This window comes from Erinaceus europaeus, chromosome 5, assembly GCF_950295315.1.
Source record: "Erinaceus europaeus chromosome 5, mEriEur2.1, whole genome shotgun sequence".
Lineage (NCBI taxonomy): Eukaryota > Metazoa > Chordata > Mammalia > Eulipotyphla > Erinaceidae > Erinaceus > Erinaceus europaeus.
Window position 1 is genome coordinate 91,012,121 of NC_080166.1, and position 72,089 is coordinate 91,084,209.

A 72,089-nucleotide genomic window follows, 5' to 3' on the forward strand; every position below is an offset into this window, starting at 1 on the left:
TCAAAACAGAGTCTGTAGAAGTCAGATTTTACAATATTGTTATATATATGCACAGATAAGCTAACTGAAGTATAAAATTGTTGAATTAAATTGAAAGAGCTTCAATAGAGCTATGCAAACTCTTTCACTTCATGGTTAACATTGTTTGAATACTAGAAATGCTTTAACCTCAGAATAATCACTCTAAGTCAATAAGGGAGCCTTAAAATAATAGTAAACTTTTTTAATTTTTCTAATCCCACTATGACTTTATTGAGGAAATGTTTACTAACAAGATAGCTGTTTAACTTTTCCACTTTTCCCCCAAACAAACAGGTGTCTGGGGGCACTTCATCCTCCACCAAACAGTCCTCCTCTACCACAGGGCACTAGATTCCTAATCTTCACCTCATGCTACCTGGAGCCACACACCACAGTCTATTGAGGCTCTTAATAAATATTTTTTTCAAACTTAAACAATCCCTTTAATTTTGTTGCATTTATCAACTGCATTCATTCACATTTAATTGAATGTCTTTAATTAAAATACTTAACCAATGGGACTACAACAATTAAAGTTTTCAAGCTTTTAAAAATTGCAATTATGGGGCCAGGTGTGGGTGCATGCAGTTAAGCACACACACTGCCATGTGCAAGGACCTAGTTCAAGCCCCAGCTCCCCATGTGCAGAGGGGATACTTCATGAACAGTGAAGCAGATCTGCAGGTTTCTATCTTTCTCCCCTCTCTATCTCCTCCTCACCCCTTGATTTCTTTGTGTCATATCAAATAATAAAAACAGAAAGGGAAAAAAAACAGGTACAATGGCCTCAGGGAGGAGTGGATTTGTACTTCTGGGATTAACCTCCAGTAATAACCCTGGTAGCAATAAAGAAAGGTTTAATTATTCAGATAGGAGAGAGAGAGAGAGAGAGAGAGAGAGAGAGAGAGAGAGGACCATGGTTTATGTAACAGACTTTCACTACTGTGGCTTGAATTTCCAGGTTTGATTCCTGGCATCATCATTAAGGCAGTACTCAGTGTTCTAGTAAAGAAAAATAATTATGGGAGTCGGGAAGTAGCACAGCAAGTTAAGCTCAAGTGGCACAAAGTGCAAGTACCCTCAAAAGGATCCCGGTTCAAGCCCCTAGCTCCCCACCTGAAGGGTGGTGAAGCAGGTCTGCAGGTGTATAGCTTTCTCTCCCTCTCTGTCTTCCCCACCTCTCTCCATTTCTCTCTGTCCTATCCAATAACAATGACATCAATAACAACAACAATAACTACAACAATAAAGAAAGGTAACAAAGGCAACTAAAGGGAATAAATAAATAAATATTTTTTAAAAAGAAAAATAATTATAATTTTTATAACTAAATGTTATACCAGGAAGATTCTAATGTTTTATCCTTACAAAAAATGCTGATTACATTAAACAATGAGGGTTCATATTATGTTCAACTCTCAACTTACTTTTTAGGTACATACTCTCAAGCATGTTTTATGCACATATTACCAAATGCATTATACATATTTTAGGTACATACTTTAAAGTGTACAATCCAATATACATTTTATTGCTTGGTATTTCCTTTTTGCTACTACTGTTATCACAGGGGCTCAGTACCTAAGGACTCTTCAGACCCTGGAAACCATTTCTCCCTCTTTTAGATAGAGAATCACTGAAAAGGAGAGAGAAAAAGTACAAGAAACACCTCAGCTCCACTCCTCAACTCTTTTACTATCCCCTTCCCCTATTTGGCCCCTATAGGCACTCATTTAAAGTGATCTAGGACTCAAACTCAGATCCTTGAGCATGGTAATGTGCTCTTTACTGGTTGAACACCCAGCTGACTCACTGATGACTTTTATGTGCATATATATTGATACCCATGTAACTGATATTCTGAGTAAGATTCAGAATAGGTCAATTACCTATAACCTTTTCTCATACCTCTTTGCAAAATTTAACCTTAAAAAAAGGATGATTAGGGGTTCCCGGAAGATGGCTGACTGAGAAGCTGCTAGTGGCTTGAGCTCTGACCACATCCTCTGGAAACAGTAGGATTTTCTGCCTTTAGTAAGCCAGTCAATAAGGGGTCCTAGCGGTGACACCAAGGACGTGACTATAACTTAATTTGGTTTAAAAAATAGAGTTGAAAAAAAAGAGAAAAAAATGTTTTCCTTTTAAATTATTATCTCCAAAGCGTACCTCCGCCCCTTCCCCCCCCCCCCATAACCAGTCCCTGGGGACCAGCTCCTAGCAGGCTCCCCTGCTGAGCTTCTTTCTTTACCAGGATTCCCGTCCCACCAGGGAGTATCATTCATTCTAAGTCTAGTCCCTTCTGAAACCTCTGGCCTTTTTTCTTTGAAAGTAGCCAACCCCCCCATAGTTAATTAAATAATTCTTTAAATTTTTTAAATAAAAAACTCTTTCCTTCCACCGCTCGTTTAATACTGTTCTTTTTCTTATCTTTTTCTTTTTTGTCTCTTTCTTTTTTTTTTCTTTTTCTCATTCTTGTCATCCTTTCATCCTTAAGCCTACAGCTTCCAAAGCCACAGGCCCCATCCCCCACAGCACCAAACAGTGTGCTTTCACTGATACACTTTGGGAATTATTTTGGGGAAGAATTCTGACTCAGAGTGGACTCTCACTGCGAGTATCTCTGCTCAACTTCCCTTCCTCATTTAGCTACCCCTAGAATATACAGTGGATAGTAGATTTGCATAACTATATATTTCAGCTATCCTTGTCTAGGCCTGAGGTTTGTTTGTTTGTTTGTTTGTTTTTCTTTCTTAACAATCAGCTGCCACTGCTCACGAGGTTTGAGGTAATCTGGACAGGGTTTTTTTTGTACCCTGCTCTATTTTATTATTAATATTATATAAAGGCGTATATCTTCCACACCCCGTTTAGGTTGATGAGAATTAACTCTTAGGGTATCTTTCATTGCTAGAGGAGGGGGCATCTTATCTATTGTGGAAGGAACTTGTCTCATTACACCTACCTCCTCTACAGACTCTCCCCTTCCTCCTCCTCCTAGCTAATTAAAAAAATACAATTAAATTAAAAATAAAGTAATCAAAAAAACTTTCCTTTCACTGCTCTTTAATTACAGCTCTTATTCTTATCTTATCTCTTTTCTCTCTCTTGTTTCTTTTTTTTGTTAGCTTTTTATGTTGTCATAAACTTCTTCCATCTTCTTTGTCTTTCTGAATTTAGGAATTATTTTGGGGAAGAAATCTGACTCAGAGTGGACTCTCTATGTGTGTATCTCTGCTCTACTTCCCTTCCCCCTCTTGTTACCCCTAGATATACAGTGGATAGCAGACTTGCATAACTGTCTATTCTTGCTATCCCTTCTTTCTTTTCTCTTTCTTCTTCACTGTGATTTGGTTACTATTTTTTCACAGATTGGAGAAATTGTTTGGCTAACTGGTAAAGATTAAACTACTTCATTACTTGCTTCAGTAGCTACTGGAATTCCTGAGGTTGGTGGGTGCAATTGTCATAAAGATATTTAGTACAGTGTTGCTTGTACTCAAGACACAACAACTGAGGAACAACAGAGCATAAAAATAAGAAACACAAAAAAGTGGGTAGATCAAAAACAAATAAAACTGATACTCCAATGAATGAAGACAAGAGCCCAGAAGAAACTACCAATCAGTAAGAAGTAACCATAGATAAGAAACGTATGCAAGCAATAATAAACTTACTAATCACAGAAATGAAAACAACATTGGAGGAAAGGAATGGCAGTATTAGGGAAACAACAGTTGAGACTCCCAAGGAAATACTGATTATCTTGATGCAATTAGAGAACTGAAAGCTGAAATAGCTGTAATGAAGAAAGAAGCTGAAGCAAGGGAAAGCAGACTAACAGAAGCAGAAAACAGAATTAGTCAGACAGAGGATGAGTTAGAGAAAACGAAGAGGTGAAAGAGCTAAAAAAGAGATTGAGAGACACTGAAAACAACAACAGAGACATATGGGATGATCACAAAAGAAGTAACATTCATATAATTGGCCTGCCAGAGGAAGAAAGAGAGGAAGGGGAAGGAAACATTCTAGAGGAAATAATAGAAGAAAACTTCCCAGACCTGAATAACAGGAACGACATCAAGATTCAAGAGGCCCAGAGAGTTAAAAAAAAAGAATCAACCCAGACCTGAAGACACCAAGAAACATCATAGTCACAATGAGAAGTAGTAAGGATAAAGAAAGGATCCTAAAGTCTGCAAGAGAGAAAAAAAAAAGTCACATACAGGGGAAAACGCATAAGATTATCTGAAGACTTCTCTACTCAAACTCTAAAAGCCAGAAGAGAATGGCAAGATATCTATCGAGCCCTGAATGAAAAAGGGTTTCAACCAAGGATAATATATCCTGCTAGGCTTTCAATAAAACTAGATGGAGGGATCAAAACCTTCTTAGACAAACAACGGTTAAAGGAAGCAAACATCACCAAACCTCCATGAAAGAGGTTCGAAAAGACCTCTTATAAACAAGAACATCACTATAATACTTGCAATATATCAGAACAAACAAACATTTTTTTTGAACAATGGCACTACAATACATTAAATCCATAATATCAATAAACGTCAATGGCTTAAACTCACCCATCAAAAGGCACAGGGTGGGGGGATGGATCAGAAAACATAACCCAACCATATGCTGCTTGCAAGAATCCCATCTGTCACAACAAGATAAACACAGACTTAAAGTGAAAGGATGGAAAACTATCATACAGGCTAACGGGCTACAAAAAAGGGCAGGAACAGCCATTCTCATCTCAGAGACAATAGATTTTAAATTAAATAAAGTAATAAAAGATAGGCAAGGACATTACATAATGATTAGAGGATCAATCAGCCAAGAAGACTTAACAATCATTAACATCTATGCACTCAATGAGGGACCATCTAAATACATCAAGCACTTACTGAAAGAATTTCAAAAATACATCAATAGTAATACAATATTAGTGGGAGACTTCAATAACCCACTCTCACACTTAGACAGATCAACAAAGCAGAGAAACAACAAAGATACAAGAGAATTGAATGAAGAGATTGACAGACTAGAGCTCTTGGACATTTTCAGAGTCCTTCATTCCAAAAAACTGGAATACACCTCTTTTCAAATCCACATAACACATACTCAAGGATAGACCACATGTTAGGTCACAAAGAAAGCATCAATAAATTCAAGAGAATTGAAATCATCCCAAGTATCTTCTCAGACCACAGTGGAGTAAAACTAACATTTAACAACAAACAGAAAATTATTAAAAGTCACAGAATTTGGAAACTAAAAAACATACTCCTTAAGAACCACTGGGTCAGAGACTCAATCAAGCAGGAAATTCAAATGTCCTTGGAAACTAATGAAAATGAAGACACAATCTGTCAAAATATTTGTGACACAGCTAAAGCAGTACTGAGAGGGAAACTTATAGCCATACAATCACATATTAAACACCAAGAAGAAGCTCAAATGAACGACCTTACTGCACACCTCAAGGACTTAGAGGTAGAGGAACCAAGGAACCCTAAAGCAACCAGAAGGACAGAAATCACGAAAGTTCGAGCCGAAATAAACAACATCGAAAATAAGAGAACCATACAAAAGATCAATGAAGCCAAATGTTGGTTCTTTGAAAGATTAAACAAAATTGACAAACCCCTAGCCAGTCTCACCAAACAAAAAAGAGACAAGACTAAAATTAATAGAATTGTAAATGATGCAGGAGATATCACAACTGACACACCAGAAATCCAGAGAATCCTGTGAAACTTCTATAAAGAACTATATGCCACCAAGCTAGAGAATCTGGAGGAAATGGAACAATTCCTAGAAACATATGCCCTTCCAAAACTGAACCAAGAAGAACTACAAAATCTAAATGCACCGATCACAGACAAAGAAATTGAAACTGTTATTAAGAACCTCCCCAACAACAAAAGTCCTGGACCAGATGGCTTCACAAACGAATTCTACAAAACTTTCAGGAAACAGTACCCGTACTTCATAAGCTTTTCCATAAGATTGAAGAAACAGGAATACTCCCTTCTATGAAGCCAACATCACCCTGATAGCAAAAGCTGATAGGGACAGAACAAAAAAGGAAAACTACAGATCAATATCTCTGATGAACATAGATGCCAAAATATTAAACAAGATCTTGGCCAACCGGATACAGCAACAAATCAAAAAGATTGTTCATCACGACCAAGTGGGATTCATCCCAGGAATGCAAGGCTGGTTCAACATCTGTAAGTCAATCAATGTTATTCATCAAATCAATAAAAGCAAAGCCAAAAACCACAAGATTATCTCAATAGAGGCAGAGAAAGCCTTTGACAAAATCTAACACAAATTCATGCTCAAAACTCTACAAAAAATGGGAATAGATGGGAAATTCCTCAAGAGAGTGGAGTCTATATATAGCAAACCTACAGCCAACATCATACTCAATGGACAGAAACTGAAAGCATTCCCCCTCAGATCGGGGACTAGACAGGGTTGTCCACTATCACCGTTACTCTTCAACATAGTATTGGAAGTTCTTGTGATAGCAATCAGGCAAAAGAAAGTAATCAAAGGAATACAGATTGGAAGGGAAGAAGTCTAGCAGATGATATGATAGTATACATAGAAAAACCTAAAGAATTCAGCAGAAAACTACTGGAAGTTATTAGGAAATATAGCAAGGTATCAGGCTACAAAATCAATGTACAAAAATCAGTGGCATTTCTTTATGCAAACACTAAATCTGAAGAAGAAGACATCCAGAAATCACTCCCATTTACTGTTTCAGCATAATCAATCAAATACCTAGGAATAAAGATGACCAAAGAAGTGAAAGACTTGTATGCTGAAAACTATGAGTCGCTACTCAAGGAAATAGAAACTGATACCAAGAAATGGAAAGATAGCCTATGTTCACGGATTGGAAGAATAAATATCATCAAATTGAATATTCTCCCCAGAGCCATATACAAATTTAATGCAATACCCATCAAAGTTCCACCAAGCTTCTTTAAGAGAATGGAAGAAACACTACAATCATTTATCTGGAACCTGAAAACACCTAGAATTGCCAAAACCATCTTGAGGAAAAAAAACAGAAGTTGAGGCATCACACTGCCAGACCCTAAAGTATATTATAAAGCCATCATCATCAAAACAGCATGGAACTAGAACAAAAATAGGCACACAGACCAGTGGAACAGAATTGAAAGCCCAGAAATAAATTCCCACACCTATGGACATCTAATCTTTGATAAGGGGGCCCAAAGGATTAAATGGAAAAAGGAGGCTCTCTTCAATAAATGGGGCTGGGAAATCTGGGTTGTAACATGCAGAAGAATGAAATTGAACCATTTTATCTCACCAGAAACAAAAATCAACTCCAAATGTATCAAAGACCTGGATGTCAGACTAGAAACAATCAAATACTTAGAGGAAAACATTGGTAAAACACTTTCCCACCTATACCTTTAGGACATCTTTGATGAATCAAACTCAACTGCAAGGAAGACTAAAGCAGAAACAAATCAATGGGACTACATCAAGTTGAAAAGCTTCTGCACATCCAAAGAAACTATTAAACAAACAAAGAGACCCCTCACAAAATGGGAGAAGATCTTCACATGCCAGACATCAGACAAGAAACTAATCACCAAAATATATAAAGAGCTCAGCAAACTTAGCAACAAAAAAGCAAATGACCCCATCCAAAAATGGGCAGAGGATATGAATGAAACATTCACCTCAGAGGAGATCCAAAAGGCTAACAAACATATGAAAAACTGCTTTAGGTCACTGATTGTCAGAGATATGCATATTAAGACAACACTAAGATACTACCTCACTCCTGTAAGAATGGCATACATCAAAAAGGACAGCAGCAACAAATGCTGGAGAGGATGTGGGGACAGAGGAACCCTTTTACATTGCTGGTGGGAATGTAAATTGGTCCAGCCTCTGTGGAGAGCAGTCTGGAAAACTCTCAGAAGGCTAGACATGGATCTTCCATATGATCCAGTAATTCCTCTCCTGGGGTTATACCCCAAGGACTCCATAATACCCACCAAAAAGAGGTGTGTACTCCTATGTTCCCAACAGCACAATTCACAATAGCTAAAACCTGGAAGCAACCCAGGTGCCCAACAACAGATGAGTGGCTGAGAAAGCTGTGGTATATATACACAATGGAATACTATGCAGCTATAAAGAACAATGATCCCACCTTCTCTGACCCATCTTGGACAGAGCTAGAAGGAATTATGTTAAGTGAGCTAAGTTAGAAAGATAAAGATTAGTATGGGATGATCCCACTCATCAACAGAAGTTGAGAAAGAAGATCTGAAAGGGAAACTAAAAGCAGGATCTGTTAAATTGTAAGTAGGGCACCAAAGTAAAAGCCCTGTGGTGAGGGGTAGACATGTAGCTTCCTGGGCCAGTGGGTGGTGGGAGTGGGTGGGAGGGATTGGTCACAGTCTTTTGGTGGTGGGAATGGTTTTTATGTACACTCCTAGTAAAATGTAGTCATATAAATCACTAGTTATTTAATATGAGAGGGGGAAAATTAATTATATCTCTCGAATTTTTTTAAAACACAGACTGAATCTTTTTAATATATAGGCTGTGTATTTGATAGGCGGACTCTCTCAAAAGCCTAGACCAAGTAGATCAGAAGCAACCAATAGCACAGGTATATACAAGATACAGGGTACAGTACAGCAAACCCTAACAAAAGGACTTTTCAGAGTTAAACCAATTACCATATAATGTGATGATAACATTAACTATCGATTGTCTTTTTGAACCCTAAGACAGCAGGAACCTCACATCTCCACTATAGAGCCTCTACTTCCCCCAGTCCTGGAACCCTTTGATAGGGCCCACTTTCCCGTATGCCTCTCACAATCCATATAAAAAAATATTGCATCTGCCAATCACAACCTAATCAACGCAACTATGGCCACCTCAACATGCTTCACTTCATACTGTGTCCAGAGACTTCATGTGTGGAATGACAACCCTTCAGCTTCGTTTCTCTGGTGAGACCTTTCCTTTCATAGTATACTCTAATTCCATCCCAGGTGGTTTACTTTCTAACAAAGTCCCAAAACCTAGATATACACCAGTTTCTGTGAGAGAGAGCATATGTTCACACATATCCATAAACTACTGCACAATATATACCTGAAAGCACAAGTACACTAGAGTTTGCAGTGAAACACTAACACTTCCTCTCCTCTATTCCAAGCTTTGGGTCCATGATTGCTCAACAATTTGTTTGGCTTTGTATGTTAACTCTCTTTTCAGTCACCAGGTTCCAGATGTCATCCGGATGCTGGCCAGGCTTCCCTGGACTGAAGACCCCACCAATGTGCCCTGGAGCTCCACCTCCCCAGAGACCCACCCTACTAGGGAAAGAGAGAGGCAGACTGGGAGTATGGACCGACCAGTCAACGCCCATGTTCAGCGGGGAAGCAATTACAGAAGCCAGACCTTCCACCTTCTATAACTCACAAGGACCCTGGGTCCAAGCTCCCAGAGGGATAGAGAGTGGGAAAGCTATCAGGGGAGGGGATGGGATATGGAGATTGGGTGGTGGGAATTGTGTGGAGTTGTACCCACCCTACCCTTTGGTTTTGTTAATCTTTTCTTAAATAAAAAATAAAAGGATGATTATCCTATGACTTATTTACAGAAAATTTTGATTGGACAATTGTTAATTGCATATACTTAGATTTCATCTCAGGATGCAGTGGGACTGAGAGTGATCATAATTTAAAATATCTAAATTGGGGGAGTCTGGCGGTGGCGCATTGCGTTAAGCGCACGTGGCGCAAAGTGCAGGGACCGGTGTAAGGATCCCGGTTAGAGCCCCTGGCTCCCCACCTGCAGGGAAGTCGCTTCATGGGAGGTGAAGCAGGTCTGCAGGTGTCTATCTTTCTCTCCCCTCTCTCTCTGTCTTCCCCTCCTCTCTCCATTTCTCTCTGTCCTATCCAACAACAAAGCAACGTTAACAATGGCAATAATAACCGCAACGAGGCTGCAACAACTAGGGCAACAAAAAGGGGGGAAAATGGCCTCCAGGAGCGGTGGATTCATGGTGCAGTCACCGAGCCCAGCAATAACCCTCGAGGAAAAAAAAAAATCTAAATTGGATAAACATTCAAGATTCACAAATTAAACAAATATACTTGCTGAAAGTAATATCATTAATAACATTTTAAAGAAATTAGTCAAAGTCAGGCAAAATGATTATTAAAAAATACATGGGCATAAATGTTTACATAATTAAAAATAATGAAACCCCAAAGAAATTAGAAAATCCTTTGGTAGAATGATCTCTGATTTAACCAGTTTCTTTAATAACCAAAAGAGTGTTTTCTTGGTTAAAATCGTGATTTTAGTCTAGCAATGGGTTTAAGCTGAATATGTTAACAATTTTCAATCCTATCAGTAAACGCAATTATATGTACTTATTGATTTATTTTTTTCAAAAGTCTGGGCCTAGCAAATGTGTGATTTTACCACTCCTGGGCTGACTTTTTCACTGAGCAACTTAAGAGAGCAGCGCAGAAGGGACAGGCCCTTTACTACTATGGTTGGAAGATCTCACTGTCACTCCTGCCATATTCTGTCATCACAGACAAATCCTGAGTCTGTGTGGACTAGAAGGCAAGAGGGAGTGGCTGCCAGATGGTGAGGCTAACTGAAGGTCATCTCACTGTTATTATTTCTTTTAATAATAAAAAAATTACCTAAAATCTAGTGCTTTAAAGAACTACTTTATTGGTTTACCAGTATAATAAAATTATCGGGAGTCAGGCTGTAGCGCAGCGGGTTAAGCGCAGGTGGCGCAAAGCACAAGGACCGGCATAAGGATCCCGGTTCGAACGCTGGCTCCCTACCTGCAGGGGAGTCGCTTCACAGGCGGTGAAGCAGGTCTGCAGGTGTCTATCTTTCTCTCCTCCTCTCTGTCTTCCCCTCCTCTCTCCATTTCTCTCTGTCCTATCCAACGACAACAACAATAAAACAATAAGGGCAACAAAAGGGAATAAATAAATAAAATAAATATTTAAAAAATAAAAATTAAAAATAAATAAATAAATAAATAAAATTATCAGGGCTGACAAGATAGCTCATCTGAGAGGGTGCCCACTTTTTCATGCAAGTGACCCGGGTTCAAGACATGGTTCACATATGTGGGAGTACTACAGTAATAAGGAAGCAGGGAATCTGTCTGCCTGTCTGCCTGCCTATCTGTATATCATCTATCTGTCTGCCTGTCTGCCTGCCTGCCTGCCTGTTTGTCTGTCTATCTATCTATCTATCTATCTATCTATCTATCTATCTACCTCTATCAGAGTTGGCTTAGAATTTGTGGAAAATGACCAGAGGGTTCTGAACTCCAATTTCATCAGGACCCTGAGAAAGAAGAGAAGAAGAAGGAGAAGGAGAAGCAGAAGGAGAAGGAGAAGGAGAAGAAAAAGAAGAAGAAGAAAGGAGGAAAGGAAGAAAGAAAGAAAGAGAGAGAGAGAGAGAAAGAAAGGACACTCAGAAGTAGTAGGTGTGACTTAGAAGGCAGGTCCACAGGAAAAAATGGGCAAATAAATATATGAATGTAGACAGTTACAGAAATAATAGTCAACCTATATCCCATATGTTATCTCAGGAGAACTAACAGTTTCTAGTGGAGGGGACAGGGACACAGAACTCTGGTGGTGGGAAAGGTATGGTATTATACCCCTGTTATCTTATAACTTTGTAAATCAATATTAAATAACTAATTAAAAAAAGAAAGAAGAAAGTCAGCCTATAGAAACCAGGTGGTGGCATACATAGTCAACTCCAAGCATGGAGTTCAAGCTCCTGATCACCACCTGCAAGGCCAATGTGCCGAGGGTGTCTCCTTTTCTCTCTCTCCCTTCTCAATTTCTCTCTGCCCTATCAAAATCTAAGAGAGAAAGACCTGAAACTGTATGTGCTGTAAACCACTATCCCCGCAAATGAAGAAAAAGTACTAATATAAATAAATCTTTTTTAAAAATTTAAAGGGAGGAACAGAAAAAATAAAAGGATTATACTGTTGGACTGATCAAGCTGGCTCCAGAGCCCAGAAATAACCCTGGTCACAATTAAAAAACAGAGTCAGCCTGGAGTGGTGAAGCCCAGATAACATCAAAATAGTAATAATAATAATGATATCAGGATAAATGACTACTTATAGATCTTTCCACATTTTGTCTTCAAATATGAGCTAGATGGAACAATAACATAAGTGGTTACTATGATCTTAGCTAGAGATTTTAATTTTTTTTCTAAACCCATTCCCAGAAAAAAAAATTGCCCTTTACTCTCACCCTGTTGCTTGAAATATCCACACATGACATTTGTTCAACATTATCTTCTGTGTTTATCTTCCACAAAGGTGAGGATTGCCTTTAAAATAAATAAATGGGTTGAAGACTACACTATCAACACTATTTCAGTATTTGATCATTATAATTACCTGTAACTACACTCCAGCAAAATGCAGGCTTATAGGAAAATATGAAGGAAAATTTAAATTGTTAAAAGCTCAACTACAACTCCTTTGTTTACTCAACACGTTTATTTAAAATCTGTGTTACTGGGGGTCAGGCGGTAGTGCAAAGCACGTGGCGTGAAGTGCAAGGACTGATGAAGCAGGTCTGCAGGTGTCTATTTTTCTCTCCCCCTCTTTATCGTCCCCTCCTCTCTCCATTTCTCTCTGTCCTATCCAACAACAATGATATCAATAACAACAATAATAATAATCACAACAATGATAAAACAACAAGTGCAAAAAAAGGGAAAAAAGTAGCCTCCAGGAGCAGAGGATTCGTAGTGCAGGCACTGAGCCCCAGCAATAACCCTAGAGGCAACAACAACAACAAAAAATCTGTGTTATATACGAAACTCTTCTAGTGGCTGGAGTTTCAGTGCCAGAGGGCATGAATAAGATTCCTTCATGAAACTTCTTTAAAAGCAGAGGGTAAAAATGAGACAAGTAAACCAAGAAACTAAAACAATAATTTCATATCGTGATCAGTCATACATACAATAACAGATCTTAATGTGATCAGTAGTTCCTGGGTTTAGAGGTAAGAAAAGGCTGCTTAAGATGGTGAAGGGTGGCATACTGACTTTTCTGAGGTGTCATTTTAGCTGAAACTAGACAGCAAGGAGCCACCCATTCCAAGAACAGTGAGGTGAGCTCTCCTTACACGAAGGCACTGCACACAAACTACAGAATAATGAATCTACTTTAGAGATTCCTATATACAAGAGCAACTAGAGAGTCAGTCATATTCAGTGATGAGAAAAATTCTTAATTTTCTCAAACTGCATTTAATTTCATTAAGTAGGAAAACATTTCTCTAGATTATTACTATTACTGTTATTACAATACTGTTACAGGCTTTCTACAGTTGCTGTTGTCTGGCGACTATAAATGTGGTTAACTGATTTACTCAGCAGTTTGCAAATGTAAGCATCTGTGAATGTTTAATATGTTAACACATGCACCTGGCTGTGTCTCAACTCATAACAGAATATAAATTGTCACATTCTTAGCTCTGAGGGATTGCAGGAATCCTTGCCTTTTCCTTAAAGTCATTCTGATATATTCACATTACTGAAACAAATAGTTCTGATGATAAAATACAGTCTTAATTCATTGAATTCAGGTCATGTCCTTAAGCTGATCTTTTTGATACATGTCTTTCTTAGCAATGGTGGGCATATTTACTGTATAAACCAACTCTAAAGTGGACTTTTGTCTCAGAATGTTCCAAAACTGAAATTTCAGATTATTGAGCATGCATGAGGATTTGTAGATCTTGATTACAGTGTATTTGTCCTTATTCTGCACTTGTATAGAGTTGAAATAAACCCTCTATAAATATATTTACAAATAGCTCATGGTACTTTGTCTCACACACACACACACACACACACACACACATTCATTACTGAGAATCTGGTAGAATTAATTGTAAATAGAATTTTTTTCTACGAACAAAAACAAACTTGATTTGTTTTAAAATTGTAACAACATGCACATTCACTGCTTCCAATCTAATATTCTTTTTAAATTTCAGAGACAGAGAGAAAGGAGATACCAAAACACTTGATCTTTTCCTGGTATCCTGTCACTCCCATGTTTCCAAGGTTTAAATCCATGTTACACACATTGCAAGGTATATTACTCTATATAGTGATCCATCGTCAGCACCAGAAATCATATTGGATTTTACATTAGTATTGCCAATGCAACCAATGCCACCTTGGCATGTTTCACTTTGGACTGTGTCCAGAGACACCAGGCCTGGGATGTCAACACTCCAGCTCCATTAATTACTCTGGTGAGACCTGTCCTCGCTCACAGGACTCCTCAGTTCCATTTCAGGTGGCGCACCTCTTAACAAAGTTATGGAACCTAGATATAGACCAGGTCCCATGAGATAGTGCACATATGCACATGTATCCATAAGTTAGGAGAAAATATATACCTTAAAGTAAAGGTGCACAATAGTTTGAAGTGAGTCAATAAGTGTACCAAGCAAGTTTCTACTACCTAAAAAAGATGCCATAAAGTTCTTAATCAAATATTTTCTACTTAGATCTAAGTAGATACCCTCCTCACCTGCTTCCTAATTCACTAATCCCAATCACCCTAATTCTAACCCTGTCAGATAAAGACCAAAAAATCCAGATAAGAGCAAGAGACTGGCACACTTTAATGATGGCCCTTTTGGTCACTTAACAGGCCAGCCGATCATCCAGGGACTTAATCAGAGAATCCTGGGATTCTCACATAGATATAATGGGCCTAGACCTCTAACAGATCCCTTTCTCCACCATCACTGGTCACATCCATCAAGAACAAAATCATAAACCTTCTTGTGAACCTCTACAGGGCCTTGGCCTCAATGCAGAATATCAGTGGTAGAAATTGCTCCACTCTCTGGAGGGAGGTTGGGTCAACAAACTCTGCCACTCGGAAAAAGACTGGTCCTGATATGAGTGCAGCCTAGAATATTCCTATGACCATGGAATGTGAGCTCAGATCAACAGGGATGCAGAGGTTACATATGCTCCTGTGCTAAATATGAATAGACACGAGCCCTAGGTCATATCAATGGGGTTTACAGTTAATGGTATTTATATACTTTTCCCAAATTTGGGAGCTACTTTTTGCCCTGATCCAGTTTTCTAGTCCTATTCCCAACTCTGGCACAATTTTCCCAGACAATAATTTTAGCCCACCTGCATGTAAACTGTTGGGCCCAGGCAATATTAGTCAAATCACAGAACCATCAGAATATACCTAAAATAGACTTCCTAGCTTCTTCCAACATGAAGATCACAAATTTCATCTGCTATATTCGTGCCTCTATGTTCCTAATAATGAAACAATTTCTTCTGCTTTATATCTTAATGTTTTTCTGCCATCAGGTTCCAGATACTACCATGACTCCAACCTGACTTCCCTGGGCAGACAAACTCAACAATGTATCCTGGAACCCCACCTCCCCAGAACCCTACCCCACTAGGGAAAGATAGAATCAGGCTGGAGATATGGATCAACTGGTCAAACCCATGTCTAGCAGAGAAGCCAGACCTCCCACCTGCTGCACCCCATAAATATATTTGGTCCATAGTCCCAGAAGAATAAAGAATAGGGCAGCTTCCAATGGAAGGGATGAGATGCAGAACTCTGATGGTAGAAATTGTGTGGAACTGTACTTCTCTTATCCAACAATCTTGTTAATTATTATTAAATCACTAATAAAATAAAATTTTTTAAAAGTTGAACTTAAAAAATTAGCATTGCCACACCATTTTCCTAATTAAGAGTCTTTTTAATGAAGTGACTAACCACTTCTTATTTCACCTATGGAAGGAGAGGTTTTTATTAGGATATCAACATCCTTATTCACACATGACATTTTGCTTAAAGACAGCTTGGTTTTGGCATACAATCTAGAATTATGTATGTAGTCTACTTTTAGAATGATCAGAGATGACAATAAGCAGACTGAATCTGTGCTGCCCATTAACTAATGTTCATTACTTTGCTCTTTGCTCTATGACCTTTTCTAGCTGATTCTGCATCTGGATGGCCTCAGTATTGTGTGCCAAAGAAGGCTGTCATGCTATATCCTTGATTCTCCCCAGGAATTAAAATTGTAGACATTTCTTCAAGTTGAACTTTATCCTTTCTCAGGAACATTAATTTATTCAGTTTTAGTCATATTGCTTCCATTTAACATAAAACAGGTAACACTTAGCAACATATAATAATGTGAAGAACATGGATTTTTTTACATTTAAAATATTCCTATGTCTTAATAATGTCTCTGTTTTCTACAAATGGCATGGGGTTCATGAGTTTATTCACATTCCCTGGATGCTGATTTCCTCGTCTGAAAGTCAGATAATGTTAACTTTCAGGGATTTTGTATTGATTAAAAGAACTAAATGATAATCCTACTTGATATTAACAAGTGACTTTATTATTTGAGAGATTTTTAAAATGTTCTCCTTACACCCATATGAGTGAACACCCACTATGTTGTGTTTGTGTAGATTTTTTTTGAAAATGTTATTTATTTATTTATTGTTAGATAAAGAGAGAAATTGAGAGGAGAAGGGGAAATAGAGAAGAGAGGACCAGAGAGACACCTGCAGCCCTGTTTGACCAACTCCCTACACAGACACACACACACACACACACACACACACACACACACACACACACGTGGAGACCACGGGCTTGAAACTAGGTCCTTATGCACTATAATGTGTGGCTTAACCAGGTGTTTGTTTATTTTCTCAAAACAAATACACACACAAAGAAAAAAATAAGATTAGTATTACAGGCAATTTCAATCAACTTCTAAATTTTGTTGGTTTTTTTTTTTTTTTTTTTTTACCTCTAGGGTTATTGCTGGGGCTCGGTGCCTGCACTATGAATCCACTGTTCCTGGAAGCTAGTTTTTCCCTCTTGTTGTCCTTGTTTATCATTGCTGTTATTATTATTGTTGTTGTTACTGATGTCATTGGATAGGACAGAGAGAAATTGAGAGAGGATGAAAACACAAAGAGGGGAGAGAAAGACACCTGCAGACCTGCTTCACTGCTTGTAGAGCGACCCCCCTGCAGGTGGTGAGCCAGGGGTTCCAACCGAGATCCTTATGCGCTTGGCACTATGTGCGCTTAACCTGCTGTGCTACCACCCGGCCCCCCTTGAATTTTGCTTCTAAGTTTAAACGTAGATACATTAAAATGAATGTAATTTGGGGGCTGGTGGGGGTGCAACTGGAAAAAGCACACATTACCCTGCATGAGGACCTGGGTCTCAGTACCTCATCCCTACCTGCTGTAGGGGGGTGGGGCGTCATGAGGAGTGGAGCAGGTATTTCTTTTCCTCTCTCCCTTTCCTACTCTCATTCTATTTCTGTCTTGATAAAAAAATTAAATAAAAGGAATGATATTTCTTCATACAGGCACCAAGACCCAGAGATAACCCTGGAGGTAAAAATGAATGAGCAAATTAAAGAAAGTGAACATGGCTTTAAGTTAAGTTTATTTTGTAAATGCTTCAGATGTCTTTCATCAATTACCAAGTTCATCGATATACTGCATCTCTTTTGGACATCACTTTATTTTTTTATGGGAGAAACAAGATACTTACAGTCACCTTGCCTTAACATAACTTACTACAACTTCTTACACTGTGAGTTTATAAATATGAAGATAAGTCCCACACTTCTCTATACAACATTTCACCACCAGCATTTCTTTGCTGAGAAGCTAGTTACTATTTTGTTTTAAAGGTAATAATTATACCTATTTCACTAGTTTGGAATTTATACAGTAATGTTAATGGCAACATTTGTCATGTTATTTCTTATTCAATATCACGTATTGGAGCCTTTAATATTATGCTTTGAAAATAATCTAGTGGCAATTTTTAAATAATTAAAAAGCTTACAAAGACTCAATGATAGCTACTTATCGTTCCTTAGCACTTTTTTAAGTTGCCACCATGTTAATAGTAGCTATGTTTTTCATTTTTGATGGATACAAAAAGAAATAGAAAAGAAAGGGTAAGACAGAGAAGCAGAGAAAAAGAAATGCCTGCATCACTGCTTTACCTACTGTGACACTTCCTTTTGCAGGTGAGGACAAGGTTTTTGAACCTTGTTCCTTGTGCATGATAACATGTATGCTCTAACGCTTAGCCCCTAACATTTAATTTTATTATTTGTACATTTTTTACACAGTATTCAGACTGAGAAAGAGATTATTACATTGTCTATGATGATTTACATACATCTTATGCATGTAGTACTTAGCTTAAACTTCATCTCTAGGACTGTTTATTTTCTCTAATCAAGAATCCATACTCTAAGGATGGTGCCTAACATTGAATGAGAAAGGCTAATTCCAAAGGTGGCTACTAGAAGCTCTTTGTACATTTTTATGAAGATTAGCCTATTTATTAGATAATTATTCACATAGGAAATTATTATATCAGTATGAAGCAAAAGACCCAAGTTAACATATACTAAAATTACTGAATGAATTTGACTCTATTGTCCTAAATATATTTTTGCTTTTGTTGAGAAGTCTGTAATTTACAGAGATTTCTGTAAAAAAAAAAAAAAAAAAGCTTTACAAAGAATTTTAAATGAGATACTGGAATTATCATAAGACAATATTAAGTCCATGCATACAACAATAGCAATAAAAATATATTCCCACCATAATGTAGCATAATTAAACTATTTATTTTACTTTTTGGAAAGTAATACACTTACTCTTTTAAATTTGTTTTACTAGCATAATTATATATCAAAATTAATTTAGAGAAACTTTCATTTTAATTTGCATTTAATTTCCTTCTTGTTGAATAATTTATTTGAATTCTTGATACTTAGTGAAAGTATACAAAAAGTGAAATACAGAATAAGAAAATGGTTAATATGAGTAGTTAATAGACATTGCTTCTTTGCGGGGCAGGTAGTAGCAATAACAACAACAAGGGCAACAAAAATGGGATAGGATGATCTCCAGGAGCAGTGGATTGGTAATGCAGGCACTAAGCCCCGGAGATAACCCTGGAGGCAAGAGAGAGAGAGACTGCTTCTTCATATGTTGCCATTAAAAGTGAGAAGGTAAGTCATGGACTGGAAAGAGATATTTACCATGTGTATACTTTGAACCTTTTATTCAGAATAGCAGAGAATGTCTAAAGGAAAACAATAATTCACTTAGAGAAAATGGCAAAAGTGTGAATAGTTCCTTTAAAATATTTTCCAAATGATCAATAACTATACAATACTAATTCAAAAAGCTCACCTAATATTAAATTTTAAAAAGGTGACAAGTGGGGGTTGGCAGTAGTGCAGCAGGTTAAGCACACATGGCGCCAAGTGCAAGGACTGGGTAAGAATCCCAGTTCAAGCTCCTGGCTCCCTACCTGCAGGGGGGTCGCTTCACAATTGGTGAAGCAGGTCTGCAAGTGTCTGTCTTTCTCTCCCCATTTTAATTTTCCCCTCCTCTCTTCATTTCTCTCCGTCCTGTCCAACCACAATAACATCAGTAACAACAATAATAATAACCACAATAATGATGGAACAACATGGGCAACAAAAGGGAAACAATGGTCTCCAGGAGCAGTGGATTCGTAGTGTAGTCACTGAGCCCCAGCCATAACCTGGAGGCAAAAATAAAAGAGAGAGAGAGAGAGAGACAAATAAAATATAAGAGATGTTGACAATATGTAGCCAAAAGAAACTTATGGAATGACCACTTAGGAAAAAAATCTATAATTGAATATATGCATCCTCTATGACCCAGAAAAATCAACTTTTAGATACAGCATGTATGTGTACCAGATATTTAGAACAGTACCTAAAGGAAGTACAAGATAGTCACGGCAATATCACTCACAATAGCCAAAATCTGTGGTCAACCTGACCTTCAGAAGCTGATTTAATATCTTCAGTTGTAATGGAATACTATATGGAATTAAAGATGAAAGACTTGAGCTGCTAATAATGTGGGGACATTTTGTAATCAACAATGATTAGCAAAAGAAATTATAAATTAACATACTGCATGAACTTTTCATAAATCTGACTAAACTGTAGCTTTAGTGACTCCTAACTAGGTGGTTATCTGAAGGAGTAAAAGCAAGAGAAGTTACATTATTAGTGTCAGGACAGTGTTGATCTTTGAGGAGAAGGAGACTTTAGTGAGGAAAGAGAATTGCAGAGTAATGAGTAATGGTGTTCTGGAAATCTGTTGGTGTGAGTGCTTTCTTTAAAATAACTGGTTGGGTCGATGGGGGAGGTAGTTAATAAGAAGGAAGAGTGCATGCTTTGCATGTGTGAGGTCTTAAAACTCACTGCTGGCACTCCAAATCATAAAACAGGACACTGTTTTTTCCTTCACATAGACTAAATAAATCTTTAGACAAAAAAATCCATAGTGGGGCTAGCAGTGGCACACCGGATTGAGTGCTCAGGTTACCATGCTCAAGGACCTAGGTTTGAGCTCCCGGTGCCCACTTCCATGGGGGAAACTTCACAACTGGTAAAGCAGAACTGCAGGTGTCTCTGCCTCTTTCCCTCTCTTCCTCCACCTCCCCTCGCAATTTCTCTCTGTAGTGTCAAATAGGAAATAAATAAAAATAAACTTAAAAAATCCTTTGTTGTACATTTTATTGTGTGCTTTATGTATGTTTTATGTTTTTTTTATTTTTGTTTCATGGAGTGCCATGGTCTTGAATATAAATCATTTCATTTCTCCTGGGCTGTTGTCCTTTTTCACTTTAATTACAGCTGGAGATATAAAGAAACAGAGAGCAAACAAGACAAAGCAGGAGAGACAGCATTGCACTGGAGCTTCTGTTGGTGCCCTGGAACTGCGACATGGTGCTGAAACTCAAAACCCAGGTCCCATGTAAGCAAGATCTATACTTTACCAGGTGAACTATCTTTTAGGTTTTTGTGTTTCATTTTACATTAAAATGGGGACAGGGTGTTCCTTCTGAAGGAAACAAAAAGGTGTTCCTGATATTTTTTGACATTCATTTTTTAAATAACTGGCTGAAAGACTGGGAATCTAGCAGCTTCACAGTGAACAGTTTTAAAAAAACAATGAACTCATTGGTCAAAAAAAAAAAATCAAAACCCAAACATCTGGAAAGCATCAACGAACAAATTATATCTACAGCACTTTCTTGCAGAATACAAGAGACTCAGAGCAGACAAATATTTCAGTTGTCTACAACTGAATGTCTAGGGGATTGGGACATTTGAATAAAAGAACATAAAGATTTCCACATCAAGGAGTCCTACCAACCTAACTACATAGGTAAAGTGGTGTGTCTGTCCCTTGCACTATACACCTTGTTGACAGTGACCTTCATACCTGCATGACAGAATATCATGCTCTTTGAAGTGTTAAAATCTGCTTCTTGGTGGAACAGAGTTTGTTTACAGGGCCTTTTAGTCAATTGTGAAAAAGTTGTCGCTTCTATTTCAATTTAATTTGGAAAGACTCTTGGACTATTATTGCAAGAGAACAGTGCTCCAGAAAATGCATTCTCCATTATTCTGTGTGTTTTCTTATATTAAATTGTTCTTTTATTTACTAGGAAAGAAGCATTTTTCTATGATAAGAACCAGCAATTTTGTTTTCCATAATGAATAATGGAAATAATAGGAGTATCTTTCAAATCTGATGAAAATATGAATATACATGTGGAAAACAAACTGAACTTAGAAAGTTATTGAACTTGGGAGTCGGGCTGTAGCACAGCGGGTTAAGCGCACGTGGCACAAAGCACAAGGACTGGATTAAGGATCCTGGATTGGTTCGAGCCCTGGCTCCTCACCTGCAGGGGAGTCACTTCGCAAGTGGTGAAGCAGGTCTGCAGGTGTCTTTTTTTCTCTTCCCCTCTCTGTCTTCCCCCTCCTCTCTCCGTTTCTCTCTGTCCTAGCCAACAACAATGACAACAATAAAACGAGGGCAACAAAAAGGAATAAATAAATTAAATTAATATTTTTTAAAAGAAGGAAAGTTATTGAACTTTAAATGTCATTACTCCTTTACGCATGAAATAAGGGGTTGGCAGGTGGCTTACCTGGTAGACCACACTTGGACAAGAACCTGAGTTCAAGTTCTGAGTCATCACATAGTGATGACTTTTCCAGTGGTGAAGAAGTGATACAGTGTTTCTCCTGTCTCTTTTCCTCTCCTTGCCTCTTACTCAATAACTAGAGGAAAGGAAAGGGGAAAAATGGTTGCTAATAATAGTGGAGTTGTGCTGCCACTGAAACCTAGTGATAATGCTTATAACAAGAAAGAAAAAAGGAAAAAGAGTACAAGAATATTCGGGGCTACGGGTTAGACAGTGGTGCACCCTTTACAGTGCACTCATTACTATGCATGAGGGTTCAAGTTCCTGGTCCCCACTTGCAGAGGGGACACTTAATAAGCAGACTAACAGAGCTCAGGTGTCTTTCTTCTTCTCTCTTCCCTCCCTCTCTAGTTCTGTTTTTGTTAAAAACAAAAGAAAAAGAAAGACTGCTGGGAGTGGGAGCAGTAGATTCTCTATGTAGACACCCAGCCCCAGTGACAACTCCTGTGACAAAATAATTAAAATAACAATCGTGGCTCTAAAGTGCAAACAAAACAAATGCTTTACAAACATCAAGACCAGAAGAATCTTCTTTACAGATAAATGAAAAACACCTACTCTCCTTTTCTGTAAAATAGTAGTATACCTCTACATTTTTAAACAAGGTCTTCGATAAATAATCAACAGGGGGCAACATTTCTGAAGGGAAAAGAACAAGAACAGTACTCATCTTAATGGTTATTTACTTCTTAAGTAAATGAATACACTGAAACATATAGGCTTTGTGGAATATTGACATAATCTTGATTTTGTTTTAATTTTCAAAAAGCTAAGAAGTCAGTCCTAACATGTCAAAATGCATATTGTCCTACTACCATGGATTAAATGACAATTTCATCAGCAGAGATGTGTATTAGGATCCAAAATACTCTCTCATACTTGGTACTAGTGCTACAGTTAACTTGAAATCATTTCTGGTATCATCTGGCATTGTACCAATACACAATATTATACCAATATACATACAATACATATAATATGATATAATTATACCAATATACAATATACAAGTCTGTATCTTTACTCTCTACTCATGGTGAATACTATTTAAGCTCATATATCACAATATTTTTACAGTGTCCACATTAAAAAATATTTTAATGAAATAGGAAGACCCTGTTATTTTCTTTTGGCTTTGTACAATATTAAAAGCACATTAAATCTACACATTATCTTATTACAAATAGTCTCAGTCAAAGAGTCAACATGGCTGTATTACTCTTTCTGCCTGTTAGACTCCAGGCAATATTTCTTCTGATATTTTCTCCATTTTCAGCTTTGGGAATCTATTATCACTCAACCTAACTGGGTTACTAACTCAGTCATCTTCTAGTCTTGTATTTAAGTGACTATTAGGATGTGCTTTATGAAGTTTGAAGTGACCCTCTATCCCTTTTCATATAAAATGTGTTTTAGATATCAGTGACAGTCAGGTACCATTTCCAGGGGAAAGCTACTATATTTTCTCCAAGGTCATAATTGTACTAAAGCATCCAAGGACAATGTTCTCAGACTGAATCCTATTCTTTCCCTGAGTTTTATAAAAGAGGATTGATAAGTCTATAATTCAGAACCTACTTGCTGACTTATAGAATTATATATTTATGACATTCCTGATGGAAGAACATAAGTCAAACACAAAATGGGAAAAGGGAAGGAAAATATAAAATTGAAAAAAAAAGTCTTGAATCTTTACTGACTATAGAATAAATTTCTTAGAGAATTCGGATGCGATTTTTAAAAACACTAAGCTCACATTATAGCTGAGATTCATTGTAGCTCCACAAGAACCACATTGACAGACTTTAGAGAACAAAATGTCTGGGCTACACTGTCTAAGTTTCAGGTGAAATCTCTTCAATGCCCATGTCACTGGTCTGGAGATGAGACTCCGAATAGAAGTTTATGTCTTTAGTTTGGACAGCAGAGTTCTTGTAAACAGCATTTTGCCTTGTAAGCTGTATGCCACTCTAAATCATTGCCAGTATGAGGACCTGAGTTCACCTCAGTTGTCTGGAGGAGGAGATGTTCTGTCAAAGACTATTATCATCCATATCTCCATTGGACCCAAGATATCTTCAGTATTAAATAAAGTTAAGTTGGGGAGCCAGGCGGTAGCACAGCAGGTTAAACGCAGGTGGCGCAAAGCGCAAGGACCTACATAAGGATCCCGGTTCGACGGTTCAACTCCCTGCAGGGGAATCACTTCACAGGCTGTGAAGCAGGTCTGCAGGTATCTATCTTTCTCTCCCCATCTCTGTCTTCCCCTCCTCTCTCCATTTCTCTCTGTCCTGTCCAACAATGACAACAACAATAATAACTACTACAACAAAACAACAAGGGCAACAAAAGAGAAAAAATAAAATAAAATAAGGGGCGGAGCCAAGATGGAGATGAGTGGCTGAGAAAGCTATGGTATATATACACGATGGAATACTATATAGCTACTAAGAACAATGAACTCAACTTCTCTGACCCATCTTTGTCAGAGCTAGAAGGAATTATGTTAAGTGAGCTAAGTCAGAAAAATAAAGATGAGTATGGGGTGATCCCACTCATCAACAGAAGGTGAGAAAGAAGATCAGAAAGGGAAACTAAAGGCAGGATCTGACTAAATTGAAAGTAGGGCACCAAAGTAAAAACCCTGAGGTGAGGGGGAAGGTGGACATGCCGCTTCCTGGGACAGCGGAGGAGTGGGGGTGGGTGGATGGGATGGGATGGGACACAATCTTTTGGTGGTGGGAATGGTGTCTATGTACACACCTATTAAATTGTAGTCATATAAATCACTATTTAATTAATATGAGAGGGGGAAAAATTGATTGTATCTCTAACAAAGGTACTTCTCAAAGTTGACCCAATTACCAAATAATGTGATGTTAACAATAAATATCCATTGTCTTCTTGAACCCTAAGACAGCAGGAACCCCAAATTTCCACTATAGAACCTAAACTTCCCCCAGTCCTGATACCCTAGGGTAGGGTCCACTTTCCCACATGCTTCTCCCAATTCTTATCAAATAATATTACATCCACTGATCTCAACCTAATCAACACAACGAGTGCCACCTCAACATGCTTCAGCTCAGACTGTGTCCAGAGAATTCATGTGTGGAATGACAACCCTTTAGCTTCAGTACACGGGTGAGACCTTTCCTTTCATAGTATTCTCTAATTCCATCCCAGGTGGTTCGCTTCCTAACAAAGTCCCAAAACCTAGATATATACCAGGTTCCATGAGATAGAGCATATGTTCACACGTATCCATAAACAAGTGCAAAATATATACCTGAAAGCAGAAGTACACTAGAGTTTGCAGTGAGTAGCCCCCCCCCCAACACTTCCTCTCCACTATTCCAAGCTTTGGGTCCATGATTGCTCAACAATTTGTTTGGCTTTGTATGTTAACTCTCTTTTCAGCCACCAGGTGCCAGATGCCATCAGGATGCCAGCCAGGCTTCCCTGGACTGAAGACCCCACCAATGTGTCTGGAGCTCCACTTCCCCAGAGACCCACCCTACTAGGGAAAGAGAGAGGCAGACTGGGAGTATGGATCGACCAGTCAACGCCCATGTTCAGCGGGGAAGCAATTACAGAAGCCAGACCTTTCACCTTCTCCAACCCACAAGGACCCTGGGTCCATGCTTCCAGAGGGATGGAGAATGGGAAAGCTATCAGGGGAGGGGATGGGATATGGAGATCCGGTGGTGGGAATTGTGTGGAACTGTACCCCCCCATCCTATGATTTTGTTAATGTCTCCTTTCTTAAATAAAGAAAGAAAGAAAGAAAGAAAGAAAGAAAGAAAGAAAGAAAGAAATAAAGAAAGAAAGAAAAGAAAAAATAGTTGTTATTGTGTATGACATCTATCCAGTATACATCTCCCCCCTCCCCTACATCCTAATTCTAGCCAATATCATACACTTCCTCTCTCATCTTGATCCCTTCCTCCAAAGTTGAGATGAGTTGCCTTTTTCCCTGTCAAAGCCAATCCCTTTACTTTTACTCCTGACTGTTGGGTAATTGTGAGGAAATGGTGGAGCCTGGCAGAGCTTAACCTAAGAGATGAATCCTCCAGGTAAGTCTCTTTCTCGAGGGGTTGAGCCAAAGGGAGGGACACATAAATCTCACAAGGGTGGCAGCTACATAAGTCTTCCCTCCCCCACAGAAACATCCTACATCTTCCCACCTGAGCTTGGCATTCCTTAAAAAACATTAAGCCTGCTCCACTCTAAACTTCCTATACTATGGCCATTGGATATAAAGAAAGGGGGAGGTGTTGGGTAATTGTGCAGATACCCTCAGGGTATCGCCCATTCCCATGAGAACTGAAATCCTAGCTTCCCAGAGTGCCTTGTTTTCTCCACCCCCTTTCCCATTCCAGTGAGAGCTGAAACCCTAGTCCCAGAGTGCCTTGTTTCCTAGCCAATCCCATCCCGACTTGCCACTTCCGGTTTTTATCCTATAATGCCTGCTGCTGCTGCAGGTTTGCTCTCTTGCTCCTCTCCTCTCTTCCACGAGGAGACCCAGAAAAGGGCTGGTAGGTTTAGTGGGAGGCAGCCATTTTGCTAGCTCCACATGGCCTGAACCACTCTGCTCCTGCCCATTTCTGGGGTGCCCGAGTGAATAAAGATTTGTGTTCCCACTCCGCTCAGGTCTCTTCTCTCTCCCCCTTCTCTCTCCCCCGTGACACAACCCGATACCTAGCAGCATCTATCTCTCTCACTTCAGGAAGCACAAGTCATCAAATGATCTCTTTTCTTTATTGATTTCTTCCTTTCCAACCTACCTTGCACTACTCTTTGTCCTTTGATGGAGTTCAGGTTTCTCTCTCTCTAAAATGTGACCTGCATTTATATATTTATCTTCCTTTTTAAGTTAATTTAATTTTTTTAAATTATCTGTATTTATTTATTGGATAGAGACAGCCAGATTGAGAGGAAGATAGGGAGATAGAAAGGGAGAGAGACAGAGAGACACCTGCTTCACCACTTGCAAAGCTTTCCCCCTGCAGGTGGAGACCAGGGGTTTGAACCCGGTTCCTTGTGCACTGTAATATGTGCACTCAACCAGGTGTGCCACCACCTGACCCCATATATATTTATCTTCTATATACCAGCACACTGTTGCCTCCATTTTTAACTGAAATTCTTTAAAAAGTTGTGTAATGACTTTACAGTGTACAAGGACCCACGTTCAAGCCCCTGGTCCTCACCTGCAGGGAGACAGCTTTATGAGTGGTGACGCAGGGTTGCAGGTGTCCATCTCCCCATTCTCTATTTGTCTCTATCCAATAATAAATAAAAATATTAAAGAGTATTAAAAAAAAAGTTGTGTAATTTTCACTTTCCTTCTATTTATACTTTCAAGTTATCTCATCCAGATTCCTGCTCTTAAAATGTTTCTATCTACTCTTGTGGTGGGATTGGTGTGTAATTATTCCCCCGTTATCTTATAATCCATAAATCACTATTAATTAAATCACTAATATTTTTTAAAGTTAACAGGCCCACGTCAAAAACTTTCTATCTAATTAACAAATTAAAAATTAAACAAGTATTAGTCATTTTTACTGTTTTTATTAGCTTTGTATTAATATTAATGTACATATGTAAAAGTTTGCTCTTCAAAATTGCACTAATATATCAACAACTGGACTGTAAACCTTTAACCCTACAATAAAGTGATTTCAAACTATAATAAAAGTTTCCATTTTTAACTGTATTTTCTCATGTTTCAGTGATGGTTTCTTTGCAGTCTTAAAATTTTAACAATTAACTTCTCATTTTTATTAAAATATTTTTTAATATTGTTTTATTTTATCTGATAGAACAGAGAGAAATTCAGAGGGAGGGGGAGACAGAGAGGGAGAGAAAGACAAATGACTGCAGCTCTGCTCCACCACTCATGAAGCTTCCTCCTGCCAGTGGGGACCAGGGCCTTAAACCTGGATCCTTGTACACTACAATGTGTGCATTTAACCAGGTGTGCCACCACCCAGCCCCAACAATTAACTTTTCTAAAAGACTTTATTTAACACAATAAAACAACAGTATAGTTCTCCATTCTGGCATATGCCAGGGACTGACCTGGGACCTCAAATATACGCAATCTGCTTTTTTCCCACTGAGGCATCTTCATGAAATCTCTTCAGATATTTTAAATCATTGTTTTAGGAGAATGAGACTTGGTGAGCTATCTTTCAGGCTCTATTGAAATTTGCTAAGTTTTGTATGAAAGACTGATTGACAGTTTTCAAGATGCAGAAATAAGGCCTACTGGGGAAAAATTATCAGATAGAATAAAATGATTCTGTAAAACAATTAAACATATCTCCCTGAATAATTTCACCTGAGAGTTGCCTATCTCAACAGGTAGTTAAGAAACTGCCACCTGGTGGTGGATGCTTTGAACTATAACAATTATTATATCATTTAAAAGTAGCATTATGTTTCATCTCCTATTTTCCCACTGAAGTTTCCTTGTTTACTAAAAATGAATGTGAAAAACTATTTTAAGAGTTATTCTAGATGATAGTTAGACCAGTGAGTAAGATGTCTCTGTTCTATAGATTTGTCTACAGATGGCTCAGCTGAGATCACCCAACCAATGCAATATGTTTTCTGAGCTAACTTCTTGTGCAAGGAGTATTAGAGAATCTAAACAAGTTTCCCTGCATATTAGATTCATTCCAAACACAAGATTAAAATTAGCACTTTATATATCACAATATTAATCAATATTCTGACTTACTCTGGAAAATCCAAACAAATAAACAAACACTGCATCTGGCTAGATGACTCCAAGAGATGGAGCTTTATCTGTTTGACAGTCCTGATAGCATCACTGGCTCTGGATATACAACACTGGTTTTCTCCAGTTGAAAGTAATTTCATTCATGCATTAAAAATGGAACGCATTGTGAGTTAGGTGGTGGCACACATGGGAGACAAACACATGTCAGCATGTGGAAAGACTTGGGCTCCAGCTGCCAGTCCCAACCTGCAGGAGGGAAGCTTCACACGTGTTATAGCAGTGTTTTGGATATATTTCTTTCTCTCTCCCTCTCTCTCCATTCCTCTCTTTCTCTTATCTCTATCATAAGAAGAAGGAAAAAAAGAAAGAGAGAGAGAGAGAGAAAGGGAGGGAGGGAGGGAAGGGAAGGGAAGGGAAGGGGAAATCTTAAAAGGGCCATAGGAGCCATAAAACGGTTATGAAACCACCAAGTTTCAAGGACAACCTTGGTGGCAAATAAATAAGTAAAATAGTTTTCCCCAGTGTTCTGCTCTACTCTAGCTTATGATAGTATGTGGGATTGAATCTGGGACCTGGGAGCCACAGGTATGAGAGTCTGTTTGTACAACCATGATTCTATCTTCCCTGCCCCAAATACATTTTTCAAAGAAAACAGTGGGGGGGGGGTAGGCAGTGGTGTACCCAGTTGAGTGCACGTTACCATGTGTAAGATTCCAGGTTCAAATCCTACAGGGGGAAGCTACATGAAGCAGGCCACAGGTGTCTCTCTTTCTCCCCCTGCCCTCTCAATTTCTTTCTGTCCTATCAAATGAAAGAGAGAGAGAGAGAAAGAGAGAGAGAGAGAGAGAAGGGAAAGGGAAAGGGAAAAAAGGCCACCCAGAATAGTGAATTCCTTATACAGACACTGAGTCCCACTGATAATCCTGGTGGTACTAAAGAAAAAAAGAAGAGAAAGAAAGAAAGAAAGCAGCAACAGAAAAAAAAAAGGTAAATGTATCAAAAATAACTATCACCAATAAAATTGTCAGTTTAAATTTCTTAATAGTTTCATACTTTGCAAACACTATTATTTGCTGATGAGCTCAACTCATACAGAAAAAGTTCACATTAATCTTAGTTTATATATCCAAACCATAAAACATAACTAATGTCAGATGGTGCCATAAGTTAAATTATTTTACTGAAAAGTAAATAGGTCATCATATATAAATATTATATTTTATGCAAAATGAAACTTATTGTAGTACAAAGTTATATATATATTGAAGTATACTGACTATTGTGTAAATGGATACATATGCATTCTATACATTATGCTTTAAATTAACTCAATGTTTAAGAGAAAAGAGAGAGAACTGCCACATTTCTTTGTAAAGACAATACCTAGTTCCCAAGGAAATTTATGCCTCAGCAGCCTTGTAATAATAAATAAGAAGTTGAGGTTTAGAATATGATTCAGAGATATTCAGTGTCTAAAATTTATTCCCAAACAGAAGGATTCAATATAAATCCTGTGAATTTCATTGTCTGCTGCCAGCAAACCAATTTAATTATGAATAAGAAATGCTTAAAAATGTTGATTCTATAGGGCTCACAGTCCTTATTCAGAACACAGTACCTTAGAAATTGTCTAAAAATCACCCATTATAAGTAAAACACTGTCATCTTAGTTGACCATTAAGGAACTCAGTACTGAGCAACTCTAGGTAGGACTCCTGAGAATGCTGGAAGAACAGTCAGGAAAGCACATGGAGATTTCCTTATTTATATTCTCAGAGATCTGGGTTACTGGACCTGTTTTTAGTTATTTTTTTCACTTCAGTGGGCTTCCTATGATTTCCATATTACGAATTAGATCCAGCTGTTCAAACAGTCACTGAGACTTATACTTTAATATTTTTTCACGGCAAAGACATGTCCTCCAAATATGTTAACTATATTATGCCAAACCAATTAAATTAAAGCCATAGTATAAGTACAAAGATAAGCTCTTTTCCCTTTTTGACCCAAATTTCCCAAGTATAATACAAAAGGTTTTCCAACTCTTCTCAAATATAGATGACAACAGAGTACTATAAGGGTGGGGAGGGGTCAACTTGTACCAGGAATTACATGATAGGCCCCATGATAAAACCTATTTTGCTTGAGTTTATATCTATCTTACTGTGTGTTAGAATTAGGGTGGATTTTACCTCAAGATACAAAATGTGTGTGAAGTTACAATTTCATATATATATATGAAATATATATATATTTTAAATGTAAAATATATATATTAAATATAATATATATTACTTATTATTGGGTAGAGACCGAGAAAAACTGAGAGAAAAGGAGGTGATAAGGGGGGGGGAGAGAGAGAGAAAGAGAGAGAGAGACCTATAACCCTGTTTCACCACTTATGAGCAGGTGGGGGCAAGGGGCTTGAACTTGGGTCCTTGTGCACTGTTAATGTGTGCGCTCAACCAGGTGCACTACCACTTGGTCCCCACAACTTCTTTTTAAAAATTATTTGTTTATTTATTTATTCCATTTTGTTGCCCTTGTTTTATTGTTGTAGTTATTGTTGTTGTTATTGATGTCATTGTTGGATAAGACAGAGAGAAATGGAGAGAGGAGGGGAAGACAGAGAGGGGGAGAGAAAGATAGACACCTGCAGACCTGCTTCACTGCTTCTGAAGTGACTTCCCTGCAGGTGGGGAGCCGGGGCTCAAACCAGGATCCTTACACCAGTCCTTGTGCCTCAAGCCAAGTGCGCTTAACCCACCAGGCTACTGCCAGACTCCCAACTTCTTTTTTTAAATAAACATTTTATTGGGAGCTTAGTGATTTGCAGTATGTTTGTTGGCACATGTGTATAGTTTCTCATCTCACTGTGATAGGTGTCTGTAAAACACTCCCACCCATCATCTAAGTTCATTTCCATCATGCACAAGGAATTTTTTTTTTTTTGCTTCCAGGGTTATCACCGGGCCTCAGTGCCTACACTACAAATCCACTGCTCCTGGAGGCCTTTTTCTTTTTTTCATTGTGTTGCCTTTGTTTATTGTTGTTGTCGTCACATAGGACAGTGAAAAATCCCAGAGAGGAGAAGAGAAAGAAAGACACCTACAGGCCTGCTTCACTACTTGTGAAGCCATCCCCCTGCAGGTGAGGAGGCCAGGCTCAAAGTGGGATCACTGCACTTCCTACCCTGTGGTGTGTGCTTAACCTGGTGTGCTACTGCCCACCCCTGAAATCTTAAATCATTAACCAGTGTGCTACAGTGTGTCATGAACAGACTTTAGGGATTAACTCATTTTAGGTATCTTTATAGTGGTTAGGAAGAGATGCTTGAGCCATTAAAATCCCAGAGTAACTTTGTTTCTGTCTGTTAGAAGTTTTAATCTATTTACCTCTCTATACATTGGAGTTAGGCTTTCCTGAATTGGTTTCATAGATCAATAATGTCATCAAAGACCTAAATCTCATTTACTCTATTTCTGATTCCCAGCACCTTGATAATTGTTCTTAGATGGGCCATCTCATGGTTATAAGATAGCTGGTAAAGGGTTAGACTTCACATTCTCAAATGAATATTCAGAACAAGAGGGAGGAAAGGGATGAAAAGCAATTGTTTTGCTGTGCATCTCCTCATTTACAAAAGAGAAAAGACTTTTCCTAATGTGTGCTATCACACTTATTTACATTTTTACCCCTACAGGCCTCCTAGTTGACTAAGGGCTACTTTCAAATGGAATAGGATTATCACAAACATCTGGTAGAACCATTCATGGAGATAGGGCTCCTGATACCTGAGCAAAATAGAATGGGACCACCTAGCAAGGAACATTAGATGACTGCTAGGTAAGCACTAGTGACTGTTGCTATGAGACTAATCAAAAGAAAAGAAACAAAGTTTTATAAGAGTCCTAGCCAGTTTCAAATTTAGCAACAGATCAGTAACAAAGAAAAAACAGTGAACTATATAATAGATCTGAAGAAATTACTTAGACTAAGGTATAGAAAAGAAAGCACAGGAAATAATAGACGTAAGCATAAGAAACATGAAATATAGACATAAGCATAAGAAACATGAGTGAAGAGGTAAATATTATACTTTGTCTATTTTTATAGATTAATCTTATTTATTATATATGAGAGCTTCACAGGAGTCAGAAGAGAAGTCAGCACACCTCTCTAGGGCATGTGCTGATGGGGATGGAACTGGGAATCTTACACATATAGGTCTAGTGCTCTACCAGTTGAGCCATCTCCTCAGTTACCTATCCTTGCTCTTACAAATGACATCTCATTTTTTCTCTATAATATTTACTTTTTCAAACAAGTACTTAAATAACATAAGCAAAACTCGGGAATAAATGCTGGGTCCATGAAAGACCATGATGATGATTAATATTTTTGAACCAGGAGCAAGCCAGGTCTCAAAGAAAAAACTGTCTTATTTTGTATTATTATTATTATTATTATTATTTCACCACTGCACTGCTTATCTCTGACTTAATGTTGTTGTGGTGGGTTGAGTCAGGGACCTTGGAGCCTCAGGCAGGTGAGTCTTGCATAACATTATGTTATCTTTCCATACCTAGAAGTATTTTTAAAGTGGCAGATCATTAAGATAAAAATTAGTTGTTTCATTTACTTTTTTAAAAACTATTTATTTATTTAATATTTCTTAAGTTACTTGCTTAAGTTTTATACAAGCTACCTCTAGTCATCAATTTTCAGTATACATGAAAGGTCAGAGCTACCTTCCTCTTACAAAAGGGACCCTGAAGAAATGCATTTGAGGGAGTTTGTCCTCACTCACTCTGAATTTAGAGGCTGATGCCCCCAAGATGGACACAAAAATTAAGAATAAGAAGCTCAGAACAGGAAAGCCAGGATTCCTGGCTTCTACTCAGGCCCATTTAATTATTTAATTATCAGTTTCACCCTGAGCCAGTATTTTTAATCTTGCTGAGTTTCTTGTGTGGGAAAATAGGATCAGAGGCTGTAGTCAAATAATGAAACTTAAAAATGTGAGGTCTGCTCTCTTTGCCTGAATAACAAGGGGCAAGGTGGGGGGGGGGCACTGTTGTTTAAGGGCTTGCTGAGCTAACCCTTGACCTCTGAGCTGACAGAATGGTTAACACTCCAGGCAGGAGAGGCCACAGCCCACCTGGAGGGCAGAGGAAATGGTCCAGGAGCAATTGTTTCCATATGCATTTGCAGAGCTGAGACTTAGGAGTAATTTGGAGCTGGCAGGAAAGGGAAACAATTTATCCTCTTTCACATCCTTCAGAAAGCTTCCTGTGGAGTTCATGACCTTGGTCTATCAAACACCTCTAAGTATTGATTCTTGAAAGGAAGTCAAAAGCATCCTTAAGAGTTAAGGACATTTAATTCTGAATCTCACTACATAAACCTTGTTTGGAAGTATAGCTTATCAACAGGTATATAGGTTTAACAAATCTGTTTATACAGAATTTAGAAGAGTAAATTTGCCAGTGATTATAACTAAGGCCTTGATAATGTCACCAACATATATGCATCATTATTGCACTTTGCTTGATCACAATAACATTCATCCTGGTAACAAATTTTTGAGATTTTCTCCATCATACTTTATATTTCAGTTCCAACTCACCAGGTTAAAAAAAGCAGAAGCCCAGTGACTGGTGGTGGCACACCTGGGTGAGTGCAATGAACTGGGTTTTGAATCCCCAATCCCCATCTGCAGGGGCAAAGCTTTGAGAGTGGTGACTTGGTACTGCAGGTCTCTCTCTCTCTCTCTCTCTCTCTCTCTCTCTCTCTCTCTCCCTCCCTCTCTCCCTCCTCCTCCCCCTCTTGATTTCTGGCTGTCTCTATCCAATAAATAAATAAAGATAATTTTTAAATATTTAAAATAATTAGCAGTGCTTTTGCTTCTTCCTTTGAAGCATGAGAGTCCGATCAATGGAGGGATATTACTTACCTTATACTTCCTTATACTATTTTCCTACATACTGGTCTATATTAGCTCACTTCCTACTAACACAACAAGGAAGAAAAATGAATTCCCATTGTGATATTTATCTTTTAAATTTTTCTAGTATAGTTATAAATGTACACTGAACAATAATAAGGCACCTATGGCCATAAATGTCCACTGCCCTCTGATATGTTCTTCGCATCTCTCAATTTCACTGAGTTTTGATTGCCATTTGGGAAATTTATTTTCACTGGTGCCTGAAGCCAACAATTATGTGCTTTAAATTGTGTACTTTAAATATGCAGCTCTTTTCACATATCATAGGCTCCCACCAAGAATGTTTCCCATTCCTGTTTCCACCTTGATTTCAAGGACATAGCAAAGGATCAAGATAAATACTAACAGTTGGTTCCATTCCAGGAGGACATGCAAATATATCACTTATTTTTTTTTCAATTGTGTACTGCTTTCTTTTCTGAAACAAAACTGAAATGGATGATAGAGCTTGGAAAAGTAGAATCTAAAACTAGCCTGAGATTTATGTTTTAGAGGGGTGTTATAACCTTTTCTTACTATGATAAACCTTTTTGACTTTAATTAGACTGAGAACAAACCTTATTAAATCCCATTGTACTGATAAGAACCCCAGACTCCTGTCTGGACAGTGCAGTGGAGCCTACCCAGACTTTTAGTCACCTTTTTCCTCATTGTCTCCCCTTTACAATGTTATATATTATTGTCACATGTGTCCCAACTGCACATGCATACCCTTACCCTTCACACATATGCATGGTTTTACCTATACATGTGTACCTGCACATGTATAGGAAAAAACGTCACCCTAACTGTACTCCACGTAAGAGAATTCCCCCATCTCTTCTTTTTTTTTAATTTTTTAAAATAAATTTCGTTTTATTTTTTTGAGAGAGATGGAGACAGAGTAACACCAGAGCACTGCTCAGCTCTGGTTTATGGTGGGGTGGGGGAATTGAACCTGGGATTTAGGAACCTCAGATATGACAGTCTGCTTGCATAACCATTATGCTGTCTCCCCTGCCCGCATCTCTTCTTTGAAGATTATCAAGCTTCTCAAGTTGTTTCTCCAAACCAATGGTCCCCTTCTTTTCGACATAGTTGTTCCTCTGAATTCTCTGACAACATCACCTTGAAAATATTACTAGATGCTACACTAATAGCCCAGAATACAAATCACTAGCTGATATATGATAATATAGCATTGACTACAATAAAACTTTTTTTTTTAATTTTGTGTGAACATAACCAAAATTATAGCTTAAAAGTATGGTTGTCATAAAGACCAAACATGTATCAATAGGAAAAACAAAAAAGTTAATGGCTTTGTTTCTTCAACTGCAGCCTGAGAGTAGACTAGCCAATATTACATCCTACATAGGAAAGAATAATTTCATAATCTATATAGATAGGTTGGCAATTTAAAGCTTATGACCTTGCATAGCACAATCATTTTTAAGTAGATGTAACTCAATTTCCATAAATTATCTGCAGAATGAAAAAGAATGCTGTAAATCGAATGTTACAAAACAAAGAAACAGAAAACCCTACAGAGCTGTATGATTCTAAATGGTAACACCCAGTGTTATAAGCAATAAAACTTTTCTTTTGAACAGGTAACTGAAACAAATCTCAAAGAGCAAAATGTCACCAAGAAGTGGCCTGATGTGGTTCCTGACAATATCTGGGGAATGACTCATTCAGAAGACTGCAGGTTTGCCACTCAGATCTTCTTAATCTCTGGGATTTAGACAGTAGATGTAACCAAGAGAAGAACTCTACAGTCTTTTAATAAAGGCAACCACAAGTCTCTTACTATATTTTAAACAGGATGTTACTTTCCGTGATTGAGCATGTCTTGCACCCTGAAAACAGGTCTACAACATAGTGTCGCTAAGAAAATGGGAAATAGGGCCTGACAACTTGACAACTGGATTGCCTTTAGTTACCAGGTGTCTAGATTTTTAAATTTTTACTGTGGTAGTTCATTAAAGAGTCTGAATCATGTCAAAAAAATTCGGTTGCCAATATGAGCACATTTACAACCCGATTCTGTTGGAATACTCTGTTGAACTGCTGTTAGGTCACTTTCTGAGCCTAATAGTGAAAGTGAAAAATTACAAATACTACTGCTAATAATAATACAAGATAACAATTAATCAAACAGATAACCATAGTTCAAATATGTGGTCATCTAACTGAGAGATACCCTTAACCTGAATACCTGAAATGATGTCTTTAAATATAATTTCCTTAAGTATTTGAATCCTTTCTCTCTCTCTCTCTCTCTCTCTCTCTCTCTCTCTCTCTCACACACACACACACACACACCCATAAATATGTCATAATATGATCCTGCAGGTAGCAGAGTAGTTTCTGCTTTTCTAAAGAAATACATAAATATAGATGCCTATGATTTAAATCAACTAGTGCTATTAGGGAGCTTCTAAATTATTGTAAGCACTGGATTCATAATAAATGAAACATTTGAAAAATGTTAAAAAAGAAAAGATATCAGTACAGCTTAAAAATACCTAGTTGTAGCCATTATACTAAATTGCTTCAATGATTTGAAAAGATATGCTTCAGGGGGGAGACTTTCTCTGACTTTCCTTTAACATGAACTTTCATTATCTCAACATAAATAACTAGGAGCAATACTATTGATGAATTGAATTATATTTTATGTTCCATAAGGGGAAAATCCACAAAACAGTTTCAAAGACTTCCTTCTGTTAGTTTAGTACAATTTTCTCTTGTATGAATAATATCAATAATTTTAGCATTTATTCTACTTAAAATTAATGATAGTCTATCCCAGTTATATTCCTAATAGATTATTTTCACTAGTCAATCTCAAATTTGAGCAAAACAGAGACAGTTGTTCAAAATCAATGAGCAATCAGGTAGGATTGGGTTAATGTGCTGAAATATGATGCTATCTAATCTCTGAAACACTATTCTCTTTCTTTCTTTACACACACACACACAGTGATTTTCCAGAACAAGTTCCAGATATTATTAACAGGTTAAAGAGTCATTACAAATAATCAGATAAATCTGGGACATTTTGGTTTAACCACAGTTAATTGTCTCCTTGCTCTAGAATTCCAAAAGTCTTTAATAGTGATGTGTTTATGATTCCCCAAGAAGAATAGAAATCATATCTTCCAGTAATTGCAAAAATTAACAGTGCACAGAATCTCCTTTTCTCTTTTACTGGGCCAGATTTCTTAGCACTTAGTGTGACAAGGAAATAAACTAGGAATCACATAATAATAAACTATCTGAGCAGTGTCATTCTGGACCTCACTTCTATCCCCTCATTTCCTTGGTAGCTTGCATTACTCTTTGAGAACAGAAACAGTTTTAAAATGACCTCAGCATCTGGCTCCTACCGAACAGCCCATAGAGCACCTTCCTTCCATCACAAAAGGTGTGTCTACAGAGTTTTTCAAGTTTATTTCCTTTTAAACCCTCTATGGAAGCATGTGAGTGGGAGAAGGCTGGAAAGTGTTTGAAGATTGACAACTTCTTTGTTTGATCTCACCACACTAGAACAACTATTTGACATAAACTCTTTCTCTGACCATTTTCTGTCCACTAAAACAAATATTATCTCTTAGTAAATTCTAAGATAAAACATGTTGCCAATTTATATTTATTTTATCACCTAATATACATACCTGTGCTTCTCTTTTCTCTCAGGAAATATTTCCTCATCATAGTATGTTGCTGGGGGGGGAATTCCAGGTTACAAGAAAACACTAGAACTTTACTCTCCGCCTAGATTAAAGAAATCACAAAAAGAATATTAAGAATTTGACTTGCAAAAAATGAACACTCATTCAAAAGAAACCTGAGAATATTTGACCTATCTTTTATTTTCATAGTATCTATTACATCAATGGCAATTTTCAATAGAATCATAGAAATTTCATATTCCCCCGAAAAATTTTTTTTTCCTCCAGGGTTATTGCTGGGCTCGGTGCCTGCACCATGAATCCACCGCTCTTGGAGGCCATTTTTCCCCCTTTTTGTTGCCCTAGTTGTTGCAGCCTTGTTGCGGTTATTATTGCCATTGTTGACGTTGCTTTGTTGTTGGATAGGACAGAGAGAAATGGAGAGAGGAGGGGAAGACAGAGAGAGAGGGGAGAGAAAGATAGACACCTGCAGACCTGCTTCACCGCCCATGAAGCCACTCCCCTGCAGGTGGGGAGCCGGGGGCTCGAACCAGGATCCTTACGCCGGTTCCTGCGCTTTGCGCCAGGTGCGCTTAACCCACTGTGCCACCGCCCGACTCCCCCGAAAAATTTTTTTAAGGCTACTGGGAACAGTGGTGACTTTGTTCACAAATCAACCCCCAGAAATAACTCTTTTTTACAAAATAATAATAGTAATTGATTGACTGATTTAAAAAGAAATGTAATATTCTAGATATCATCCAATTTATGTAGATTATGTTGTGTCTTAGCAACTCCAAGCAATTTCAGTTTTATGTCTTTGAGAAAAAAACTTTTATCATAGGGAATGTGTGTGTTTTGAGACAGCATATATGATCTAATAAATCAAGGTGGTTAGAATCAGGTTCAGAATCTACCATGAGAATAACCCCTGACTCTAAGAATATCTTCCTATTCTACATCTAACAGATTTCCTGACAAGTAGAACTTCAGTTAATTTAATTGAATTAGTTAAAGATAATGTAAAATTAACTGATTATATACCAATATTATAATTTTTTTTAATCTTCTTAGCTGTCTAAGGTGGGTTTGGAGCCTAACTTCACCTGTGAGTTTTCTAATGAGGATTTATTATTTTGGTTTATGTGCTAAAATTCACACAATCTGATCTGCTTGCTAGTGATTTTACATCTTTTCACAATTATGCAAATGGCTATTCCTTCAAAAACATTTTTCCTATCCCATTTTCCAGTAATGTTACAAAAATCATTTTGTATTAGATATTATGCATAAATGTGTGTTGGGGGGGTGGGCACTAGGGTCTTGTGTATCCATAATCCCATGTTCCCAGAATGATTCTTGTCATTTTTTTAAATTTTGGAGGATAAACATATCACACACACACACACACACACACACACACACACACACACACAGAGGTAGAAAGAAACGGAGGGGAGAGGGGGAAGAGGAAAGGAAGAGAGTACAGGGCAACAGCATCCATTCCTCCACCATGGTGCTTCTCCTGATATCAGGGAGCTTCCCATGGAATGCCAGGCAAGGTAAAACATATTCTACTGGGTTGTGCTGTAAGCATTTTTTCAGCTATGCAGTATTAATTTAAAACAATGTAGAATGATAAGAACATTTCTTTATACTGGAGGATCTAGTGAGAGACTTTGAAAACTTGGAACTATGGCATTTAAAAGAATGTTCTAGAAAATAAAAGAAAGCCCTAAAACAAATTACCGTTGCCATGTATCGTACATGTGAGTAGTACAAATTTTGCTGTTAGTAGGATATGAAATAAATAAACAAAAAAGCATGGCCCAAGGAAAACAGTGACAAATTCACAGAATTGAAAAGCATGATGTGAATAAACTTGATATGCTACTTAATGACTGTAATTATGCTTTATTTTATACCTAGTAAGTGAGGCATTGAATGCATGTATACCAATTTACATTTCCTGATACAGTTACGAGAGATAACTGCTTGTTTTATTAATGCACCCACTCTCTCAACTGCTGTTCAAAGAATAGTATTTTATTTGTGGTCTAAGATCACATTCTAAGCTTGTCAAGCTTACCTGTCTATCCTTGAAATATCGCGTTTGTAAGCTATTACCCTGATGCTTACTTAGTGTTTAAGATATTTAATTCAAATTCCATTTGATACCTTTTATTCCAGAAATAAAAGTTTATTTTAAAATTTTTATTTAAAAATAAAAATAAAGTTTATTTTATTCATTTAATACCTCTAAAATATTTTGTAATTTTAATCACTGGCCTCTAGTCTCAGATATACTAGCTAGCTAGTTAGCATTAATTTAGCACTACAAAAATGCATTATCAGGAGGGCCACAGGAGGGCCACGTCGTGGCACACTAAGTTAAGCACACATATAACCATTGGTAAGGATCCAGTTTTGAGCCCCCCCCACACACACACCTGTATGGTTTCACGAGCAATGAAACAGGTTTGCAGGTGTTTTTCTTACTCTCTCCCCCTCTATCTACCATTTGCTCTCAATTTCTCTCTGTCCTGCCAGAGAGAGAAAGATGGCTGCCAGGAGCTGTGGATTTGTAGCACCAACACAGAGCCCCAGTGATAACCCTGGTGGCAAAGAGAGAGAGAGAGAGAGAAAAAAAGAGAGAGAAAGAAAGAAGCATTATCAGGTGGATCCAGAAGTGGTGCAGCAGGTAAGGGTTGGAATCTCAAGTGGGGTTCTGACTTGGATCACCAACATCCTATGTGTCAGAGTGAGATTCTGGTTCTATCACTTTCTCTCTCAAAAATAAATAAATAAATAAATAAATTTAAATACATCTTAAAAATCACTGTGAGATGATTCTATTATAAGTCTGCTTATGGTCAGTGGAAATGACACCACTAGTATGTGGTTTTTTTTTAAATTTTTGCTACAGAAAAGAGTATATCCTGGAGCCAGCATCACCTGAGAATTTGGTAGAAGTTCAATCACCCAGATCTTGCCCTAGACATGTAAAATTTGAATCCACATTTTAATATATTACTAGACAATTTGTATGTAAAATTTAAGAGATGATGTCTCTGAAAAAATTTAAAGGGCTGTCATAAATGACCAACTATGTTGTTTCCAGAAATGTATTTAAACAATTAAAAGTGTTTCCAGAAATATATTTAAATGTCCCTGTCATCTTACTATCTGATATCTTATAGAAGTCCCACAGTGGCAAATTTATCCAGTTTCCATTTCCCCAAAACCACATCAAATTGAATGATACTTTAATATTAGTCTCTTTTGAGGTCTCTTCAAATGGCCAGTTATAATACATTCAGGAAATAATCTCCAGACTGTCATTTTGTTTCCTTTTTGATTGTTACTCTGCTTTTTATAGTTAATGTGTATTTACTCCATCAACATCTTATTTATTGTTTGACTAAACCCTTAATCTTAGGATCATATCTTTTACATATTCTGAAATATATCAGTGTCTGATATGCAAATGTAAACATTCCAAATAAGATCTGGGATGTGCATAATACAAAGGAGCTTACGTTGGGGTAGTGACATAGAACCTGCAGGCTTCTTCACTTTCAGACAGTTAAGTAGACAGCATTGCATAGCTCTACTGTTAATGTGTGTTCTCGCCTACACTTATGTTTAACCATTATAACTTCTGTGAAATCACTGCATCTCATCATCAGATACTGCATGTTTGGTACACAACAGTCACCCAAATACTAACAAGGTAAACGATACTAGTATCTTTTCATTCTAAAACATTAGGGATTCATTTACGTACCCATTATCAAATAAAGTGGAGAAAATAATTATTTTTAAAGTTTACCATGCATGCAAGCATAACACATTCAGAGATCTGTTGACGTCACTATTACTTTATCTATATTGAAAAATACACAAAACCCACTTCTGAGGTTGAAGAATAAGCCTGAAAGTAAGGAGTAGAGGAAAAGCTCTGCTAATTGCTTCTGCTTGACATTTAAACACTGACTAACATTACAACAGCCAGGTAGTGAAGTAAATGGAGCTCATGAAATATCAGGTTTCAGATTTAAAAATACAATTCCCTTTCATTCTGAAAAATTACATTTGAGAACTGACACAGAATGTACTTCAAAACACCAGTGAACCAGCAGACATCAAATAAAAACACCCACCAGTACTGATGCAGATCTCAAAACCCTCAGCTAATAAACAAGGTTTAAAGGCCTTAATATCCTCCAGCAGCTGGAAGAACATAAGGGGGTGGAAGAAAAATGTCTCCCCTTTCCCATAACCCTGTCTCCAATAGTTTCCCATACTGCCCACCCACTCAGTTCATTTACTAAAAGCTCACTTATATGGAGGGCAGGAATAAGAGGTCCCCAGTGCAATAAGACTCAGACACTGATGAAATTAGAGAAATAAGCAGACTTTCAACAAGAGACATGGGGCATTTCACACTTCTGAAAAGTCTTCAGCCAGGTAAAGACACCATACTGCCTCTTGTATTAGCCTTGATAGCAACCAGCTGGAGCTCTGCTAAATTCACACATCTCAAAGTGACAGCACTGGCTTTGGGCTACTAGACTGCATCTTTCACAGCTGGAAAAAGTGTAAGCCAAGCATAAAATATAGGTAGGATTCTTAAGAAATCCTTTGCATCCATTCATTTGATCTCCCAAATATGCCCTGTCCCCCATAACAGATTATCCTAGTAGCCTGTCTAATCACCTCCAAGCATCCACACAAATCCCAAAGATGTCACCAAGTGTTTTATTACTCATAATTTTGCTGAAAATCCTGCATAGGTAGCAGTGTTTAAAAATACTCCCCAAACCCTGTTGCTCTTTCTGAAAAAGCATTCTGAAGAGAGTTTCTGTGTAGTGGAATTCCAGAAGGATTGTTTTGCCTGTTCTGTTCATTAGGGTCAATTAATTTTATGTTCAACATCACTCAAAATGTGTATGTGCATGTGTGTTTGTAATTCACTCTGGAAAAGGTAAGACAGGAAAGTAATAACTTGCATTCCAATGACATATGTTTTCCTCTATTGATAGCAAAGGGATTAAATACAATGACCTAATTCCATATTCTAATGTTCCTGTGAAATTAAAAGAGAAAGAAGCATTTCCCTTTTTTAAAATGTAAGGAATCTGCTCTTATTTCTAATTGTATCCATAACCAGTTATACCTTTATGCCATCTTCCCCCAGGTGGGCTCACATAATAATAGCCAGTCAAGTCAACTCAAGGGTCTGGATTTTATTTAGATTTTTTTTTTCATGGCCTCTTGCAGTTTCTTAACAGAATTTATTTGTTTGTTTTCTTTTTTGTTTGTCTACCCTCATCCCAACCCCGGTTCTCATTCTGTATCTCTATTTACTGTGAACTGCTGAGCACTTCCAGACTTTGGTACCTTTGCCCTCTGGCTAAATGCTGTTAACTATTCCACTGAGAGGCAGACCTTGGCATTCAACACAAGGAGTTAATGAGAAAAACCTGCTATGTAGAAAGGAAGAAGAGCTTAGGAAAAATTTAAAAGGGGTCATTTAGCTTTTTACTGTTGAGTAAACCACATTCCTTTAGTATCCTCTTTTTAAGAATTCAGACTTTTGTGAGATTCAGGAGAGAATTATTGTTGCAGCAGAAAGAAGATCCCATCATTCTAAAAAAGATCAAAACTTTTCATTTTAAAGAGAGATAAGATAACCTAAATTTTCATAGTGCAATTTTATTGAGTTTTAGAAAATACTATCTGCACTTCAAAGAATGGCCTTTCTCTTGTACTCTCAGTTACTTAAGTGTGCAGCCTACTGTTTTTACAGAAGTGCCTCATATAATTATATTAATTTTCATTTTGACTTAATTAAGAACACTAAGTACAGAATGTGAAGCCAACACAATAGAGTACCCTATCATCCTCCTCTTCAAGATTTTTTTCAGTTCAATAAGAGAGGCACAGGAAACCCCTGGGGAGGGCTGTAAAGGGAAGAAGGGGTAGATTTTAAGAGGAGTTTAGTTATTCCCTAATAACTTTACAGTTTTAGTGATCTGGGAGGTGGTGCAGTGGATAAAGTGTTGGATCCTAACTCCTGCCTGAGGTTTTATCCCTGGAAACAGTCATCCTTGCTCTCTTTCTCATTAATACCTAGTGTATAATATGAACTAAATTAATATTAATTCAACAAAATTTTATTGACTACTTATGCACCAGACACTGAGAGGTTATAGCTGTCAACAAATGAAGACATGACGATGGTGGTGGTAATAGTAATGATCTGAAACTTGGTGGTCATTATTCTACCTATCACAAGTATAAAAAAAGGGGGACCACAACAAACATTCAGAACTGTTACAGGAAGATCATCAATATTAAGGCTGAATTAGAAGGAATATTGGTGCCCAGGAGGAACAATTTTGAAAGTCTGAAGTGGGAGACAATGAGAATCTATACTCAGAAAGTAGTTAAGAGTGAAATAAATTGCCATCTTTCTGAAATTAGAATATACCTTATTGTTTTTGAGAGTGAAATGTCAACGTACCTAACAATGATGAGAGAATAGATAAAGAATTTGATCTGGAAATATCTGATCTTGATTTTTGGTTCTATATAGTTTTTTTTTTAACACTGTACAAGATATTTTTTTTCTTTAAGTTTTGGTACCAAGCGCAAGGATTAGCTTAAGGATCCCAGTTGCAGTTCGAGCCCTGGCTCCCCACCAATGGGGGTGGGTGGTGGGTGGGTTGCTTTATAAGTGATAAAGCAAGTCTGCAAGTATCTATCTTTCGCTCCTCCTCTCTGTCTTCCCTTCCTCTCTCCATTCCTCTTTGTCCAATCCAGCAACAATGGCATCAATAACAACAATAATAATAGCCACAAGAACAATAAAACAACAAGGGCAACAAAAGGGGGGGGGAAGCCTCCTCCAGGAGCAATGGATTCATGGTGCAGGTACTGAGCCCCAGCAATAACCCTGGAGGCAAAAATAAAAAAGAATACTAAATGGCCAGATAATTAGCAGGTGTTCAGAAATAGTCACTTAAAGATTTCATGCTATAGCTTTTATTCTCGTGTGTAGAATTATACATATTACATACCAAGATTTAACAATAGGATTAGAATAAATCTATCTTTACAAGGGGACCTCACTTATTCAGATTATTAGGAGATTTGTAAGGTGGTTCTGTTAAAATCAGTAATTGACACAACTGAGATAAGTAAGAGAAAATGAGTATCTGGGAATTGCAGCAGAAACACTGGAGAATGCCATGAGTTTGTTTCCTAAGAGAGGCTTCTCAGACAAACCTGGTTTGTTGTCCAGCAGACTGGGGTTGGCAGACTGACTGAAGATCCCCACAGATTCAAACACCTGATGCCATTACAGAGTGCCCTAATTAACCCAACGGAGCAAGAAGGATGAGATAGAGTGTCAAAGAAATACAATCCAAGTTAAGTTCATCAAATAGGGATAGTGACTTTGATTTCTGATTATGGGTTAATCGTACTTACTTTTCCACAAAGGTCATAGATATAGACAAACAGAAACAGAAACAGCAAGAGACAGAAAGATACCAGGGTACCCAGATTTTCTTCCATTCTGCTGGGAGTTGGCCTTGAACCTAGTTTGTGTGCAGGAGAAAGAAATTATGTTAGCGAGCATAAATCAAACCACCATCCACTGCAAGGAAGCAAAGATGTTTATTGACGAATTGCAATCCGGGCCGAGATGGTGACTGGTGTTAGTCTACCAAGCTCGACCCCGAGCAAGGCTCACACCACACGATATATAGAAATCCAGTACACTCAGGGGGAGACACACACTTCATCTTAACAATCTGTACCCAGTCATATTCTATAGAAAACGCGGAATCCAATTATTTCAAACTGAGCAAAAGCGGGGTCCATACAGAGCGAAGCGCGGGCAAATTTCAAACGTAGCAAAACCACACAACCAATAAGACTTAACCAGGTACTAGGCCCTTACCTCCCCCTACCATCTTGCCAGGCCATCTGGTGACCAGCATACTGCTAAGGCTGTGCAGAGGTCCTGATAAAACCTGTCTCTAGGCAGGGCTTCCAGCCCTCATACAGAACTTCTGCAAGTCACCGGATGGCCCTCACTGATTAGTTCTGTTCAAGGGGAGAGGGCAAGGAACCTTCCACCTCGCTCAGCAAACCAACTTAATTCTAAAGAAAAAGGAAAAAAAGAGCTTAACACTAAAACCTAAAAAGAAACTTAACCAAGAAATATATTAATAAATCATTAATATTGAAGAGGGGGTTCCAATGTAACAGCATGTTGTTGCCTGTCACATTTATTAGGTTTATTTGAAGGAAGAAATAGTTACTTGACTTTCCTCATCCTTGACATAGCAATTACTTTATAAAAATGGCCAATAAGAACTGTACCTGATATTTAGCATTTATGCCATTTTCATGTCTTTTTTAGTTGGGTTGAAACTGGCAAAAATAAATAAAATAAATGCAAATATTTGAAAGTTGTCAGTATCTAAAATATAAGACACTATGTTTCAGTAACTGACAACTAGAGCACAAACAGTAGTCTGTTTTCAAGGTTAAGGCTACAAAACAATAAAAAACCCCACAGGGTTAATGCATTTCATCATGAGATTTTAGATTTTGTAGCTTGAAATAAGCACAGGATTCACATCATGCTCAATAATATTAGATACTCTTTGTTCAAGGCTTTTTCTGCCAAATTTTAGCTAAAAATTATTTATTATATTAAGTCAGCATTAATCATGGCCTAATTCATTTTTGTTATCATTAATTATGGCTACCAAATATTATCAATTCTTATACTGAAATTGAGAGGGCCAGGCGGTAGCGCACTGTGTTAAGTGCACACAGCATGAAACACTAGGGCCTGTGTAAGGATTGCTGTTCAAGGCTCCGTCTCCCCGCATGTAGGAGGGTTGCTTCACAGGGGTGGAGCAGGTCTGCAGATGTCTTTCTCTCCCCCTTTCTATCTTCCCCTCCTCTCTCGGTTACTCTGTGTCCTATCCAACAACCATAACAACAACACTGAAAAAAAGATGGCCTCCAGGAGCAGTGGATTCATAGAGCAGTCCCAGCAATAACCCTGGAGTTAAAACAAAACAAAACAAAAATTGAGAAATCAATTATATGGTCAATAAGTAGCATCTATCCGTATTGGAGAAGTCCTAGTAAGTAGATCCTTTTGGCAACTATAAATCTATTAGGGATGACTCATGGCTATATTATAAAATAACAATATTAATAACATTTCAAACTGAAATGCATTGGCATTTAAGCCTGTCATAGGGGAATCAATAAGTGACCTTCCTCCTATGTTTTAAGTATTGACAATAATGTTAACATTGAGGAGCCAAGTACAGAGAGACATCATTAAGGTTATTATAATGATCTACTCTGAAACTGAATATTCATTCTGTGATAAGAGGATACAGTATTCTATTAAATTTTTACTTTCACACCAAGACATATCACTATGCAATATTAAATTATGTATTATTCAGTCATGAGTATTCAACTAGATTAATATTCTCAGGTGTGCTGAAACTATGCTCTTACTACATTTTTCTCTTGATTCTCATTCTATCTCTCTCTCATTCCGTAATACCCAAATGACTCTTTTCCAATTTCTTATGAACTATAGGATTTGAATGTCTAGACTAATTACAATATTTGTCTCATTCTAGTTGTTCAATAAGGAAATGAGATGGAGCCAGGGTGTTGGCTTACCAAGCAGATCATATGCCTCCCATGCATGAGACAGTGGGCTCGATCCCCAGCATGTTGTGTGAACACCAAATCCAGAAATAAACGGTAATGGTATATCATTGTTTTGCATGCTAACTTGTGCGCTCTCTCACTCTCTCTCAGTCTTTCTCTCCCTCCTCTTACTTGTGTGCACTCTCTCTTTCTTTTCAGTTTTTCTCTCCCTCCTTCTCTTTCACGTGCCTTTCTCAAAGAAATATAAGATAAAAATTGGGTTTAAAATAATATTGCATCTGCCGATTGCAACCTAATCAACACAACGATTGCCACCTCAACATGCTTCAGCTCAGACTGTGTCCAGAGACTTCAGGTGTGGAATGACAACCCTTCAGCTTCATTACTCGGGTGAGACCTTTCCTTTCATAGTATTCTCTAATTCCATCCCAGGTGGTTCACTTTCTTACAAAGTCCCAAAACCTAGATATAGACCAGGTTCTGTGAGAGAGAGCATATATTCACACATATCCATAAACTACTGCAAAATATTTATCTGAAAACAGAAGTACACTAGAGTTTGCAGTGAGTACCCCCCTAACACTTCCTCTCCACTATTCCAAGCTTTGGGTCCATGATTGCTCAACAATTTGTTTGGCTTTGTATGTTAACTCTCTTTTCAGCCACCAGGTTCCAGATGTCATCAGGATGCCAGCCAGGCTTCCCTGGACTGAAGACCCCACCAATGTGCCCTGGAGCTCCACTTCCCCAGAGATCCACCCTACTAGGGAAAGAGAGAGGCAGACTGGGAGTATGGACCGACCAGTCAATGTCCATGTTCAGTGGGGAAGCAATTACAGAAGCCAGACCTTCCACCTTCTGCAACTCACAATGACCCTGGGTCCGTACTCCCAGAGGGATGGAGAATGGGAAAGCTATCAGGGGAGGGGGTGGGATATGGAGATTGGGTGGTGGGAATTGTGTGGAGTTGTACCCCTCCTACCCTATGGTTTTGTTAATTTATCCTTTCTTAATTAAAAAATAAATTTTAAAAAATTGGGTTTAGGATAGGTCCATTTCTAGCCTTTTGAAAGTTCTCTAAAACTGATGGGGGGGGGGGTTGGGCCAATTTACATTGCCATTAGCAGCGCAGTAGGGTTCCTTTACCCCAGCAACCTCTCCAGTATTTATTGCTACTATCCTTTCTGATGTATGACATACTCACAGGTGTGAGCTGGCATCTGATTGTTGTCTTTATTTGCATTTCTCTGACAACCAAAGACTTGGAACAATTTTTATGTCTGTTGACCTTTTGGAGATCATCTTGGTGACTATTCTGTTCATATCCTCTCTCTACTTGTGAATATTTTTTTGTTGCTGGCTTTTATGAGCTCATTATATAGTTTGGTTATAAGTCTTTCATCTGATGTATGGTATGTAAAGATATTCTAGCACAGTCTGTAATAGTCAACACCTGGAAGCAACCTAGGCGTCTAACAAGAAATGAATACCTCAGAAAGTTGTGGTATATATACATAGTGGATTACTAATCAGCTATTAAGAATGAGGAATTCACCATTCATAGAGTTTGAAGGAATCATGTTAAGTGAGATAATCCAGAAAGAGAAGAATGAATATGGAATGATCTCATTCATGGACAGAAGTTGAGAAATAAGAACAGAAAGGAGAAACACAAAGTAGAAGTTAGACTGAGTTTGGTGTATTGTTCCAGGGGTGGGTGGGAAGGTGTGTGTGTGGGGGGCGGGGGGAGCTTTCATAACCTGGTGTATGTTGGTAGAGGAAGACCTAGGCTGAAGGACAGTGTTTTGCAGAAATCTGAGAAATTTTGCACATGTCTCAACAACTGTTTTTACTATAATATATTAATCTCCACAATAAAAGAAAAGAAAAGCATTGTTGCCAGAAAGTTATTGAGCATGTGAAAGAGACCCTCGGTTATTCCTGGCACAGCACTGAAAAAAATTGAGGACATTTGAGACCAGACTATTTTACTAATTAGTAATTTATGGGCCCGGGTGGTGGTGCACCTGGTTGAGCCCCAGTCCCCACCTACAGGGGGAAAGTTTTGTGAGTGGCAAAGCAGTGCTTCAGGTTCCTGTCTTTCTCCCTTTCTCTCTTCCTAACCTATTGATTTCTGACTGTCTCTATCCAATAAGTAAAGATAATGAAAAAAATTTTTGTTTTAATTTCCTCCAGGGTTACTGCTGGGGCTCAGTGCCTGCACTAGGAATCTCCTGCTCCTGGAGGCCATTTTTCCAAGTTTTGTTGCCCTTGTTGTTGTTCTTGTTATTGTTGCCATTGCTGTTGTTGTTGGATAGAAAAGATAAATTGGAAAGGAGGGGAAAACAGGAAAAAAAGATAGCGACACTTGCAGACTTGCTTCACTGCTTGTGAACTGACCCTCCTCCCCTCCAGGTGGGGAGCCAGAGGCTGGAACTGGGATCCTTATGCTGACCTCTGCACTTCGCACCTTGTGTGCTTAACCCAGTGTGCTACCACCCGGCCCCCCATATAATGAAAAAAAAATTAAAATAAGTTATTTTATTAATTTTCACTTTACTTCTAATTTACTGATTAGCAATGAAATGTGGACTGCAATCCATGTTTCCTTAATTCTCATATCTTTGTCTTCATTTTTTCTGCAGGGTTTCTAAAAAAGAAAATATCCTTTTCATTTTGAAATGGTGTTCATAGTAAATTTTCATAATCATGAATATTTACTATTAAGTACTGGTGCAAAATAAAAGGCAAAAACCAGTAAAGTCATGGGCCCCTTGGAATATACCTAAAATAGACATACTAGCTTTTTCCAAAGCGGAGACCCCAAATCTTCATCTGCAATATTCTTGTCTTTAGGTTCATGATAAGCCAACATCTGTTCTGCTTTATATCTTAACTCTTTTTCAGCCATCAAGTTCCAGATGGCTACCATGATGCCAACCGGACTTCCCTGGGCAGACAACCGCACCAATGTGTCCTGAAGCCCCGCTTCCCCAGAGCTCTGCCCCACTAGGAAAAGAGAGAGACAGGCTGGGAGTATGGATTGACCTGCCAATGCCCATATTCAGCAAAGAAGCAATTACAGAAGCCAGACCTTCCACCTTCTGCACCCCACAATGATCCTGGATCCATACTTCCAGAAGGATAAAGAATAGGGAGGGGATTGGATATGGAGCTCTAGGGGCTGGCATTGTATGAAATTTACTCTTCTTATCCTATAGTCTTGTCAATATTTTCATTTTGTAAATAAAAACTTAAAAAAATTACTCTATCTTTTTATAATCTCTCTACTAGACTGTGTATTTTAACATGTGATAAAGTCAAATGCATATTTATGATAGGGAAGGGGAAGAATGGAAGGATGTTGTGTTTAGAATGAACATTTTCTTGGGGGATAGTACATTTCATGGGTACTGATGAGAAACAACTGCAGCCTAAACAAAGTCTGGGCCTCTGCTGCCATGATGAAAGAAAGAACAAGGAATTCTGTCCTCACAGAAAAGACACAGAATTAATGAAGAAACCTGGAATTGAACTGTTACCTAGAATGATGAAATATAACTATGGGTTAAAAGAAGACTGGAGACACAATTAAAGTTGGATAAAGAAAATGGAAAAGGTTGCACATAATACACTGGAGCTTTGCAGATTATGGTATTTATTTTCATGTCTAAACCACTAATATTGCTGTACTGTAATGATACTTTTACATCACTGTAAATCTCTAACCAGACTGCAAGCTCCTACATATTAAAGGCAACAGTTGAGTCATCTTTGTATTTCCCAACATTCTTGGAAAGTGAAGACGCCAAGAGATTGTTTTGTTCTATACCAATGGTAGACGTGGCCTCACTCTATAGCCATGCTTTTTTGCTATGCAATTTTCTAGTTCTTTCCTTTGAGAAGTGGTGTCTACTCTTTTACTTTCTGACTTTTGGAATGCCCTTTACATAATTTTCCCAATAAACTGATGAAAGTGACAGTGTCAGAGATCTGAGCACTGGTCTACAAAGGTATTCTGTGCTGCTCAATTTCTTTTCTTTTTTTTTTTTTTACTTAAGAAAGGATTAATTAACAAAACCATAGGGTAGGAGGGGTACAACTCCACACAATTCCCACCACCCAATCTCCATATCCCACCCCCTCCCCTGATAGCTTTCCCATTCTCTATCTCTCTGGGAGCATGGACCCAGGGTCATTGAGGGTTGCAGAAGGTAGAAGGTCTGGCTTCTGTAATTGCTTCCCCCGCTGAACATGGGCGTTGACTGGTCGGTCCATACTCCCAGTCTGCCTCTCTCTTTCCCTAGTAGGGTGGGTCTCTGGGGAAGCTGAGCTCCAGGACACATTGGTGGGGTCTTCAATCCAGGGAAGACTGGCCAGCATCATGGTGGCTTCTGGAACCTGGTGATTGAAAAGAGAGTTAACATACGAAGCCAAACAAATTGTTGGCTGCTCAATTTCTTGAACTCTGTCATCACTCTATTTGGCAGGTCAATCGGTTGGATACTGAGAGGCTCCAGCCTATATATATATCCAGTCGATTTTCAAGCATGGATGGAAATTTAGGAATAGTCTGGAGAGTCATTTGTTCAGTGCACATCTTTCTATAGATGCATATGGGTGTCCACCAGAGATCAGAGTAACTATAGAATTCATCTGTAAAGTCACTGTTGAGTAATCAAAATCATTAAAATAAATGTTTGTTTCAAGGACCTAATTTTGAGGAGGGCCTTATTTTGTGGCATTATTGTGGTAATAGATAACTGCCATATTTTCTGAAACACAGCTGATTAATTGATCAATCAAATATAATTAAATAGTTACTTCGACTGTAAAAATATGATGAAACTCAATAGCCATGAGCTTAGGTCTTAATGGTTTTTCCATCCCCTCTACTGTCTTACTAAGCATCAGTGTATTCCACAGAGCAGCGATTCATAAAGTGCTGCTTTCTACACCTTTGCCTCTTTCTAGATACATGATTACATGGTCATAGACAAGTCACTTAATCATGGATATCATCTCTTTTATTTTATTGTTTTTATAAAACAGAGATAATGATCCTACCCTGTCAACCTCACAGGATTCTTTTATTGTACAAGGAAATATTGTGGAGCATGTTTTGAAAGCTACTACACATACTCCACACGCTGAATAGAGAAACACAGCTGCTAGCCTCTTTGATAAAAACAGAGAGGAAACTGAGAAAATGAAGAAGTAGGAGAAACATAGAAAGACTGAGAATCCTGGGGACACTTAGGGTCAAATGGCATCGGAAACTACATGTATATCTCACTCTCTACTAGTGTTATCAAGCTTGGTGATGGGTTTCTTTTCTTGACAAATTGCCATCACAGGTTATTTCCTAGATGATATTTTCACAAATGGAAAAATCATTCTCCACTGCCTGAATGACACTGCAGAAAGTTATTATTTCACATCTGATTCCATAGAGCTCACATTTAGATTGACCAGCAAGAGGGTTAATAAAAGCAGAACATTTGCCAGTAGCAAATGAAAAATGTCATTTTACTATCCAACTACACTGTGTCACCTTATAGGTTTCATCCTCTGAATGATAAAGCATAATGTATTGCATCAAAAAGTAAACCTGAAATCCATTTCTGTATTCTCTATAATGGAAGATCTAGTCTAAGGAGATTTTCTACTGGCTTTGAAATACAAAAGTAGGGGTGAGATAGAGAAGATGAGAAATAAGCACATGTTTAAAGATGGCCCTTAAATACTTAGTGAAAGAAATATACTTATAATAGTTATTTGCTGACTTATAAAATAACTTAAATTATAAGAATATATAATTTTCAGTTTATTTAAAAAATTTAGTTCATTAATGTGTGAACTTAAATTTCCTTAACTGATGAGATCTTTACTCACAACTTAGTTAAAAAGTGATTTAAATTATTTTTCTTCATAATATTTTGATACACATAAAGCAATTTGTTAAAAACAAAGAGTTGTAAATCTTTTATTTATTATTTTAGGAATTTATACATTTGATGGGTAATTTATAATCTTAAAAATTACTAAGACAGAGGGGAGGAGCTAAGATGGCAACCAGAAGCCAAGCATAGGGAACTTCTCAGGAAGTATCTCCTGATCCTGATCTATCTGTCCAGAGATAAGATCACGGAAAATGTGAGGAGCTTTAGAAATAGGGGTAAAAGAAAAGAAAAGATTCAGTTTGTGTTTTGAAAAACTTTGAGACATACAATTGATTTTCCCCCTCTCATATTAATTAACTAGTGATTTACATGTCTACATTTTGCTAGGAGTGTACATAAACAACATTCCCACCACCAAAAGACTGTGACCCATCCCTACCACCCACTCCCACCCCCCACTGGCCCAGGAAGCTGCATGTCTACTCCTCACTACAGGGTTTTTACTTTGGTGCCCTACTTACAATTTGATCAGGTCCTGCTTTTAGTTTCCCTTTCAGATCTTCTTACTCAAATTCTTTTGGGATCATCCCATACTCATCTTTATCTTTCTGACTTAGCTCACTTAACATAATTCCTTCTAGCTCTGTCCAAGATGGGTCAGAGAAGGTGGGTTCATTGTTCTTGATAGCTGCATAGTATTCCATTGTGTATATATACCACAGCTTTCTCAGCCACTCATCTGTTGTTGGGCACTTGGGTTGCTTCCAGGTTTTAGCTATTATGAATTGTACAGCTATGAACATAGGAGTGTAGACCAAGTAGATCAGAAGCAACCAATAGCACAGGTGTATACAAGATACTGGGTACTATACAGCAAACCATAACAAAAGGACTTTTCAAAGTTAACCCAATTACCAAATAATGTGATGATAACATTAACTATCTATTGTCTTTTTGAACCCTAAGACAGCAAGAACCTCACATCTCCACTATAGAGCCCCTACTTCCCCCAGTCCTGGAACCCTTGGATAGGGCCCACTTTCCCATATGCCTCTCCCAATCCATATCAAATAATATTGCATCTGCCAATCACAACCTAACCAACGCAACGATTGCCCCCTCAACATGCTTCATTTCAGACTGTGTCCAGAGACTTCACGTGTAGAATGACAACCCTTCAGCTTCATTACTCGGGTGAGACCTTTCCTTTCATAGTATACTCTAATTTCATCTCAGGTGGTTCACTTTCTAACAAAGTCCCAAAACCTAGATATACACCAGTTTCTGTGAGAGAGAGCATATGTTCATACGTATCCATAAACTACAGCAAAATATATACCTGAAAGCAGAAGTACACTAGAGTTTGCAGTGAGTACCTCCTTAACACTTCCTCTCCATTATTCCAAGCTTTGGGTCCATGATTGCTCAACAATTTGTTTGGCTTCATATGTTAACTCTCTTTTCAATCACTAGGTTCCAGATGCCATCAGGATGCTGGCCAGGCTTCCCTGGATTGAAGAACCCACCAATGTGTCCTGGAGCTCAGCTTCCCCAGAGACACACCCTACTAGGGAAAGAGAGAGGCAGACTGGGAGCATGGACCAACCAGTCAGTGCCCATGTCCAGCGGGGAAGCAATTACAGAAGCCAGACCTTCTACCTTCTGCAACCCTTAATGACCCTGGGTCCATGCTCCCAGAGGGATAGAGAATGGGAAAGCTATCAGGGGAGGGGGTGGGATATGGAGATTGGGTGGTGGGAATTATGTGGAGTTGTACCCCTCCTACCCTATGGTTTTGTTAATTAATCCTTTCTTAAATAAAAAAAAAAGAAAAGAAAAGAAATAGGGATGTAAGAAAGCCACAAAAGAAACCTGTAGCTATACAAGATATCTATGAAGTGTTTTTCTTTTCTTTTCTTTTTTTTTCCTTTCTCCACCCCCAATCCTTGAAGACAGGGACTCAAGTCTGTTGAGGCTGCATTTCTGAGGTAAGCTGAGTCATACACTCTACTGAAAGCTTGCAAAAGCCAAAATTCCAGACCTCAGATCTACTGTGAAATTGCTTATACTGCCTAGTTCCATTTCAGATATAGAATTCTCTAACAAAGTTATAGACCCAAGTGGACTGGATATATATCTTCATGTTTCCATAAATTAGGGGCAACTATATACCTCAAAGTAAAAAAGAGTAAAAATTCTTAATAGTTCTCTGTGATAAGGCTTAGATCTAGTAAACTAAGTTAACTATCCCCTTACTTAACTTCCCTCAATCACTTTATCTACTCACCTACACAAAAGAAAATAAAGTCCTGGAACAGGATGGCAGAGGATCTAGTATGGGTTGTATTGTTATGTGGAAAACTGGGAAATGTTATGCATGTACAAACTATTGTATTTCCTAGCTTCTTTCCTTCCCAAGATCCCTATTTTCACCTGGTTTATTCCTACTTTTTAGTTCCTGGCTATTAAACACTTGGTCATGCTTTATATCTTACCACCTTTCAGCCACCAAGTTGCAGATGCTACCATGATTCCATCCTGACTGGGCAGAAGACCTCACCACTGTATCCTGAAACCTCACTTTTCCAGAGCCCTACCCTACTAGGGAAAGACAGAAAACAGGCTGGGGGTATGGATAGACCTGTTAAAACTCATGTGCAATGCATAACCAATTACAGAAACCAGAACTTCAACCTTCTGCACCCAATAAGGAATTTTGATCCAGCGGACAGGGCAGTGGTGCACCAGGTTAAGTGCACATAGTATGAAGTGCCAGGCCTTGCACAAGAATTCCAGTTTGAACCCCTGGCTTTCCACTTGCAGGGGAATCACTTCACAGCAGTGAAATAGGTGTGCAGATATCTCTCTGCCTCTCTCCTTCCCTCTTAATTTCTCTCTGTTCTATCCAATAAAAAAAAAGAAAGAAAAATGACCTCCAAGACCAGTGGATTCATAGTGCAGGCAGGCACTGAGCCCCAGTGATAACCCTAGATGCAAATAAATAAATATAAACAAACAAATAAAAAATTTTGATCCATAATTCTACAGAGGAAAAAGTGTTTGGAAGATGTCCAGAAGACTCTGAATTGCAATTATATTGCAGGACCCAGAAAGAGAAGAAGAAGAAAAGGACATTTTGAAGTGTAGTGGATGTAAGTTTGACTTGGAGGGGAGGAGAGGGTAGGACAGTGAAATAAATGTGTAAATAGATATACATATAAACAGCTAGTACAGAAATAACAGGTGACGTATGTCTGTGACCTTGAGTGGGCTATTGCAGTTTCCAGTGAAGGGAATGGGGACTCAAACTTCTGGTGGTGGGAACAGTATGGAATTTTACCCCTGTTGTCTCATAATTTTGTCAATCAACATTAAATCACTAATATAAAATAAGTCACTAAGAAAGTTAATACGTATGTTTGTCTTTGTCTTATTTTTACATAAGTAGCATTAATTAGAAGTCTGTAATATGTCACTTCTATTGGTGGCAGAGTAGTGGCCAAAACCAGAATTCATTTATTCATTCATTCATAATTATATGAATGTATTAAAAACTACTTCATAGAGGCTAGACAGTGGTGTACCTGTTAGATCACGTATGTTACAATGCCCAAAGACCTGGCTCAAATACCCCATCCCCATCTGCATGAGGAATGTTTCGTGAGTGCTGAGGCAGTATTGTAGGTGTCTCTCCTTTCCCTTCTATATCTCCCCTTCCTATCAATTTCTCTTTGTCTCTATCCAGTTAAATAAATAAATTTTAAAATTATTTCATAATAATAGGCACAGTGCTAAACTCTGTTAAGTAAGATGTTAAGAGCTACTATAACCTACTTATTTTATAATTTTATACAAGTAGGCTTTCCCACCTTATCATAATCTTTCTTATCTTTCTTCTTCCTTATCCTCTCACTTTATCATATTTCAGCTTTTTCTTTGTTTCTTCTCAATGCTTATCACATAATAGATCTATCTAATGAAAGATTCTTTAATTCACATCAATCTAGAAATAACGATTTCTACTTGTGGGAAATTAATGATTGTGTTATTTATATTAAACATGTTATTACATTGAATTATTAAAGTATTATCTTCCATTTATCTCAAAAAGTGGTGATACGAAACAGGTGTTATCATTCCCAGTTTGCAGGTAAGAAATTATCAGCTTAGAGAATTTAATTCATAAATCGCAATTTAAAAAAATTGTTGGGTGGGGAGTCTGACTTTGACCTCCCTAAGAGGCAATGAAGGAGAGTCAGAACTTTCATTTATGTTTTTATCTAAAAATAAGAACAATTTCTAAAGCATAATAAACATTAATATCACTAAATGTATATTCCTATTTTTGTTTTATACATGCTCATGGGAATGTAACCTTCATATTTTTAACTTACCTCTTTAAACCAGTATTTCATAAAATGGAACTTGTGGCTCTTTAAGGCTATAAAAATAAATTTCAAAAATTTGGCCCAGGAATTTATCTGAATGAAATAGAAACAGATTGTACCTGCAAAATTTCTCACTTGGATTGTGTGTTGCTTTGCCTTGTGCATAACCAGGTTAGAGCCCAGCTTCTACTGCATTAAAGGAAACTTAGTGATTCATTTTCTCTCTCTGTCTCTCTCTCTGTCTGTCTGTCTCTCTCTCTCCCCCACCCTTCCTTCTTCACTCCCTTCACTCCTCTGCCCAAGAAGGAAGGATGGAAGGGAGGAGGGAATGAAGGAATGAAGGAAGAAAGGAAAGAATGAAGGGAGGAAAGACAGGCCAGCACATTAATAAATGGATAAGAATTGAACCAGTTAGACTGTATTAGACAACATCATTAAATGGGGAAAGGACAGTCTCTTCAACAAATGGTCTTGAGAAAATTACTCTCACCAAAAATTACTGTGCACAAAAGTCAACTCCAAGTTGGATCAAAGACATGAACATTTGACCAGAGACTATCAAATACAGAAGAAATTATTGACAGAGTATTATATTACCTATATTTTAGAAATGTCTTCAAAGACTCAAGTTCAACAGCAAAGAAAAAATAAACAAAAACCAAAACAATGGGATTATATCAAACTGGAAAGCTTCCACACAGCAAAGGATACAAGCACCCAGACATAAAGCTACCCTACAGAAGGAGAGAAGATCTTTTTACTACATATACCAGATACAGGACTAACAACCAAAATAGATAAAGAACCCAGTAAATTTAGGAACACAAAACCATATTAAAAATGGGGCGAGCACATGGGCAAAAGCTTCATCACAGCAGATGTCTAGAAAGCCAATGAATACATGAGAAAGTATCAAAGAAATAAAAGTAAAGACAATGCAGTAATATTATTTCACATCTATGAAAATGTCTTACATTAGAAATGACAGTAACAGAAATATTGGTGAGAATGTGAGGGAAAGAAATATTTTGCTGCTGGAAATTGGCCTAAGCCATGTGGAAAACAGTCTGGAGATTTCTCAGAATGCTAGAAATGAACTTACGTTATGACACAGAATTTTCTATCCTGGGGATTTACTTAGAAGAAACAAACATAAATCCAAAGATGTCTTTGTATACTTTGTGTACTTACGTTTACTTCCAAACCCGGACGCCTAAGTATCCAATGACAAATAAATGACTAAAATGTGTATACTATGGTCTTGTCAATATTTTTATTTTATGAATAAATTTTTAAAAGTATATATATATCGTTATAAGTCGCAAAGTTATCTCCTTTGTCTAATCTTAGATGAAACTTAAAGGCATTATATTCAGTGAGATAAGTAAAAAAGAGAAAGATAAATACTGAGTGATCTCACTTATAGGTGGAACTTAAGAAGTAAGGACAGAGAGGGAAAACACAAACTGAAATTTAGATTGGATGTGGTATATTGAACCAAAGAAAAGGAATCTGGGGAAGGAGGGGGATGGAGAGGGTGAAGAGAACCTTAGTTCCAGTGTATGCTGAGGGTAACATATTGAAATTGCGGGTTAGAGTGTTCTGCAGAGAACTTTCATAGGGAGGTGAGAAACTGTACTTATATGCCAATGATTGCACTGTAAACCATTAACACCAGAATAAAAATGTTAAACTTTTCTCTTCTCATTTTAAATTCTATTTCTTACTATGGATCACAAGTTAAAAGGTTGTTTTAAACTTACATATTTTACAAAAATTAAAACTAGGGGCCAGATAGCAGCACAGCCATTTGAGCACACAGATTGCCATACACAAGGACCCAGGTTGGAGCCACCCCTCCCACCTGCAGGGGCAATGCTTCATGAGTGGTGGAGCAGGTCTGGAAGGTCTGGCAGGTCTGGAGGTGTCTATCTTTTCTTTCTTTTTTTTTCTTTTTTTACTCCAGGGTTATCGCTGGGGCTCAGTGTTGGCACTAGGAATTCACTGCTCCTGGTGACCTTTTTTTTTTTCATTTTTATTGGATAGAACAAAGAGAAATTGGGGAGGGGTACAGAGATAGGGAGAGAGAAAAATAGACGCAGACTTGTTTCACTAGCTGTGAAGTGCCCCTCTTCCCCCAACCCCCCGTAGTTGGGGAGCTGGGGGCTTGAACCAGATCATTGTGCAGGTCCTATGTGTGCTTAACTGGGTGTGCCACCTATCTATCTACCCATCTATCCATCTATCTATCTATCATCATCTATCTAGCTTTCATCTATCTATCTATCTATCTATCTATCTATCTATCTATCTATCTATCTATCTATCTATCTAATATATCATCTATCTATCTATCTATCTATCTATCTATCTATCTATCTATCTATCTATCATATATCTACTCCTCCCCTCTCAATTTCCCTCTGTCCTATTGTCAGGCTAGCAATGAGAGAGAGAGAGAGAGAAGAGAGAGAGAGAGAGAGAGAGGTGACCCAGGAACCAAGCTTCTCGTGGTGGCAAGGCAATTCAAATCTTTATTCATCCGAGTGCCCCAGAGTCGGGCGGTAAGTAGCATATGGCATAAATCTCAATGGCAGGCATCAGCCTCCCGGTCGGTCTGCATGTGTGCCCTCCTCCAGGTCAGAACACATAAGAGCCAAGACAGAAACGGAAGTGGCTTGACAATACTATATATGGTTAGGAAAGGGGCTCAAAAGGGGCCAGGAATGGTATGGACCTCCCCAGCAACTGTTGCTAGGGGTTCAACTGGTAGGATTAGCAATACCCTGCAGGAATTAGGAAGGAGACCTTTAGTCATTTGTAAGACAAAGCAGAAGATTGATATGTAGCTAATAAAAGGACTGGCTATAGTATCAAGGAATGCAGGGTGGAGCAGGCTTAATGTTTTAAGGAATGCTGGGCTACTAGAGGCAGAAACATGCATGGTGTTTTGTGAGGCAGGGAAGTCTGATATAGCAGGCAACCTTTTGAGGTTCCTGTGTTCCCCCACCCTTGCTCAACCTCTCCATAGAGAGAGAGACTAACAGGACAGACACACCTCTCAGGTTAAGTCCTGCTAGGCTCCACCACATCCCCACAAGTTCCCTACATTCTATCAAACGAATTTGAATAAAGGAACAAACTAAAAAGGAAAAAACGGCCACTGGGAGTGGTAGATTCATAGTGCTGGCACGAAACACCAGCAACAACCCTTGTGACAAAAACAAAACCTGAAAATAATCCTGGTATAAATTAAAGTAAAACAAGAAACAAACAAACAAACAGAAAAAGAAACCCTGAGTCTAAAATACCCCAGATATCATATTTGGCCAGCAGATGACAGTAGGTTTGAAGGCTGCTAGTGAGAGCACACATTAAGTCCCATCAGATATTGTTTTCTAATCTGGCTCCATTTACACTCATCCGTGTGATCCCCAGAAGAAACCATGATTCTGAGCTGTACTGGGCTGGATAGTTAGTAAGACTAATTCCTTCCTCTCCAAAATGAGTGTAGACACATACATTTCCTGAAAAAATCAAATGGGCATGTGCTGGTGGCCCATTCTTTTCCATGTGACTGTTAGTATGCAAATGTTACAGCTCAAATCCCTTGGGATACAAAGGTAAACAGATGGCCTCTGTCTCTTGCATCTCTGTACAGACATAAAGCATATGGTCTGATAACAGTCAGAATGCTCTTAAGCAAGGATAGGTTAAAGCAAACCATAGTAAATCTATATAAAGGATTACAATGCAACTATAAAAATTCATGAGCCAGAAGAATATACAGGCTGGCATGGGAAATAGTTACTGATAAATTGTTAAAGCTACAAAAACTGTTGATTCAACAAAACACTATTTTTTGTAAGTACTTTAATATACTCTAGAGCTCATAATTTCCTTTTCCTAAAATATATCATAATATTAAATCACTAATAAAGTAAAATAAAATATATAATAAATATATCCTAACTTGTTTATAAGAATTATTCTGATTTAAGAAAATACTACAGTAAGGTTAAATACACAGCTCAGAATCAAAATATTAAGTAATACATATTGTTTCTGATGTTTTTATATCTAGTTTTATATATTACACTGTAACGTGTATTATGAGGCAAGTTATCTATTGATATATGTTAACATATACTATGATTATGTTATATACTTTGTTATATACATTGTTATATAAATGTATATTATATTTTATGTAAAGCCTAGCACAAAATTACATTTGAGGCTTATCGCTGGGGCTTGGTGCTGGCACTATGAATCCACTGCTCCTAATTGCCTCTATAACAATCCCATCACTTTTTTTTTTTTTCATTTTCAGGATCTCACCTTTCCAGCCTAAAGAGAGAGATAGAGATAGAGAGTGGGGAGAGGGGAGAGGGAGAGGGGAGGGGGGAAAAGAGAGAGAGAGAGAGAGAGAGGGAGAGAGAGAAAGGTAGAGGGAAAGAAAGAGAGAATGAGAATGAGCACAATGCTAACTGAAGCTTTGAAACTTCCTCCAATGTGCTGCAGTCTGGGATCAAAGCTGGGTTCTCTACATGGCAAAGCAGCTCACTAGCCAAGTGAACTATTTCGCTTTTCCAACATCATCATTTACATTTTTTAAAAATTACATTCATTTATTTGATAGATACTATCTACCAGAAATTGAGAGGAAGGGGGAGATAGAGAGGGAGAGAGTCAGAGAGACACCTGCAGCTCTGCTTCACCACTTGTGAAGCTTTCCCCCGCAGGTGGGGACGGGGGCTTGAACTCGGGCCCTTGAGCATTGTAACATGTGCACTCAACCAGGTGTGCCACCACCAGGCCCCATAACCTCATCATTTTTAATGTGCATTTTTACTTTATAGCACAAATTTACCATGGTCATTTATTTTTTTTTAATTTCCTTTCCTTCAGGTAAGTAAGCTTTGGCCACTGGGAGTTGGTATTCAGAAACTAAGATCTAGATGTTAGAGGTGTTCGTTTTCTAGAGGACTGCCATCATTGCTCCTTTTTAGCTGACTGAAAAAAAGAAAACACACACACACCTCTGTGTATATAAAATCATGCATTCATACTGATATTTATTTCTAAAATTTATTTATTGGACAAAGGCAGAAGTTGAAACTAAGAGACAGTGAAGGAGAGAGATGCTTTCAGCACTGCTTCACCACTCTCGAAATTTTCTCACTGCAGTTGGGGATCAGGGTCTTGAACCAAGGTCCTCGAATCAAGGTGCTGAGTGTGCTCTGCCAGATGCATCCTGACCAGCCACATATTCCATTTCTATTTTCAACCGAATCATCTTCAACTTTCCTCTTTCCACGTATCTTTGAGAAATTAAAGAATGGATATTTCTACTTACTTGTTCAATATTTTGATAAAAAATGAAACTTACACCATTGTTGATTTCATCCCACTATCAATAACAAGCTTTTCAAGATGATTTAAGCTATTGTTCCAGCTCTTCCTTTTCATAAGTTCCTTTGCAGACTTTTAATAGAAGATATGAAGAATACGGTTCTGAATGGACTTTCATCAGCTATGTCTCCTATTCCCCTTCTGTGTTGTTAGGTCATCCATTTTATGTGTATCTAATCACACTTGGTTTTGTTTATTTGTTTATTATTATTATTATTTTTAGATTTTCTTTCCCTAGTTCTTTTGGATTTAGGTGGACAATGATAGCAACAAAACATAAGAGACTGACTAATAAAGTGAGTCCATGCCAATTATTTCAAAAAGTAAATTGAGAGAGAATGAAAAAACATGGTCAATCTTAATAAATGTAGAAGAAATAAGTGATAGTTAGAAAATCTCCATCTGAAACCATCAAAACAATATTAAGTATAGAATCATTATTTTATAAAGTCACTAATAAAATTTATTAGAGAATGGGGACTCTACATGGTTTCAATGTTAATTTTCTCTCCATATTACTTATTAGCTACAATGGCTTCCCTGGACTGAAGACCCCACCAATGTGTCCTGGAGCTCAGCTTCCCCAGAGACCCACCCTACTAGGGAAAGAGAGAGGCAGACTGGGAGTATGGACCGACCAGTCAACGCCCATGTTCAGCGGGGAAGCAATTACAGAAGCCAGACCTTCTACCTTCTGCAACCCACAATGACCCTGAGTCCATGGTCCCAGAGGGATAGAGAATGGGAAAGCTATCAGGGGAGAGGGTGGGATATGGAGATGGGGTGGTGGGAATTGTGTGGAGTTGTACCCCTCCTACCCTATGGTTTTGTTAATTAATCCTTTCTTAAATAAAAAAGAAACAAACAAACAAAAAAAGTCTTGGGGGCTGGGTGGTGGTGCACCTGGCTGAGTGCACATGTTATAATGCACAAGGACCCAGGTTCAAGCCCCCAGCTCCTACCTGCAGGGGGAAATCTTTGCAAATGGTAAAGCAGTGTTGCAGGTGTCTCCCTATCAATCCCTTCCCTCTTGATTTCTGACTGTCTCTATTCAATAATGATAACTTTAAAAATTGAAAAAAAAAGAGTTAAAAATATAGAACTTAGGTGAATACCATCTTAACCAAGTGATCAAAGTCATAATTACCAGTAAGAAAAATTAATAGCTAATATGATGCCCGAAGAGAGACAAAAGAGCTTAAATTTCTGATGAACAACTTACAATTAGGTTTTAATCAAGAGAAAATAATGGGAAACTCAAATTCAGTGATGGTAAAGGAATGAAAGCTTGAAGATTTCATCTTGAAAGTTTAAGATTAAAGAACACCTTTCTGTGTAACCTGGGTTAAAAAAAAAAAAACATAATGGAAAGTACTGAGATAATTGACAAAATCTGAATATAGATTTTAGATTAGATACTAATCACGCGCCAATATGAATATTTTAAACTTGATGATTGTGCTATTAACACATATAAAAATTGTCAGAGTATTTAGGAGATATGCTCTAAAATGTTTCTGAATGGTAAGTGAAGAGATTACAGAATAGTGCTGGGGAGTTAGCATGGTGGTTTATACAACAGCATTTCATGACTGAGGTTCAGAAGTCCCTAACACCCAATTAAAAAAGGAGAGCTGAATGGTCCTCTGGCCAAAATAACAACAGCAACAACAACAATAATAACAAAAAGCAAAAGTAGCTAACTCTTAAATGACTTTTCTGATGACAATTATAATATGTAGATGCCAATTATATGCAAATATAGAGTTAAGAAAGGAACTACTTTCAGATGCTACAAATTAAGAATGGTAAATGCAGATTCGTTGTAATGATCTTGTAGTTTTTTTAAACTGAAGTTTTCTCAAATATAAGTATTCTGTAATTATGAAAATGATTAGTCTCCCCAACTCAAATTCTTTTTTTTTATTTTATTGCCACCAAGGTTTTCAATGGGGCTCAGTGCTCGCATAAGGAATCCACCATTCCCAGGGGCAATTTTATTTTTATTATTTTCTTTTTCTCTTATTTGGAAGAAGAGAGAGAAATGGTAAGGTAAGGAAATGGAGAGATGAAGGAGAGAGAAAGACCAGCAAATTTGCTTCACTGTTTATGAAGAGTTCCCTCTGCTGTAGGTGGGAGGCATGGGCTCAAAACATGGTCCTTGTGCATGGAAATTCTTGAGCTCAACTGGGCTTGCCAGAGCTCAGCTCCCTTTCCTCAAAGTTTATACTCCAGCTATTGATAGGAATTTTTCAAGAGCTTTGTCTGATCTCTCTCTCTCTCTCTCTCCCTCTCTCTCTCTCTATATATATATATGTCCATATATAAACATATATATATATATACATATATATTAGTTTCTATGATCATTAAAATATATCAACATACAACATTAGATATTAGGTATTGTATTTAATATATGAAGCAAGCTACATTTTCCTTTTTATTTTAATCACATTAGGTGTACCATGGAGGAAAAGTAGCAAAACTAGGGCTGTAATAGAGAGATGAGAAATTGTACCCCTGCATCAACAAATGTAATCCTTACCCTCGTGCCCAATTAAATTTGTTAAAAAAAAATATTGACTTGGTTAAGCATACCCTTAAGATATATAAAAGTGGATTTATTTCTTCAAGTGAAATTTAAATTGTTTAGCTATCTTTTCATTGGATTATTTACAAAGCCAAAGTGGTCAATAATCTGTTTATGCTCTTTCCATACTTAGAATGCATTTGTTTGCAAATAAAATGAATCTTCAGAAGATCTCTTTTCCCTCTGTGCCCCTGATTCAAAAGTACTCTCACCACTCTTCACATTTTCTCACAACACTCTAAATCACAGAAACATCTTTTTCTTTTTTCACATCTCTCTGTCTCTCTCTCTCTTACACACACACACACACACACACACACACACACACACACACACACACACACACACACGTACCCACATTCTTTGTTGAGAAGCATTAAAGTGACAGGCTCAGTAGGACTTTAGGGAACAATTAAATTGAGAATGTAAAGAAGCTCTCTTAATGATTTGTAAATTTCAGGCCTAGAAGTCTGAGAGAGTGGACTTGTTTTTTATTCATCAACAGGAAATTCAAGACCAGATTCTAGTTTGGTGGTAAAGAGGTAGTTTGTTTTAGAGAACACTGACTATCGGACTATATGTAATGAGGCCTGAAACAGCAGGAAACAATAGTGCAGACCTAGAGAGATTTTGGCTTGAGATGTGGATTTAGGAATCATATCACAGGCATGATTATTGTTCTGTGGCAACCAGGGTGGATTTGTCATTAAGCTAGTGAAGTTGAAAATCAAAGTCAATGTTTTGCATCAATCACTGTCAGTCAGGCAACAAGAACCATAAGACATTTGGATCCTTTTTTCTTCAGAGAAAGTTTGCACTAAAGAATAATAAAGCATTAGAATAAATGATGCTGGAGCAATTAAATCCCCACATGCGAAAACTGAACCTCAAGCCATCCATCAGACCATATGCAAATTTAAAACTTGCAGAAGAGCATAGGAAAATCTTTATGACTTTGAGATAAGCAAAGATTTATGGTATGTAACTTCAGTATCATGACCCATAAAAGAAAGAAATTGGAAGTACTATTTCAAAGTTAAAACCTTTTGACTATCAAGAGACTTTGCTAAAGAAAAACAATCACAAATTTGGAGAATCTATCTAGAAAACACATACCTATCAAAGGGCAAGTCTCAAAAGTCATAAAATATTCAATAGTAAAATAATCCAGCATTTTAAAAATGAGCAATATATTTGAATAAAACTTCAGCAACTTGGTGTACTGCACCAAAGTAAAGGACTCTGGAGTGGTGTGGAGGACAGTGTTCAGGTCCTAGACCATGATGGCAGAGGAGGACCTAGGTGGGGGTGTCTTGTAGAAAATTGAGAAACGTTACACATGTACCAACTACTGTATTTTGTTGTTGATTACAAACCATTAATCCCCTCAGTAAAGGGGAGGGGGACTTCAACAAAGTAACTATGTGAATGGAATATAAACCTTTTAAAAGGTGATAGACATCATTAGTTATAAAGAACAAGAAAATAAGAACCATATAGAGATGCTATTATATCTCTAAAAGGAAAAATTATAAGCGAAAACACAACGGAGACAATCACAATGCTGGTGTGGATGTAGAGCAAGTACAACTTAGATATTATTCCTGAAAATGTAAATGGTATAAAGCACATCTGCCGGGGCCAGGCGGCAGCACGCTTTGTAGAGCACACACATTATTGGGCCTGAGGACCAAAGTTGAAACCCCCAGTCTTGCAACTTTCTGTGGGGGAACAATGATGCCTGTGTCTCTCTTATTCTCTGTCCCTCTTTACTCCTCCTCTCTTCATTTTTGTTTCTATCATAAAAAAAGAAAAAGTAAAAAAAAAAACAAAGAATTAGAATAAAAAAATCAATGTACATTTTCATATGACTCATCAACCCCGCTAACCAGGTAACTTGTCAGCAAAAAGTGAAAAATTATTTTGTCATAAAAATCTGGAGGATATTTAATACTTTATTAATTTTTTCCCTACTGGAAATGATCTAAATATCCTTCAACAGTTGAATAGATAGACAAATGGTGGTATACTACACAAAAATAAAATTCACAAGTACATATCCCCCAAAATGCCACTAAGTGCAACCATGTGAGTGAATTTCACATATATTGTGCTTGGTGAAAAAAGTCAGATTCAAAAAGCTACATGCTGGTTTTTGTTTGTTTGTTTGTTTTTTATACCATTCTAAAGTGAAAAAATTATTATACCAGAAAAAAATCAGTGATTTTCAGGCAGGGAAATTGTTTACTACAATGGATATTTTGGAGTGGTGGAGCTTGAAAAATCTGATTTAGGTGGCAATTATATACCTGTATATATTTGTTCAAGCATAAGGAATTGTACATTATTGTAACTACTGTACTTTATGTAAATTATGCATCAATATTTATGTAAAAGGTGTTGTATGCTTTACATTGGATTGTTCTAGTTCTCCCCCGCCAAGAGAATTGGATCAGTCCTGCTAATTTCGTGGGCCCGCTTGGCCCCGCCCCAAGGAACCCGGAGAGAGGGCCAGAGTTCCAGAGTTCAAGAGTTGGAGAGTTGCAGAGTTAGAGAGAGTGCTTGCGCCGCCGCGGGGGCAAAGAGGCAGCAGAGTTCTGTTTGGTGATTAGTTTGGTTTAGTTTATGAATCGTTGTTCCTGAATAAAGAAATATAGATTCCCTGCCCAGCCGTATGTCTCTGGTCGTCTCTGTTACCCGCCCGTGAAGCTAGCCTGGCCAGCTAGAGCCGACGAATTTTAACAACAAAAAGGGACTGGAAGGTACTGAAGGATTAAATTCAGAAAGTGTCTACTACAGGCTAAAGACAGGAGAAAGTTGCAGTTACTAAAATATGAAGGTAGACAAGTCCTGAGAATCAAATCTTTCTAGTTAGGCATGTCCAGCTAATTCTTTAGACTTATGTTGTAAAACTTGTTCTAGTATGGTTAGGGAAGGCTATAGGCTGAAGTCAACTGCTAATACTGAGTGTTCATTCTATTCTGTTGCCAGAGTGAGGAAGCTTTGCTGGCATATTAAGGTAGAAAGAAATAAGAGGTAAGCAGGAAGTAGCCCTCCTCCAGATTTCTAATCTTGCTCTGGCATTCCCAAAGGGTAAAATAGCAGGACATTAGTTGAAAGGAGTAGTGGGATTTTGCAGTGTCAAGCATAGCTAAGAAAATGGCATAAAGGTTGAGTTGAGTTGAGAAACTATCAACTACTAGACCATTTCCCATGGTCACTATTTCTATGATATTTTCACAGCAAAGATAACTGGGCAGTTAAGTGAGAGGACAGTATTGAATTCCATAGCTTTTAGTTGTGTGAAACATGGCTCACTCTTGTAGTAAGTGAGAAGATCAGGACTAAATCAAAGGAATAGTATTGGTGATGAAAAAGGAAATAATAAGGAAGCTCTTATGACAATAGGAGATGGATTAGAAGCGTGACGCATCAGGAAATTAATTAGAAAGAAGTAGCCCACTAAAATAATCTGGCATAGGTAAAAAGAGAGTGTTCCTTATTCTTTTCCCCAACAAAGCCACGTCCTTTTCCTTCTGGGCTTTCTCATTAGTCCCACACTCAGCCACAGTTCTGATATTAATTTGAGCATGATGAGTGGCTTACATTGCTCCTCAACTCCAGAGCATTATGGGGGCTGGGGGGAGGGAGGGACAGAATTCTCAAAAAAAAAAATTTTTTTTTCCAGGAAAGACAATCACCACCACAAAAATGTTTTTCCCAGGAGAGGAATTCCCACATTTAATCAGATCTAGAGCCTTCTTAACTCAGCTAGTAGACGGCTTAAACTATTGGAAAAACTAGTTTAATTGCAAAATAAATAGCTCTCCTCTTGCTAAAATATTTGAAATGAACTGACTCAGATAACTTCTCTTTTTCTCTGATAAAATTCTTCCCAATGGACGATACCCACTCAATTCCTATTTTATTCTCAAACATAAATCGAAGTTTGTTTCTTTTATTAGTCATGATTAGGAACCCTGAAATATTTGTAAACCATCTTGACCTTTCTTTCCTGTGGCCAGGAAGGTACTGAAGGTGAAGGAGTTATTATATACTGTGTTAAACCAGCACCCGATGTGTCAGTAGAGGGTCTCTTTGATAATGTATCCCAAAATATGACATTTTAATTCAAGTCTGAGAGGAAGCTAGCCATCCTTCCTTTTCATTAAAGTTTGGGGTCAGCAATTTTGGTTGTGCAGTGAGCATCAGAGAGAGAAAGATGATTGTGTTAATCCTTTTTGAAGATAGAAAGCTGAAGGTTGAATTTAGGAAGAAAAAAAAAAAGAAATGAAAGACCAGCTGAATTTCCCTTGAAAAGGCTGATTTAAGTAGGTCTGCTTCCAGATCAACACAGGAATCACTGACATTTGGTGCCAGTCTCTGAGTTTCTGCCTCTAAAATAGAGTAATTTACCTTATTTGAAAAGTCCTAGCCCAGGGATTATCATAGTGCTAGAAAGGAGGAATAAATTGTTCATTTTTTTTCTTAGCAAAATCCAAAAGAAAGCATAGTGAAGCTAATTTGTTGTGGAATAAAGATCAGCAGTAGCCTCCCTCCCCAAACTGAAGTTATGTACTTTTCCTATCAAAACATTCTTTTAGACACTTGAAGTTTAAAAATAACACTGCTCTTATAACAGACTGGAAATATTTATACAAAAATCAGATATAAATAACCTATCTTTACATAGTATAAGTATTCTGTATCAGAATAGAAAAAGCAACCCTCATTTATTGACTACATCAGTAGTTTTATGATCCTACCCCATAGAACCCTATGAGTAAACTCGTGTCAAACTAGAGGGGTATAAGTAAAATATGGTTTGATGCTCAGTACTCAGAAAGTGAAAAACACTGTAATTTGTAGTCTGAGTGAATTCACATGGGTGAGTTAATTTTGCAGACAAATGTGCCCTTAAAATTCATGCTCAGCATTTCAGAAGATAAATGTAGAGCTAAAGTAAATGGGTAAACTGAAAAATTAATAGAAGTGGTTCACAGAGGATAATTGCTACATAATACACCTGAGGGGAAAGCTTGTACAATTTCAGTAGTCTAAAGTTTTGACAAAGTGTGAGATAGAGACAAAATAGGATATGCAAGGTAACATACCTGCTTTGATTCTGCAGTGAATCTGTCTACAATATAAAAAGTTTGCATGCATAAAATAAAGCCATAAAGGAATTTATTATCACAGAGGAAGATCAGCACATTATTGGCATGTGTTTCGAAAACTGGGGCGGATTACAGCAGATATAAAGAAGAACTACAAGATTAACTGAATACCACAGTTGAAAGAAATAAAATTGAAATAAAATTTATTTTGTTTGTGAAAAACTAGCCAAAAAACATAATAGTCACTCCATACAGAAAAATGGCTGTCAGAGGAC